The sequence below is a fragment of the Impatiens glandulifera genome, chromosome 1 (assembly GCF_907164915.1).
Source record: "Impatiens glandulifera chromosome 1, dImpGla2.1, whole genome shotgun sequence".
In the NCBI taxonomy this organism is placed as follows: domain Eukaryota; kingdom Viridiplantae; phylum Streptophyta; class Magnoliopsida; order Ericales; family Balsaminaceae; genus Impatiens; species Impatiens glandulifera.
This window is the reverse complement of record NC_061862.1, coordinates 106,527,738-106,599,826: the sequence shown is the minus strand read 5'-3', so window position 1 is coordinate 106,599,826 and position 72,089 is coordinate 106,527,738. Positions and strand designations below refer to the sequence as shown.

At 32.9% G+C, this 72,089-nt stretch overlaps 3 protein-coding genes across 3 annotated transcripts; 2 read left to right on the top strand and 1 right to left on the bottom strand.

The window, feature by feature from the left end:
* Window positions 1-30,820: 30,820 nt before the first annotated feature.
* Window positions 30,821-32,927, top strand: LOC124922744 (beta-carotene isomerase D27, chloroplastic). The gene is made up of 6 exons (XM_047463454.1): window positions 30,821-31,273; window positions 32,073-32,165; window positions 32,264-32,325; window positions 32,407-32,513; window positions 32,597-32,692; window positions 32,766-32,927. Exons 1-6 carry the CDS (start codon window positions 30,890-30,892, stop codon window positions 32,810-32,812), a joined length of 789 nt encoding a protein of 262 aa, XP_047319410.1. The 5' UTR covers window positions 30,821-30,889; the 3' UTR covers window positions 32,813-32,927.
* Window positions 32,928-39,805: 6,878 nt separating this feature from the next.
* Window positions 39,806-40,628, bottom strand: LOC124920021. The gene is made up of 2 exons (XM_047460412.1): window positions 40,423-40,628; window positions 39,806-40,295 (listed from the first exon to the last, which is right to left on the bottom strand). Exons 1-2 carry the CDS (start codon window positions 40,548-40,550, stop codon window positions 40,022-40,024), a joined length of 402 nt encoding a protein of 133 aa, XP_047316368.1. The 5' UTR covers window positions 40,551-40,628; the 3' UTR covers window positions 39,806-40,021.
* A 13,020-nt stretch (window positions 40,629-53,648) lies between these two features.
* Window positions 53,649-55,498, top strand: LOC124922742 (growth-regulating factor 8-like). The gene is made up of 3 exons (XM_047463452.1): window positions 53,649-54,333; window positions 54,407-54,731; window positions 54,918-55,498. Exons 1-3 carry the CDS (start codon window positions 54,195-54,197, stop codon window positions 55,375-55,377), a joined length of 924 nt encoding a protein of 307 aa, XP_047319408.1. The 5' UTR covers window positions 53,649-54,194; the 3' UTR covers window positions 55,378-55,498.
* Window positions 55,499-72,089: the final 16,591 nt, after the last annotated feature.

Below are 72,089 nucleotides of genomic sequence, written 5' to 3'. Positions count from 1 at the left end.
GTAAGATGAAATTATACGATGTGTTCGAAGATCTTAAGGCATATGAGTTCGAGATGAATTCCAGAACTGAAGAGGAAGTCTCGGCCTCAACGTCAACCAGAGCACTGTTCACATCTACGGAACCGGCTGCACCTGTTCCTGCTCCTATATCCACATCTGCACCGGTACCGATTCCTGCACCTGCACCGATCAGAACCGCCGAACAGTTTACTGAGGACGCCATGGCAATGCTTGCACAGAAGTTTGGGAGGTTCATGAAAAGGAGCCAACCGACAAACAACTACTATGGTGACAAATCCAATATAAGATGCTATAACTGTAATTGTATGGGACATTTTAAGTGGGAATGCAGGAAACCAAGGAGAGATACACAGAAACCAGACTACCAAAATAACCGGAGCAACTATCAACAAACCGGTGAAGGAAGTGAAGTACCGAAAGCACTGATAGCCGATGATGGAGGAAGCCTATGGGCTCACAGTGACAGTGACGATGACCTCACATGTCTCATGGCAAATGAGGAACAGGTATTTGACTCTCCCTGTGAAGAATTTACTAAAGATGACTTATATGAAGCATTGAATGACATGGTAGAAGAATATAAGAACCTATTGACCATGTTACCTAAGCACCTCAACATCAAAACCGATCCCATAGTACCTATCCCAGTAGAACCAGAGGTACCTATCATCACCAAACCGGAAGCCATACAACCTGATGATACTCATACCCTAGAAACCGAATCAGACCTTAAGATCGAACAACCTAGTGAGCCGACTAGAGACCTAACCGAGAAAGAGAATGCCAGATTTCAGTATACGATGGCCGCCTATAGGAGATCTAGCGATATAGTAAAGAACCTGAATAAAGAATACAGGCATCCACGTTGTAAGAATGGCCTAGAATACACAGAGAACAGATCTAAAAACCGAAAATCCATATGGAAAGCAAAGCTTACGAAAGGAAACCTCCCCTTTATAAAATTCCTTAAGAGCACCTGTACAGCTGAAGAAGAGGAGACCGCATATTATAGGAAAGAAAAGACAAAGTATGACTATGTTGGCCCAACCGATTCATGGCTTGACCTTGAGAAAAGGAAAGCAGAAATCCTCAAATATAAGAAAGACTTCCCTGAACCGCGTAGGTCAAACTATAGATCATCAAACCAAAGACCACCATCATTTAGGTCATCTGTAGGGAAACCGAAATACACCAGACCAAGTGTGAGGAGAATAGTTGAAACTTTAGCAAAGAAGACCGTTCGATTTATCAAGGTTTGGGTACCTAAGGGACTAATCGCATGTGGACCCAAGTAAACGTGGGTACCAAATAGTTGTAAATATGTACATTTTGCAGGATCCAAAGAAACGGCTAGGAAACTCCGAATGGTTCTTGGACAGCGGTTGCTCCAGACACATGACCGGAAATAGCAATCTGCTAACCGACATTAGATCAGTAACCGGTGCTCCTATCACCTTCGGTGACAACTCTAAAGGTAAAACCGTGGGCAAGGGTAAGATTGTCCATGGTAACCTAACTATTGATAATGTACTTCTAGTTGAAAACCTACGTTTTAATCTACTCAGTATTAGTCAGATGTGTGATGCTGGATACACGGTAGAATTTCTTAAACATGCATGCTTAGTTAAGAACTCTCAAGGGATAGTACTACTAACCGGAAATAGGATAGGTAACATCTACAAGGTAGACTGGAAAACTAGAGTAGAACACCCTATATGCATGATAGCTAAGACTGATCAAACCTGGCTATGGCACAAAAGACTAAACCATCTAAACATGAAAACCTTAAACTACATTCGTGGTAAGAAACTAGTTGAAGGCATCCCGGACATAGTATTTAACCAGGATAAGGTTTGTTCAGCATGCCAAATGGGTAAACAAACTAGGTCATCATTTAAGAGCAAAGGAAATCTCCAATCTAGCCGATGCCTAGATCTTCTTCACATGGATTTATTTGGACCGATTCAGGTCATTAGTCTAGGAGGTATGCTTTACACCATGGTAGTTATTGATGATTATTCTAGATATACTTGGGTGATATTTCTACCATCTAAACGTGAAACTGTATCAAACCTAATCAACCTCCTTAAGCGTTTGCAAAATGAAAAATCAACTCGCATTAATTGCATTCGAAGCGATAGAGGTACCGAATTTACTAATAGCACATTAACTGCATATCTTGATGAATCCGGCATTAGACACGAGTTGTCTAGTGCTAGGACTCCTCAACAAAATGGCCTGGCCGAGAGAAGAAACCGGACTCTCAAGGAAGCCGCACGGTCCATGATAGCCGACTCCGGCATTGCTCAGAAATATTGGGCTGAAGCTATCAACACTGCATGCCGTACACAAAACCGGTCCTTGATTAACAGATTTCACAACAAAACACCATATGAGGTTTATTTTAATAGAGTTCCTAAACTTAAATACCTCAGGATTTTCGGTTGTAAATGTTATATTCATAATAATGGTAAAACTCAACTCACTGCTTTTGATGCAAAGACCGACACCGGCATTATGCTAGGATACTCATCGGTAAGTAAAGCATATAGAGTATATAACAATAGAACTGCAACCATGGAGGAAACAATTCACGTTGTTTTCGATGAATCGGTTGAAAGCAACACTGCTTCATGCTTTGATCTACACAACAGACTGGAAAACAACGATATTCATTCTGATAGCGACGATGAGACCCCGGTCTTCAGGGGATTTGTCCATGACCTAATGGGTAATATTGATACCCAGCCGGATCAAGCTGTTTCACAGCAAGAAGCTGACACTTCGGTCCAACCCGAGGAAGCCGGTCGGTCTGACAATCTTGGTCAGCCTACCGACATGTCTAGCCTTGATCGACTAAACGGTAACTTGGTAGACACCCTTGAACTGAATCTCAGAAGAAATAGTAAACATCCTCCTGAGCAAATTATAGGTGACCCTTCAGAACCTGTTCGAACTAGGAGTCAACTTCTGGAAGGATATTTTAACTCTGCTTTTATATCCCAGATTGAACCGAAAAGAATAGATGAAGCATTGTCAGATCCGGACTGGATCTTGGGAATGCAAGAAGAACTAAACCAGTTCGAGAGTAGTAAAGTCTGGTACTTAGTTCCCAGGCCGAAAGATAAATCGGTCATAGGAACAAGATGGGTATTCAGAAACAAACTCAATGAGGACGGTTTGGTCACGAGGAACAAAGCCAGATTAGTGGCTCAAGGCTACAAACAGGAAGAAGGCATTGACTTTGAAGAGTCATTTGCTCCTGTAGCCAGGATAGAAGCCATTAGGATCTTTCTAGCGTTTGCGGCTTTCAAAAACTTCAAAGTCTTTCAAATGGATGTTAAAAGTGCATTTCTGAACGGTGATATACGTGAAGAAGTGTACGTTGAACAGCCACCCGGTTTCAAAAATGCTGCATTTCCAAACCATGTATACCGGCTGAACAAAGCTTTATACGGTCTAAAGCAAGCACCTAGGGCCTGGTATGATACGCTAACCGCATTCCTATTAGAGCATGATTTCACCATCGGTTCGGTGGATAAGACCTTGTTTAAATTTGAAAAGAAGGAACATATCCTACTTGTTCAAATCTATGTAGATGATATTATTTTCGGTTCCACCGATCCAAAGCTCTGTGACAAGTTCTCAAAAATGATGACTGACAAATTTGAAATGAGTATGATGGGAGAATTAAGTTTCTTCCTAGGTCTTCAGGTTAAGCAACTCAAGGAAGGAACATTCATCAGTCAACCGAAATATACCAAGGAGCTTCTAAAGAAATTCGGTATGGACACCTGCTCCTCGGCGGCCACTCCAATGAGTTCATCTATTAAATTGGACAGAGATGATGAAGGGCAATCAGTAGATCAGATTGCATACCGGGGCATGATCGGTTCCCTGCTATATCTGACAGCAAGTAGACCGGACATCCTGTTTGCAGTTGGTGTATGTGGGAGATTTCAAGCAAGTCCAAAGCAATCCCATTACACAGCCGCAAAAAGAATACTGAAGTATCTAAAGGGCACACCTGATGTCGGTTTGTGGTACCCAAAGGACTCATCATTCAATCTAACGAGCTACTCAGACGCAGACTATGCAGGCTGCAAGATTGACAGAAAGAGCACCAGCGGAACATGTCAGTTCCTTGGTGACCGACTGGTATCATGGCATAGCAAGAAGCAGACATCCGTGGCTACATCAACCGCAGAAGCTGAATACTTGGCGGCCGGAAGTTGCTGTTCTCAACTTCTCTGGATCCAACAGCAGCTGAAGGACTTCGGTATTACAGCCGAAGAGTCCCCAATTTTCTGTGACAACACAAGTGCCATTGCGATTACATACAACCCGGTTCTCCATTCCAGAACCAAGCACATCGACATAAGGCATCATTTCATTCGAGAGCATGTCACGCTGAAGCATATCCGGCTGGAATACGTACCCACCGATCAACAAGTAGCCGATATCTTCACAAAGCCTCTACAGGAAGCTAAGTTCTCTCAATTTAGACTTACTCTCGGTTTAACCGACATCAGTCAGATCCTTCCTAAGGATACTTAAAAGGAAAACCGGCTTCGACAGATAAAACAGGCAGTTCTTCTTAAGCTGTTGACTTTTGAATTCTCAAGATGCCTATGGAAGAACCGCCCAGCTCATCAGACAGAGTAAACCGACCGGCTACTTGGTGGAAACACCAACTAACCGCATCGGGATGAACAACTGATGACTGACCGGTTCGGAAGCAGGTCATCCCAGATTATTTGAATTTCACAGATGTGGAACAACTACCAATGTTTGTAGATGTCTGTTCTGAAATGTTGCCTTTTCAAAGAAAACTGGTCGCGCCTAAAAAGACGTGAAGATCTTTTGATATCTTTCATGGTTCAGGCCTATGACCGACACCTAGACTGCAAACATACCCATTTTGGTGAAAAACCTTTTATCCTGCAGTTAATACATGTCATTCCATTTAATGCCTGGACAATAGGTTAGCCCCTAAACTAGTATTTAAGAGAGGGCAACACTCACCACAAAACTCACAAGTCACAAGAATACTCTCTCACTAAGGCAAACTAACCATGTCTCAATTCCCAAACATCCTCCAAGTAGATTTTGAATCCTGTACCGGTACCGAACACTATGAAGTGTATCGGATGATTAAGAAGTTAGAAGATACTGGTCTCCAGTATTTTCTGGATGATAAGCAAATCATCTACCCTGCATCCGTTATGGAATTCTACTACAATGCCAGAGTATTCCGGGGAACACCCCATTTTGAGACCCACATCCAATCCAAAGTTGGGGGGGTAATTTTCGACTTCACCGAGCAGGACTTTGGTCGGTGTTTCAGTCTGCCCAAGCAAGGGATCACAGATCTCAATCCTCCTGCAGACATTAAGGCTGAGGTATCCCAAGCCTTTGCCCGGTCGGATGAACCTGTCAATGATCATGGTTCTAAATCTCTCTTGAGGGCTGAATACCAGCTCCTCAATGATGTGTTAGGAAGGGGCATCTTTGGAAGAGATGTCACCAATACCTATTGCGTGGCTAGCTTCAACATGATGGCCGCCATCATTACTGGCACACCGGTAAACTGGTCCCGGGTGCTGTTCGACACCTTAGTTTGGATGATTAACGTCCAGTCAGTCGGTCTCATTCCCCAAATGAGCACCCTTCTGGTGGAACTCGGCATTCCAACTTGTCCTGGCGAAGGCCTGAACCAGGCTCAAGTGCTAACTAGGGAAATGACCGACTCTTTCTACAGTCGGTTTGAGAGGGAATGGAGAAGGAGAAACTTCAACCCTCCTCGTTAAGTCACTCCATCTGGCATCCGGTCGTTTTGCTGCGTGTACCGGATGCACCATTAACCATATCGGCCTCATCCATGTCCACTTCGGTTTTATTTATGCTTTCCTTAACTTCATCATTTATGTATGTCATTTTCGGTGTTGTCTCTACCGTCTTCGGTCTCCATCTAATATATGTCATTTTGTGTTAAATGCATAATCCAATTTAATGAGATAACTCCCAACCACCCGCACATTTAATTCCCAACTAATCTGGTTACTTTCCAACAAATATTTACCTCGAGATCTGCAAACCGCCACTTCCCAATGCACTTTGGAAAGGAAAAGATTCTTTCCCTTAATAAAACAAAACTAACCATCAATACTCTGATTTTCCCTCCAAAAACGATTCTATATAAGGAGCCATCCTCCCTTCACTTTCTCACATCCACAATCACTTGCACTTCTCTTGAATCTCTCTCTCTCTCTACATCATAATCATGCCAAGCCGAACTTTGGGAAATTTTCTAAGTGTTGACATCGGCTCATGCTTGGCCGAATGGGACTATGACCACCCAAAGAAACACATGTTTGAAAGTCTCATTGTTACCGGTCTTCAAGCCTTCCTTGACGAATCCGGTCCCATACTGACTGAGGATGTCAAGGAATTTTTCAGAAATGCCGTTAACTGGGGAGATCGCATTGTAACCATGGTAAGGAATCATACCTTCCGGCTTGATGAAGCCGAATTTGCCTCCCTCTTCAATCTGCCTAAAGAAGGGTTCTCTGACTTTCCGGCCATGGAGGGAACTGATGAATACTACTATGTGTTCCGCTGTCTTGGAACCTTCGATACGGTGGAAACCCATGGGTTAAAGACCCGTCTCGGTCGTAGCACTCAGCTACTTCTTGAGATTGTCACTCGGTCCATTCTGTGCCAATCTGTAAATCAGCGGTTTTCAAAGAATACCTACAATATGATGACCCACATCTACAACCACACGCCCATTAATTGGGCAGCGGTCCTCTTTCAAACTTTGAGGAAAATGGTGCGGACCAAGAAGGGTCTCGGCTTTGCACCCCACATCAGCAGGCTGATTCTCAAGTACCGGCCAGATTTTGGACCGGGTACGCCGGCATCTCCCTCAAATATTCTCGATAGAGATGCCGTGGTGGAAAAGTATTCCAGAATGGTGTTTACTGCTTAAACAACCTTATTTAAATGTCTTTCTTTCGTCCTGTCGGCTTCCTTTCTAATGAAATATCGTTTCAGTTTTGATCGCTTCTCTTTACTCTATGTATCTATCTAACATAACCGGCTTGATATCGTTCGTATCCGGTTTCATAAAATCTGCTTAAAACTGTTAAACGCCGATCAATCAAAATATCTGAATAAGCTTGAACATAATCTACCATTCGGTCTCGTAGAAAAATACGTCACCGATGACATAGGCAAAGTTTTGGAGGGAAAAACTCCCGCTCAAAGACACCGCACACCGTTTCGCACGAAACCATGTCCTTTCATTTTGGAGGGAAAACTCCCGCCCATTCATGATGGGACGGTTTGGCTTCCAAACCGTGCCTATAAAAGGGGGCCTTCGTCATATTTTTCATTCTCACACAAATTCACTTTCTCTCTCTAAACTTCTAAAATCCTTTGAAGCCGAATTCTTTCTTTTTCAAACTCTTCAAACATGGGTCGTGATTCGGCATTGTTCAAACTATACTCTCAAGTGGACTTCGAGGAGATTCGGCAGAACGGAACGGCCGAAGCGAAAGAAGTAATCGACCGACTGATTAAAACTGGTTTGGAATATCTACTAGACGGTCCCCACGTAATATACAAGGACGCGGTCGAAGAGTTCTTCAAAACCGCAACCATTTCCTACGACAGGATCCTCGCAACGGTTTGCGGTTCCCAAATAGAAATCACCGAAGCTGTAGTGGCCGAAAGTCTGCATCTCCCAACTACCGGTATGGACGCAACAGCAGAGATGGACGATGACGTCTTTAAGATGGCTTGCCGCCGTGTATCAGCAACAAACAAGCCGGTTCCCACATCCGGAAAGAAACAACTGCTGAAACCGGAGCTCATCCCGGCGTGTGACGTTTTTGCCAGGGCGATACTGGCAAGGGGGGGAAATTTCAGCAATCTGACCAAAGACAAAATCAGAATGATTTTTCGTCTAATGGAAGGCACAGAGATCAACTGGGCAAGATCGGTCTTCAGCAACCTTATGGAAATGGTGAGACCGGACTCAGACAGGTCTTGGGGGTATGCCGTACAACTCGGCAAGATCTTCTTACATCTGAAGATCAAAGTCGGTCCCGGTGTTGGAATACTAAAACGCAGCATCATCCGATCAAGGCATTTTCTTCCAAGAAAGCAATCGGCCTCCAGTTCCACAGGTGGCCGAAAGAAGAAAGCCGCAAAGAAAAATACCCCGGCAAAAGAAAACACCGGAGGAAAGAGAAAAGAAAAAGTAACTTTCGAAGACCTACCTCAACAAACAGAGGATGAGGAGTGGGACGATGAGGAAGCCGACACAGAGCGAACCGAAAATAGAACGGACCATGACGATGATCTCTCGACTCAAAGTCCAAACAATACCGAACATAGCATCAATCCTGAGACCACCGAGGGTGAGGACGGGGTTGATGAAGGAGACAATGATGAAAGAGCTGCTGATGATGATGAAAGAGCCGATGATGGAACCTTCAACAGAGAGGAGGCCGACGAAGCGGAGGCCGAAAGACTGGCCCAGAATATCTTTCAGGGCATTATCAGAAGAGACGAGGATGTCATAGACTTATATCTGGAGTGGCATGAGTACCGGTTTAATACAAAGTATAAAGACATCCTATCGGACCACTCGCAAGAACACTGCATCGCCAGATTGGAGGAAGTGGAGGACAATATCCTACGTCTCACCAAATCCAATACCATTCAGGAAATACAATGCCGAACTTGCCTACTGATACCGAGAAGTCATCTTCGACAGATAAGAAGGCGTATCAGAAAGATTAAGGAAGAATATGCCGAAGGAGGGTCGGTGTCTACAGTAGCACCGCTGGTATTAGAAAAGCTTGAAAAGGGCAAATTGGAAATACGCCAAGAGATAGCGCGGTTAGAAGCTATATGCAATCAGAAACAAGTTCCGGTGTATATCGCTCCGGTCATCGAAGATTTTCAAACAGACTGGACAACAGAGGACACTGTGACACCAAGGGACATTGAGACACCACTGCCAGAAAATGATGAGGTACCGACTTCGAAGTCTGTTGAGGTCCAAACTTTGGAGGATGCGGTTCCAGACCTGGAAGCTGAGATACCGACATTGGGAGTTGAAGCTCCAAACTCAGAAATTGAGGTAATAAACTTAGAGGATTCGGCTCAATTAGAACCTCCAAATGAAGCGGAGGCACCGATAAATCTTGATGAAAGAGCCGACCCTAATCCTACCGAGCAATCAACGCCTCCACCTCCACCGGTAGTCACCGCTCCAGCGCCCCCTCAGGAATGGATTGATGACCTATTTCAAAAATTTGAAGTAGTTGTTTCGAAGCGGATTGAGGACCGACTCCGGCAGTTTGACACTTCAATATCAGAGAAGATTGATGGCCGCATACTTGACCACAACGTCTCCAAGCTTCAACCGCTCAAGGATAGATGCGAGAACATTTTCGATACGGCTATGAAGTTCGCCAATGCGACGAAGCTGGTTGTGGATCACACTCAAACACGCCTGGAGCAACTCAGCACCGGACTATGGGAAGAGGCCGGTGAGCGAGAAAACTGTGCTCAGCATATTGTAGCTCTGGAGGGTCTCACTTCGGAATTAAAGAAGGATTTCGAACGGGTCGACCCAACAATTGAACGAGTCTCGGTACTGGAAAAGAAGAACGAAGATCTCGTGGCTGAAGTAAAGGCACTTACTGCACAGATGGCCGAAATCCTGAAAGCTAAGGAAGCCGCGGATGCCGCGGCTATAGAGGCCGATGCTCTGGTTGCTAAGAGAGTCCAGGAAAGCCTGGACGCCGAAGTTAGCAGAGACAAAGAGGCGCCGCGAGCGACTCAGCTGACCGAAGAAGAAATAGAGGCCGAGAGAGTAAGAAGGGCTGAGATCATGTATCCAGGGTTTGCTGAGCAAATAGCAAGACAAGCCGCAGCGGATGCCGAACGATTAGAAACGGAGCAACGACGGCTGGCGGGATTTGCGAAGGAACACGAGAAAAAGAAGAAAGCGGCCGCCTCCGCTTCAGCACCGGCCGCCTCTGCCTCAGAACCGAAGAAGAGAAAGAAGCCGGCTAGTAAGAAAGTTCGGATTGTGGAGATGCTCAATATAATTTCTGACCCGGTCGAGACGGGTACTTCGCAGCAAGACGACCAAGTCGAGGATGTGCTCGAAGAACAGCTGCGGTACCGATCTAAAAGACCACGACACTCCACGCAACCGCAACCGCAACCGCCACCGCAACCAAAGAGAAAGAAGAGTGCCTACGAATTCACGGACTCAGAATAGGGACTATCCTTCTTTTTCTTACTTACCTTAGTATTTTTGCTTAGTACTTTCCGGTTATCTATGAATATATAAAGTTATTTTTGAATACCGGCCTTATTTTGCATTTCTACATGATTTTGATAATTTTAAATAAAATAATCAAAAAGGGAGAAATTGTTAGATAAAAGATAGAGATTCCTCCAAAAACCCCTCCCTCAAAATTTTTCGAAAATTATCTAAGTCTTTTTCAAAATCGGCCAAACAAAACAACCGGCCTACGGTTGCAAACTTACATAATTTTGATAATTTTAAATAAAATAATCAAAAAGGGAGAAATTGTTAGATAAATTCATACCGGTTCAAATAAACCTAACTTAAACAAACTTCCTACGCAGGAACAAGGAACCGGACCGGATGAACAAAAGAAAACCAACTGAAGAAACCGAACCGGTCAAGCTACCAAACCGATCAAGAGTATTCGGTACGTGACCGCACAGAGGAAGGATCGGCCAAAGCCTAAAAGCCAGATCCATCAAATAGCCGATTAATCAACAAGGCAATCATAACCGGAAGAAGTCCGGTTACTTCACTATCAAAAGACATTCGGCCAAGTCAAGTGACCAACCTAGGCCAAGTCAAGAGGCCGACTAGTACAAGAAGACACTTTGGGTATCTGTTGAGAATGATACCAAAGGAACAGACTGAATACTTTCATATCCATGCAAGTCTGAGGAAAGACTGTAGGCTGCAGAAAACAGTACTACCGGATCTTTCTACTTCGGGATAAGCCAGAAAGGAAATCTTCAAAGTACAGACAACTGTCCAAGCAGACAGTGCCTACATTGAGTAAAAGACAAACCCAGCAGGTTTGCTTTACAGACCGGCAGGTCTGAAACAGGATGCCAGGTCTGAGATTGACCGTCAGGTCTGAGGAGAAGACCGCAGGTCTGAGACACTAACTCACTGCATCTCTGATCAGCCAATCAGATTCAAGGCTTTGAAATATGACCGTTGGCATATTTCACCTATAAAAGGAGGCAGTTGCAGAAGAGTAAATGCGGGACATCAAGCAGATATTGAGCAGTTACTAAGTGAGACAAACATTGAGATAACAAAAGCTAAGTGCATTTACTACGAGTGATAACAGTGTGGTATTCTAAGAAAGCCTAAGTGCTAAATTCTAAGTGTGTGTTACAATTTCGTGTAAATTGTAAGAGTGTTATCGAGCAGGAAATAAGTCTCGATCGGATTGTATTTGTATTCCTTAGTGAATATCCTTCTCGCGGTTTCGAGAGGAAGGGGTGACGTAGGAGTTTTATCTCCGAACATCCATAAAACTCTGTTGTGTTATTTACTTTCTGTTGCCTTCCTTACATAACCGACTAACTTAACCATACCGCTCCAAACCGATTCACTACTAACCATACCGAATATCCAGATAACCGAAACCAACCCACCATTCTTCAAATCTCCATCATCCGAAACCGATTCCGCCTATCATACACGTGTACCGCTTCAACTTGAAAGCAAACCTCTTCCGCGCTTGAACCTAGTTCAAGGGTTTGTGACAGGTTGTGTAGTATTGAAACCCCGGTGTTAATCTCTAACCGGATTAACCACCACCCTACGAGTGAGAACCGCTAACCGGTCCAACCCCCGGTCCACCAGCGGCGACCTAGATCCTAACACTCATTATAATCAACTTTTCATTCTAAGCGTAGTCTTTAAATACCAATTTTCCAAAAGCCCTATGGGCTTTAATAATCAAGATCAACTAAGTTTGAGCAATGCTCAAACTTAGAAAATGGGAAGCACTTTTGTCATCATATCAACAACATTATCAATAGTACTAGTTTTGCTCACATCAATATCACCACGAGTAATAACATCACGTATAAAATGATATCACACATCAATGTAATTCTTCAGAAAAATATCATTTTAATTATCATAAAATAATGTCGTCATCTGTAAATCTTTCTTGAATTCCCCGAATAAGTCTTTCATCCAAATATCAGCTTTGCAGACTTTTGTAATGGTCATGTATTGTACCTTAGTAGAAGACAATGCGACTGAACTCTATAGAGTAACTTTTAACTAATTGCAAAACCACCAATACAAAAAACAAAACATGTGAGCGATCTTATATTGTGAAGATTGCCAGTATAATCAGAGTTACCATAACTAAAAACTCCATCTCTAGTCCTCCCAAATTAAAGTTGAACGTTTGTTGAACTTCTTAAATAACATAAGATCTAACAAACTACTATCCAATACTCTTTACTTGAATTTATCAGGTATCTTCTAGTGCTACCTGCATTTATTGAATATGTGGATTCTAATTGAGTATAAACAATTGCATACATGAGTGAACCAATTGCCATGAAATATGGAGCTCGTATCAAATACTCGATTTCCTCATCAGACTGAGGTGACAAGTTGAAGAGAGTTTAAAGTAAGTTATAAACAGAGAACTCACAAGACTAACATAAAAATTGTTCAAAAGATAAAGGATTTTGAAGTAGAACGAAACTATCAAATCACTTCCTCTTAAAGTCATAATTTGTCATAAAAGAGTCAAAAAGTTTATATCACTGCATTGGCGATTTCTTTAAACCATAAAGGAATTTCTTGAAATAACAAATACAATCATCTTCTCTTAAGACTATAAATCCTTTAGGTTCATGCATATATATGTCTTCATCTAAAACTCTATATAGAAACACGGGCTTCACATTTAGCTGTTGAAGCTCCAAAATATGCATCACCACGATGCCAAGTAATACTCGAATGAAAATATATTTCACAACCAAAGAAAACACGTCAATAAAATCAATCACCGAAATTTGACTATAACCTTTCTCATCGAGTCTTTGAGAAGGTCTAATTTCATATATGGGCTTATTTGCACCAATATGATATTGTGGTGCAAACGGTAAAGTATCTAACCATTTTAGTTTAGTTGACGGTAGTGTTGTAGATTCAGATTCCGATCTACTCTCAAACTCTACCTGCTTGCTAAATTTTTGCTGAATTTTATTTTAAAATGGTTAGATTTTTACTCTATCTAATCATAAGAAGATATAAAAGGTGTAGCATATAACATAGATGTCTTATAAAAAATAACATTTTGACTAATTATAAGATTTTTGGTATCAGGACACCATAACTTATACATATATACACTGGACTTGTAGCTGATGAACATACACTTCATAGATCTAACCTCCTATTTTTCTTCATCAACATGAGCATTCGTCGAACAACCAAAAGTTCTCAAATAAGAGTAACTAGAAGGAATATTATACTTCTTGCGAGGTCTATTTAATAATTATAGTTGACGGAGAATGGTTGACGATGACACATGCTAAAACTGCAGTTTTAGCCCAAAAAGAATTTGATAAATCATTATTAAGGAGCATACAACGCACTTTCTCCATCAAAGTTTTATTCATTCTTTTTACCACAACATACTGTTGTGGATTCTTAGGCACTGTGTGATGCCTTACGATTCCTTCAATTCTACATAGAGAATTAAATTCTTTAGAACAGAACTCCAAACAATTATTTGTACCAAATGTTTTATTGGTTTTCTTGTCTATTTCTCAATCATAGTCTTCCACTCCTTGAACTTAGAGAACACATCACTCTTTTGTTTGATGAAGAAATCTTAATCTTTTTAAAGAAATCATTGATAATCGTTAGCATATAATAAACACCTTCCATAGAAGGCACCCTAGATGGTCCTCAAATATTAGAGTGGATATAATCAAATGTTCATTTAGTGTTGTAGATTACTTTAGAGAACCTAACTCTTTTCTAATTGTCAGTGATGCAATGCTCACAAAACTTAATTTACTAATACTCTGCCCATCAAGAAGTCCTCGCTTTCTCAACTCGGTCATGTCATTATCACTTATATTACCAAGTCGCATATGTCACAACTTTATGATATCATCATCAGATAACGGGAATGTAACGACAATAACATCGCCTACAATTGTGGAGTTTTAAAGGACATATAACATGTCAAGTTTGCTTTCAACTTTTATCATTACAATAACACATCTACTAACCTTCATAACTCCACCTTCAATAGTGTACTTATAACCTTTGAATCAAGGGTACTAAGAGAAATAAGATTTCTCTTCAAATCAGGAATATTTCTCACATAATCAAGTGTTTCATCAAACATATTGATTTTTATTATTCCTATACCCACAACATTGCATCATGAATTGTTTTCCATTAACACAATACCTTTAGAAACTATATCATATGTTGAAAATCATTCCCGATTGGGACACATATGATACGAACAATCATAATTGAGTATTCAATCATCTTGCGACCTTGCATCAGAAAGAAAAGCCATGAGGAGTTCATTGTCTTCGACGTCAACAATACTGGTTTCGCCGCAATTTTTTGTTTTCTTTTTAGTCAGAATATCATCTTTTTTCTTAACTTTATTTTGTAACTTCCAACACTCAAATTTTATGTGGCTCTTTTCTTGTAGTAATTGATAGTCTTCCAAAGTTTTCTTGAATTTGATCCATTTGTTTGATAACATTTTGAACCAATTTCTTGCATTCTCTCTTGAGAAATAAAGCTCTCTACCGGACCATACCGGCCCATCAAAATAATCAACATGATGTTTCATTTTCTCCATAGAGATAATGCATTATAAACATCATAAGTCGTGATAATATCACGAATAAATAACATAGTATCACGAAACATGATATATTACGGGGACAACGAACACATCAAAATTAAAACTAGATCTTTATCGTTATACTTGACTTCCAAGGCCTTCATATCAGAATTTTTTTTTTAAATGCTGATAAATGCTCTTGTAAAGCCGTATCTTCAGACATACGATGAAAATATAAATTATGCTTCAGACACAGCTTACTCATAAGACTTTTCGTCAAACATAGTTTTTTTTAGCTTCAGACATAGCCCATCAACACTCGTCTCTTTCAGAACATCCTATAGAATATTGTTAGATAAATGTAAATGTATATGAGATATAGCCTTGCGATGCTTCCTCTTTTTTTCTTCTACTATCCACGAACTAGGCATCTTATTAAACCCTAATATATTTTTGTCCAAATCTATCTGAGAGAGCAAACCTCGCATCTTTATTTTCCATAAAGAAAATATGTTATTATGATCCAATAATAGAATATCGTACTTTATATTTGATATCTCCTAAAATAGATATAGTCTCAGAATAAAAAAAAAGTCAAGGCTCTGATACCAATTGTTGAAAATAGGATATGAATCTGAGAATAATCAAGATAAAGAAGAAATGAATTATCAAACAATAAAGCACAATAAAGAACACAAGATTTACGTGGAAACCCAAGACGGGAAAAACCACGAGCAAAAGAGAAAAATTTATTATGGTTCAAGTAGAATATTACAACTTAGAGAGAGAAAATAATTATGAAAAATATTATTTGTGTGAATAATATAAATAAAACTCTAGCTAACTAAGACCATATATTTATAGGTCACATCTAGTGGACCTAATATCAAACATCTATGATTTTATTTTATTTTATTATATCACGAGTCTAGGCTCAAGCCCCGATCAAAACCCATCTGGATCACCATAGTTTAACCGTTAGACTAAAGGTTGTCAGATCCTCTTCTTTGCTTCATCTACACCCCGATCTCAACCATTCCAACCTTAAGAACTTGTTTAATTCTCGTTATTTATTTTCTCATTTGATTGTTTTTCTGCAAGTATTCAAACACGTAATTAACACAATATATATATATATATATATATTATTTTATCTATATTTATTTATTTTTATATTATCCATTCTATTTATTTATACCCTTTTAGTATTTATTTAAAACATTCCCGACAGATACGACATCGTTTCCTACATAATTATTTATTTTTAACCTCGTGCAATGAGCCCATAAAGAGATTTTTAAAATATAAATTTATTGGCTCAAGATTATTTTATAATTATAAATTGGGGGTAAAGAATGTCTAACAATTATATATCTATTAGGATTTTGTATTTATTGGGGCTTATTTAAAAGTGCAACCGAACACTTTAGAAAGTTGGAGTCATTATCTTTAAAGCCTCGTTTGATGAAGGGGTTTTTGGGATAAAATCCAGTTTTTATCCCAAAACCCAAACATCTTATCAACCATCAAATCAAATAATTTTATCATTTAAATACCAAAACTACCCTCTAATTTTATCTTCTCTCTCTAAACCATCATTCTCTCACTTACACCATATCTTCAAAAGTCAAAGGGCAAATTAGTCTTTAAATTTTAAAAACCATTTTTTTCCTACTTTTTATCAAACAATGGTTTTTTGGATAAAACCCAGACAAAATCCAAAAAACCACTTCCTCAAACAAGGCCTAAGAGCATCACTTTTGTTTCAATTATGTTTTTATTAGAATTTCGGGGACCAAGTATTATTTAAACTCGTGTCATAATCATAGACTGTCATTATATAATCTCGGTTTGATCTTCTCAATAAAGTTCTCTTCTAAGTGAACGTAACTAAATTTTACCTTGGTGAACTATATTAAATCAATGTCTTTCTTTATTGTTTACATCATCTTTCGCAATATGTTCTAACAAGATGGTGTGTGAATGATTTGCAGTAGAGTTCTAATAGACAAATTGGTTGTAGGTGTAATTTTTTTAAGCTCATTCAACCCTCTTAGCATGATAAGATTGCACATTTCAATTATAATAGTTACTTAACGATAAAGAAATGCATATTGCAGATGATAAAGGCTCGAAGCAGAAAACAAATTGTATTTTATGTTTTTGTTATGCTGTATATTTTAAATTAAATTAGACAAATATAATAATTTTGTGTTATAAATTAAAAAAAATTATCTAATTTAGTTGGTTAAATATTAGGTTAAATGCATGTGTGATCCTAGTTGGATTGTTTTATTTTATTTTTGATTTAGGGAAATGAAAGAGGTCAGGTGGGAAAGATCTACATTAGGGCTGAGGTGATCTTGAGTTAAGATAAAATTATTCCATAATTCTCTAATCTAATTCACTTAATTTATCCATGAAATATTTACTTAGTTTTTTACTTTATTTATTTTGGCTTAATTCAATTTTATTCATGTTCACCGTGACTCTTATTGTAGATCCGTGTTTAGGAGATGATCCTATTGTACAACCTAAATGAACTAGCATGATTGGATATTGCAACACGTTCACAAATTTAGCTACACATACAAAAATAAATAAATAAAAGTATGCAACAAGTTGCAAATAATTTATACAATTTTATTGCAACAATGGTTTTGTCTATTTTCAATTTTGAGGATGTTTTTTAGATTTGCAGAATTTTCACAATTCAATCTGAAAATAAAGTTAATAGATTTGCAAAATTCAATTAATTTTTATAATTATTTTAAAATTTCTTGGTTTTAGCTTTTTTTTTATTAGTAACCTATTTTGCAATACATTTAAACTGGAGTTGGCACAAAAGTTTGGATAACCAAATATTGTTATATATTTATTTCAAGTGTAGCTAACTTAGTTAGTTGCATACCAAACTAATAATTATTTATATTTAGTTTTAAAGGTACATATCTTTAATTTTTGTAAATATTTACAATTTATTTTACAACATTTAGTATGTTATGGAAAAGTTTGGAAAATTAATATAATTTTTGTATTTATTTGTTAGTATAAATTTTTATTTAAATATTTAGCAACTCATTTCTCTACCATTTAAAATTTTGACCATATCGCGATAGGAAATAATATCAATGTTTTCTTTTTTTTTGGAAAAACGACTTGGCGTCATTTAATTAAAAATTCTCAAAAATGGGAAAAAAATCACGAGTTTAAAAGATCATTCTAGACAGACCTAGAATGATTTTGAAATCGTAACATTTTGAGTAAAAGCTAAAAAGTTAAAAACGTAAATGAATTATCTGATTACAATGCTTTCAATTCTAGTGAGTTTAAAAAACGGTAAATTCCTAGTTCCTACAGATATTCCAATTCTGCTCTGTGCTAGTGAAATAATATCAATGTTATTCGGTCCAAATTTAAGTTAGCTCTCTCAAAATTAATTTTGAAATGACTTGTAACTTATTTATGACATGAAATTATATATGTCAAAGAATTGTTAAATGTGTTACAAATTCAATACTAACAAACTGACAAGAGTCTCCCAAAATTCAAATAAAGAAGAGAACCAAACCTTATAAAACAATATTGCATATGAACAATTGTGATGTTGTTTAACTATTGATAATAAAACTCCAATTGCAAAAAGTTAAGATGAATATATATTAACATATCTAATAGAATCTTTCTTATTATCAAACAAATTTAATATAAACTACCATAAACAAAGGACAATAGTACCCAACTTGGCATACACTACAATCACCTCAATGGGGAAATTTGATGAAATGGCCCTACTAATAACCTTAATTCCAAAAAAAGCCCGCACCTAATAATGTTTGTAAAATGGGCTTTTTTGCCTTGCGAAAAGTCTGTAATACCCCTCGAGCGGCTGATTTACCGCTCAATTACGAGAAATGTCATTCACGTATTTTCATCTAAAATGCGTGAGTTGATTAACGCATTTTAGATGAAAATGCGTGAATGACATTTCTCGTAATTGGTCTATTTCTCGCATTTGGTCTATTTCTCGCATTTTGTCTATTTCTCGCATTTGGTGTATTTCTCGCATTTGGTGTATTTCTCACATTTGGTCTATTTCTCGCATATTGTTTATTTCTCGCATTATGTAATATGCGTCTTTCATACTATATAAAGCGCATAATCTTGACCCTCATTTTAAATCTCCAATTTTTAGGGTTCCGACTCTCTCTCAAACCATTTCCCATCCGATCTCGCTGTTCCGCTAACTAAGGTAAGACATTCTCGTCTCAATGCATTCTTATGTATTCTAGGATTTTGAATATTATCCAAATGATATTATGTTGGATGCAGGATCTAGAGTTTTAAGAAAATCTTACAAGTTTATCTTTGTAAAGATGATGACAATCAACAACACATGGGTTTGTACTTCAATTATCTATGGAAGCAAAAGTTAAACTTTTGTTTTTGACAAATGTGGTTTAAAATATGGCCTTCTTTTTTGTTCTAGGTTCGTGTCAACCTTCCTAATGGTGATATGGTGGGACACACTGGTGATATTGATGCCACCGTTGTTGCTTGCAAAGCTACTGATCAAGCTGTTAAGGTCTAACTTCTATTCTTGAATCTTGATCATATCTGCTTTATTGACAAACAATTTTGTATATAGATTCTATTACTAAATTTCCTTTAGAGTATTTTGGTTAATGATGATTTAAACGACAAGATTAGTAATGAGTTGGTTGAAATTATTCTTAAGTAAATCAGATCAAGCAATGCCTAGGAATCCACCAATCATTTCTGGGATATATAGATTCAGATACTTTTGAATTCAACTGTTGTTGTTGATTGAATTCAGTTTTTGTATATTTGGATGTTGACAGATTATACTTGATGCAATTGAGCAAGTGAGAGGAATATATGTGGTTACTGTTGATCATGGAAACGCAGAAGACATGATAAAGAGGAACAAGAAGGGAGAGCCAGATCTTGATAAAAATAGAAATGTTCAAATTTTGACCTCTCACACTCTTGAACCCGTAAGAACAAATCTGTATTTTTATTATTACTATATTGAGGTGAAAAATCGAGAAATAATTTGTGGGTTTGGTTGCATTTGTACAGGTGCCTATTACAATTGGAGGGCCAGGTTTGGCAGCTGGTGTGAGGTACAGGAAGGAAATTCCAACTGGAGGACTTGCAAATGTGGTTGCCACAGTGATCAATCTCCATGGATTTGAGGCACCTAGTGACTATGAAGATACCCTAATTGAGGTGGTTGACAACTAAAACCACAAAGCCAAAACAGACCATCTTCGAGAAAGAAGGGTTTTGACTTCTGTGTTATTTTGCTCATTTTTGTCTACTGTTTAGCCTGGGAATGGAGACTTGTGAAGGGGAGAGAGAGACAACACAAGCAGAGCTCGTGAAAGAACTTAAGATTAAAAAAATGTGAAAACTTAGGGCAATTCAACTCGGATGGACAGTTTGATAATTAGTAACTAGATAAAACACAATATGTTTCTTTTTTTATTTCATTCATCCTAGGTAATACTTTTGTATAGTTTGATATTTGTTTAGTGTTCTTTATTCTTTATTCTTTATGTTACCTATTGGATAGATATTGTTAAAGACTTATTAATAAATTTTAATTAGATGAATTGGTTGAATTGACACTCTTTATTTATTGTGGGTAACAATTAGAAGTTGGATATTCCAAATTGAAAGTGTGGACCTTTTTATTAGATCATAATTATAGTAGTTCAATTTTATTTGAAGTAATTACCATGTTTCAGTAATATTTGAGATAAAAGAGTACCGTTAAATAAAAGTAAAATGGAGAGAGACATGTGAGGCATAAGGTAATGGTCAATCATCATTTTAAGGATTACGAACGTGAATTTCAGCAAAAAGTGAGCGGGGGACCGTATCTTTGTTTTTATATGGGCTAGTGGTGTTTTTATATGGGTATGTCCTCCTACACACCACGTGTTTGACAAAATCTCTGAACAACCAAAGAATCTCGTTGTTGTTTATATAATTAATAGACGAGTTCTTTAAGTAGAGTAGGTCTTGCTTTGAGTCTTGTTTTTGGATTTCTCTTTTTAGCACCAGTAGGTCTTACTTTGATTCTTGCTTTGAGTCTTGCTTTGAGTCTTATTTTTGAGTTCTTCTGCACTTTCTTATCCTTCACTAGCCCATCCTACAAAGAAATCATTGAATTAGACCATATGCGAGAAATAGACAATATGCGAGAAATAGACCAAATACGAGAAATACACCAAATGCGAGAAATACACCAAATGCAAGAAATGCACCAAATGCGAAAAATAGACCAAATGCGAGAAATAGACCAAATGCGAGAAATAGACCAAATACGAGAAATATCATTCACACATTTTCATCTAAAACGTGTTAATCAACTCACGCATTTTAGATGAAAATGCGTGAATGGCATTTCTTGTAGTTGAGCGATAAATCAGGCGCTCGAGGGGTATTACAGACTTTTCGTAGGGTAAAAAGGCCCATTTTGCAAACATTATCAGGCATGGGCCATTTTTTGAAATAAGACTATTAGTAGGGCCATTTCATCAAATTTCCCCCTCAATGAGCTAGACACATGTGTTAGTTCCATTGAAGAGAAGGACAATGCGCATTAATGAATTACATATACTATGGTCACAAAATAGGTAAATATTTAAAATTTATTGAATGTATTTCGCATAATAATTCAATCTTTTTGCAAGTCCCGAATAGAGATATGCTATTAAGGCGAGTAAGGCTAACGCAATATCTAACTAATGTAATATTCCATACACATTTAAAATTAAAAAAAAAAATATGAGAGCTATTGAATAGTTAGAAAAAAGTTTGAATTCACTTAAATTATAGTTGAAATAGAAACATAAAATGATTTATTTTTAACTCAACTTATAAACTATGGAACAATTAAAAAATTACAAAAATGAAACCATTCATTTTGAACCATGAAGGTATTAATCATGTCCAAATTTTAACCGATAACTTAAACCAAAATTCTAGTTCTTCATTTCCCTATTTTTTTATTTTGTACATATAAACAAAATCTCATCAATATTCTAATTTTTCCTCGTCTATAGTGAAAGTCACACGTAATGAATAAATATGTGTGGTAAGATACGAATGATTGAATCCTATAAAAATAAATTTGTTAATTATCTTTGCCACAAAAAGAAGGTGTGGATCTGAATCATCTTGACATTGTTTTTCTTTCTATTTTTTGTAATGGATTTGACTTTTTGCAATTATTTTGAGTATAGAATGAGTCAATCATCCACTTTCATATATTGTTAAACACTTAAAAATTTAACACATCCACGATTATCTTCTTTTTCATTTTTTTGCACAACATATAGATTTTCTCTTTTTTTCGTCTAACTATTAAGTCTTAATTTTAATAATTTTAAAAATAAGTGACTGTATTCACGGGTGAAAAATGTATCATTAGCGACGGTTTATGGCTGACGTTGATAATTAAATATTAGTGACGGTGAATGGAGAATTTCGTCACTGATAATTTTAAATAATAGCGACGACATTGTACTTACGTCGTCGCTTATGTATTAACTAAGGTCGACATTGATAATTAAAGTATTAGGGACGGCGAATGGAGAATTCCGTCAGTGATAATATTAAATAATAACGATGGCATTATGCTTACGTCGTCGATTATGTTTTGACTAATAGCGACAGCATTGTGCTTACGTCGTCGCTTATGTATTGACTAATAACGATAGCACTATGCCTAGGTCATCGTTTATATTTTACTTAATAGCGACGACATTCCCACTTTCATGATCGCTGATAGTCCTTATTCTCGGGTTTTGACACATTTATGATTCTATTATTGTTATTTATCAATGTCAGCATTCTCCTAACATCGTCGCTGATATTGTTAATTATCAATGTCAGTATTCCCTTAATGTCGTCGTTGATAATCCTTGGTCTCGGGTTTTTGACATATTTTTTATTCTTATTAAACCTGTTTCATATTTTGTTATACTATTATTAGCAAAAAAGATCATTCATAATTAAAAATCAATTCTAAATTATAAAAATATTAAACAATATTAATACAAAAATGTCAATCAATGTACTCCTAATTGGGAGAGGAGGGAGCATCCTAGACATAAGCGCATGTAGAGCCTTTTTTTGAGAGTGTTTTGTTGTGCATGCATCTGCTCCTGTAGTTGTGCACGCATCTCTTCTATCTCACATCCCTGTTATGCGTGCATTTCCTACATCACATGTCCCTATTGCGCCACCTCGTCTCGTAAGGTATTGTTCTCCTCGCTTAATGCTTGTGTGTCTTGATGTTGTGACACAAGTGTGATGTTGATGCTCTAGGAAGAACTTTCATGTTGATCTGCTCTGAAGTGCATTGGACATACTCCGGATCCCATCCTGGTCACCCTCTCGTGTCCTTGTGCTCCAAAAGTAGCCTCAGACTCTTTAAACGACGTTACATAAGGGTTTGCTTTAAGTCGCTCGTGCATCAAAGTCTACAATCATTTACAACATTGTTAGTAATTTTAAACTTAGCCATGCAAACTAAAACAATAGAAAGGATTAGAACATATGACGGCCTGTTGAACATGGAGAGAAGCCACGATAGTCAGATCCTCGACAGTCGCTCTCCTTGTATGAGTATGTATGAAGAATTATGCATAATTAGGGATGTGTCCAATATTCCTCTCCTATACAAATAACATACATATCATCTGTTAGATATTATAAAATTTTAATACACTTAATAAAACTTATCATTTATCGTTCCACTTACGAAATGGTCAGTTGCTGGTGTGGTGGGTGTATACGACTTTCACTTTGGTGATGGAATTGGTCGTACTTTTTCTTTGCAATTATAAGATATATATAGTTGTTATTTAATATTCGATTAAACATATAATGAATTAATAATGACTATTATACCTGAAATGAAGTCGTGAAGTAGTGATGGTTAAGGTGATAATTCCAATCATCGTGGTCAAATTCAGGAGGAGGGTTTAAACTGATTATATTCTTGTTGTCATCATGTGGTTGGATGTATTCCCTTTTATTCGTATATCTCTAATTATCTCAATTCTTCACGTGTGTCATCGTTTTAGCTCTGTAGGTGTCAATGTGATGGGGCGAAGACTCAAAAGGATCTTGAAAAATAACAACATATTTTATGATTATAAAATCTTCAAATTATAAGATGACACGTTAAAAAATATTGAACTAATAGAGATAGACCGACTTATATGGTCTAAGTAGGCATGTGACAGATTAGACCAATTTACTAAACGATGTGGCACAACCATGGGACCCCGGACAATGGTGTCATTATCGCAAGTGGGCTTTCCATCCACCTCTCTAAACTTTAACGCATCTTCTGCCCAGTTGGCAGTTTCCTCATAACAGTGTTTTTGATCTTCCCCGTTCTCTCCTCCTTGATGAAGACCCTACAAAATAATAGTTAAACGGCATTTGTTAAAAATTATATAATCATTTAAATATCACGTATAAGTTGTAATTAACTACATGTAGTCTTAGGAACGGGAGAATCCTCCACCAGGGTGATAGACACCTCGGGAATGATGAATATGGATAATATAATCCCTCAATGTCCGGAAGTGATCTCATAAACCTCATAGGATTATCGGATTGTACGTCATCTGTATGAGCTCGAAGATCTTCTAAATGTCTCGATAAAACTCGTTTTGTAGCCCGTTTAGATGCCATGATATCTACTAAAAAATCAAATTTTAAAATTTAAAGAGGTCATCCTATTTGACACAAATAAAACATGTCTACATGTTCGAATAATGGTAATTATCTATGTGATAATTTTCTATCCATGTCTAAATGTCATATATATAACGTAAAAAACCTATTATGCTTGACTTGCCATTACAAACGGATCATGAATCTGAGTTCTCAATATCCTGTTCACTTTAACACCTACAAACCTATATTTATCAACTTTTATACCACGGTCCTTGAATGTACATCAAACCATCTACACTTGAAAAGAATTACTCAGTTACAACCAAAATATTGAACTTCTATGATATATGTGAGTATTCTGTAATAATTTATCGTTTCGACCTCATTGTTGCCAATTACTATGACACCACTATTTTACGTGGTTAATCCTTCGTCATGCTTCTCGGTGTTGAACTTATACCCTTTTATTTTATAGAAGATATACTTCTTAGTATAAATTATCGGGCCATTCCCAAGAATCTTTAGACTCAAAGTTCGATTTAATTCATTAGTCAATTGCCCCACTTTCGTCTTGAAAAAATTTATGTAAATTTTATTGCGTTCAGGATTAAAAAGATTGAGTCACTCTATATCGATCAATTCTTGGGTAAATTCGCTGCATATAATGAAATTTAATTGTAATTAATTAATTACAAATTTCACACTTAGTCACTAATCAACTTATGGTTCGACTTCGAAACAATTTTTCAAAATATATATGTGAGCACACTCCCGATCACCCAGTTCGTATGTGTAAAGTGTTGAAGTTATTTGTATCGATGTCCCTATTGATTCGTGATCTTCTAAATATCGACATAAACTCATACTCTCGTGCAAAAGGTAACTCTCACTAATTGACAATTGGAAGAACATAGACAAGTGTACTAGAGCATCGTACACATCATCCAAAATTAAAACACGTGTGACAAGTGAAAATCAAATACTGTAATAGGATGTGATAGTCGTGACTCTTTAATCCGGAAATTTTCTTATCAATTACGTTTACACACCCTCCAATATTATAGTAGAAACACTTATGGCATTTTTACATCTTTACGAAACATACATAATCGTTTCTTCTATTATGAAGAAAGTGCATATGTGATTGTCAGACATTGAAGAACACCATCGACCTCAACGGGATGCAATGAATGTTTTATGTTCAATAATTCCAAATATTTACGAGCTCTAAGTGCATCCTTCGTTTTTTTCTTTAAAACCCATCATATTGCCCAACACGCTATCACACATATTTTTCTCAATATGAATTACATCCAAATTATGCCTCAATAATAGTGTTTTCAAGTATGGTAGTTTGAAAAATATGCTGAGTTTATTTCAATTATCACATTGAGATTTATGGGAAATCTTTCTCCTTTAGGGACGATATTTAGTCAAATAGATGCCTTTCAAATCTCTTGTCTGCATTAATATTTCGGTTCCAAACAATAACTCTATATTAACGTCAAAAGAATCTATTTCCCTGTGCCAACGATGAGTAGGTGGAAGAAACTGCCGATGACTAATGTGTTAGATTAAGTTAAATAAAGAAAAGGGTAAAATTAATTATAAGAGAAACAATTAATTAAGTTGAAATAAGAAAAATGTTTTTAATTGATTAAAATGAACTTAGGTGAATAAAAATAAGTTTAATCAATACGGTATAGTTTTAATGATGTATTCATAAGTAAATAAAACTAAGTTGTGCAAATATCTAATGTGCATGTACAGCTCAAGAAGTGAGAGTAGACGTCTCTCTTCAACAATGGGTTGAGGAAGCGCGAGCAAACGTCTATCTTCAGCAACAGTATAAGGAAGCGCGAGCAGATGTCTCTCTTCAGCAGCAGTTTGAAGAAGTGCGAGTAGACGTCTCACTTTAAGAGCAGTGTTGAGGAAATGCAAGCAGACGCCTTGCTTCAGCATTAGTCTGAAGAAGCGCGAGCAGGCGTCTCTCTTCAACAGCAGTGCTAAGGAAGCGCGAGCAGATTTCTCTCTTCAGTAGTAGTTTGAAGAAGCGCGAGCATACGCCTTGCTTCAACAGCAGTGCTGAGGAAGCGCGATCAGAAACCTTGCTTCAGCAGTAGTCTGAAGAAGCGCGAGCAGACGCCTTACTTTAGTAGTCATCTAAAAAAGCGCAAGTAGTAGCCTTACTTCAGCAGCCGTCTGAAGAAGCGCTTGTTTATCTGCATAGCTCATCAGCATAGAGAACAGAAACGTTCGTTAACATCAGTCTGCCAAGTCAGCTTAATACGCCAAAATTGTATGACTGTCACGTACTCAATTATTCCACTAGCCCGCGTTGTACCTTCCAATACACAACGTTCTTCCGAATATTTTGTAGTACAATCTGGTACGCTACGATCCAACGAATATATTCTTGTGTAGGATCCCGTACATCTGGCGTACATCCAGTAGAAAGATGATAGGTATCCAAGATTCAGATTCGACTACTGCTACGCTTAAATATAAAAGAGTAGTTGATTACAACAACGAATCTTTCTGCTCTCCGATCTCTTCTCGATTCCAAAATTCTTGCTTACTCTCTCTCTAAGTGCATTATATGAAAATCACTACGTAAAGCTAAGAGATAATTTATTGTACTACCTGAGTGTATTTTCAGTACTGTAAGTTGAACAGGACGTTGTATGTTCAACAAAGTGATAGCTAGAAGTTCAGAATAGACAGCTGTAAAGTCCTGAGTTCTGACCGGGTTTGTGTAGTCACTACACAAATCAAAGTCTTCTAGTGAAATCCTTCTGGAAATAGAAGAATGGGTGACGTAGGAGTTTTATCTCCGAAGATCCATAAAACTCTTGTGTTATTTCATTTCTGCATCTAACAGTTTTGCATCTGCCACTTCAAATCTAGCAAGTATTTCCGCACTTAAATTCATTCAAGAGTTTGCGGCGATTCATGAAGAATAGAAATAGATTTTCACCTTTAACAGGATTAAAATCAAATTGAAAGTGATAATTAACTCAACAATATTCAACCCTCCCTTCTATTGTTGAAGCCAATCCTAACATAATGTAACACTCCTTCTGGTAGTGTACCAACCTCAGCAAAGTTGTATTCATATTACAACAAGGACATCTTTGTCTAGAAACACCACAAAATTTACACTTCCAAATCTTTGTCTTCTTTACGGAAGAACATACAGTCATTCTTACAAACATCAATTTTGTCATACGTTAAACTAATGTCTGTAATAAATTTCTTACACTCATAGTATGAACTTGGCAACTCAGAATTAGCTAGTAATATTTCATCTTTGAGTAATTTTAATGAAAAATCAAATGATGTGTTGGTCCATTGACAAACATTTTTTATGTGAAGTAATTTAAGTAAGGTGGAGGCTATTGAAATTTGGGATCCTTCGTACAAGAGAAGTTTCGAATCATCCAACAACCGGTAAAATTCTTTAACATCATCAATAAGGCGTTTATTATTTGAGGCTTCATTGGTTGGATACAAATTGTTGATAAGGTGTTTCATAAATAAATCATCTTGATCAATTTCTTCGTTAATTTCATCATTAACGTCTTTCTCTCTTACACCACCCTAATTTTCAATTCTAAGGTCATCTAATTCATCATCATTATCTACATTAATATTTTCTCTTTTATTTGAAGATCTTGTTTCCTCATGAAAGTACCAAAAATTATAATTATGACGGATTCCAAATGCAGTTAGATGATCTCTGGCCATTGTTTTATTCTCATAAGTTTGATTTGCGCACTTTAGACACCGACAAACAATCAAATTTATGTTAGTAGACATAATAGAAAAAAGCTATGAACATTTCAACCCCTTGAATATAATTTGGATCATATCGGCGTAGAGTCATCCAACTTTTATCGGGACTTCCATTTTAACTAATTACAAAACCTAATCTATATTTTCAAAAATTTATATCAGCATACAAACAATTAACATCTACTTAGTTTAATTAATATCAATATATAAGTAACTAATTAACATACTAACCTATTAGAAAACCTATTAAATAACCTAATTTTTCAATAACCTATCAGCAAACCTATTCAATATACTAACAACAAACATTATTTGAAAATAGATCAAACAACCTATCAAACAATCTAATTTTTCAATATCCTATCAACCAAAATCAAACCAAATATCCTAACATACTAAACAATATCCTAACATACTAAATATTCTAAATACTAAACCAAATATCATTGAAAGACTGTAATTACCTAGAGCGGAGAAGAGAAGAGCGACGACTAATTGGATAAGAGAGGAGCGGCGACCAGAAAGGAACGACAACTAGAAAGGAGAGGCGACCAAAAAGGAGCAACGATCAGTGAGCGGGGAGTGGTGAAACGTTGAGATGGAGCGGTTTAGACAAGAAGCAGCGTGGCAGCTCGATCGGAGATGAAGCGAGAGAGAGCAATCGGGCGAGAAGAGAGCGAATTGGAGACGAAGCGAAAGAGAGAATTGCGTAGAAGAAAGAAGAAAAAAGAACAAGTGTATAATGTTTTATTTAATCAATGGTGATGACATTATCGTGTGTTGTGCCGATGCTAATATTCATTTAATGAATATTAACGTCAGGTTTAGGTTAAAGTCGTGGTTGATATTCTTTTCCAAAAACGATTCGAATTCAACAGAAACTCCTCTTTATTAGCGTCGACTTTAGGGTAAAACCGTCCATAATAATATAACTTTTTTTTATATATTAATGAAAATGAATTTGAGTTGATTTAGTTTTTTTAAATCATCAAATTGTAGCTTACTCAAATTAATATTTAGTTGACACTTGTAAATAGTGTTAAAATTTACAAATCACTTTATTTTTTCAACTAAGTTATAATTTTGAATTTTAAATCATAAATAAAAATTAAAACAATAATCAAAGAAAAAACAAATTAATATATAAAATAAGACCATAATAGAATATTATTCCAAATCATTAAACTCCACTTAGTTAAATCCATAATCTCTTATATTGCACGTCCCTACTATACAAATGCCTCACGCATCTGCTCCATATGATTTCTCACATAATATGATGTCATTTGATAAATTTCTTATAGCCACGAACAATAATATGATGACTTATGTATAGCCATTAGAAACACTCCTTTAGTTTTTGTATGTAGTGAAGAAGAAACGTCAAATGAAACGGTAGTGATCCAAGAAGTGAAGGAAGAACTTTATATATCGATAATTATCAAATAAATAAACCACATTGATGGACAACTTGAAGTCAATAAACCAAGACACTGAATTGACTCTAAGACTTGGATTCTCCTTGTCTTAATCTTCAACCAATGTGTTTCTAACCAATAGATAATTAGACACTTCTGAGAAATCTTCGATGAGTACTATTGTGATTGTCTAAATTTTAGTGACGGCGTTGACAAAGAAAACTGTGGTTGATAATAATTATCAACCACAATGTAAATTCGTGGTCGCTAATATTTTTTATTAACCACGGTTCTTTAATTATTGTCGCTTATAATAATTATCAGCAACTGTATAACTTTGTCGTCGTCAAATTTTGTCGCTAACCCTAATTCTACTTGTGAAAATGGGCTCATATGAATTTTTTATTTTTTTTTAGTATACCGAAATATGGATGTTTCTTTAATTTATAAATGAAAATATAGATATACATTTGTTAGAAAAAAAAATGCTAATATTGACCTGAGTAAACTAAATTTCATTGTTTATACATAAATTTATTATATGGATAAACAAATAAAAGTTTTTAAATTGGGCCACTGAAATTAGTGGTGTTTACAAGACCACCTATTCTACAAGTTTCCATGGCTGGCATTTCTCTCTTTTTTTTGTGTGTGTTTAAACTTAAAAGTGTAAAAACAAATTGTCATATAATAAATTATTTATTTTTTATAACTTATACTCAATTTTATTTTTTGTAGTATATATTAAATATAATTATGAATGATTTTGAATTCAATTTTTTTTTTACTTTTAATTTGACAATTTTTAAATATAATTATCAATCATCTTATAAAAAAATAACAACATACAAAAACAAATCATTAATTTAATCAACAGAATGAATTCCAACCACCCACTTCTTCTTCTTCTACAGTCTTCTCCCCCAAAATATCAACTAACAAAGGTGTTTTAAATTCTAAAAGAAGAAAACCCGGCAATCCCTATTCATGGCGGTTCTTCTAAACTTGCAACCAGTCCAATACCGTTCTCCGATCAGAAGATGTGGAAGGAATAGAGTGATCTCTATCGAAAAAATCCGATGTGGGATTGCGGAGCCGTCGGGAAATCCGGCGCCGATGGGGCAGAAAACGAAATACAAAGATGGGTTATTTGAGAAGGTATTCATGTCTTTATTTGCCCAGAAAATGGGGAAGTTTGCGGCGGCGGAGAGTAAAGGAGGGGGAGAGAAAAAGAAGGGATTTTTGGATTATGATTATGAGAGCTTTGTGAATGTATCGAAGAGAGTTATGCAGGGAAGATCTCGCCGGCAGCAACAAGAAGTTGTACGGGAAGTTCTTTTGTCTATGCTTCCACCTGGTGCTCCGGCTCAGGTTCTCTTTTCTAACTTTTTTTTCTTTTCTTTTTTTTTTATCAAATTTTTGTTAACAAAATGTTTTATAGGATTAGTTATAAAATTAAATGGTATTAATGAATATTGATATATATATTAAATAAAAAGTATTTTAATATTTTAGTAAATGAATTAAATAGTAAAGAGACGATGATAAATTGAATATAAATTGAATGAATTGATATTTGATTTTTCTTAAGTTATTTTTAAAATACTTTTAAATCTAATTTAATAATTTATTATTATTTTAATTGATGAGTTACATGAATCAGTGATCTAATAAAGATTTATTTTTTAAAATTTAAAATTAAAAAAAATCAAATTATCTCAGCTCCCTATCTATTCATCAAATCCCTTGCATTTTAATTAAAATATTTTTACCTATTTCTTATTAAATTTAAATTTTAAATTCAAAAAAATAATAAATAAATCAGTAAAAAAATTAAATAACCTACTTTCTTTAATCAAACAACAAAAATTTCAAAAACATTTTTTTTTAAATAATTATGTATGTCTCTAGGTCTGAAACTTAATTTAATTACACATATATCTATAAATATTTACATATTTTCATACAAAATTTATGCTGTTCTGTAAAGTAATTTCAAATGTATTAATTATACATTAGTTATTGAACCATTCAACAAAAAATATTCAGGATAGGGCAAGATGAATGATTATTTTGATCAGAATTTTATTTCAAATAATTGTTTAATTATAAAAAAGGAAAGTAATATATTTTTTATGGTAATGAATAATGATGTTATATTATAATGTAGTTCAGGAAATTGTTTCCACCAACAAAATGGGCAGCTGAGTTCAATGCAGCCCTCACAGTGCCTTTCTTCCATTGGTTAGTTGGCCCTTCTGAGGTAAATAAATAATTTCAATAAAACCTATTAAAAAAACATTTTTTTATAATTAAAAGTTACAAAGACAAAACATCATAAAATTTGACCTTATCTAACAGGTGATTGAAGTTGAAATAAATGGAGTAAAACAAATGAGTGGAGTTCGCATTAAAAAATGCAGGTACATATCGATTCAAATACAGAAACAATAATATGTTTAAATATCACAATTGCGATTATCAATCCATTTAAATGTTCATAGGTACTTAGAGAATAGCGGATGTGTAGGAATGTGCGTAAACATGTGCAAAATTCCCACCCAAGATTTCTTCACAAATGAATTTGGTCTCCCATTGACAATGAACCCAAGTACTAGTATCTATTACATATTTGTTCTCATTAGCTTCATTTCCCTGACATCTTATAAGGGTTTCAATTACTTTTTTACGTAGATTTTGAAGATATGAGTTGCGATATGATTTATGGTCAATGTCCATCTTCATTTGTAGACGACCCAGTCTCCAAACAACCTTGTTTTGCTGAAATTTGTAAGTTATTAAATGTTAATAAGGCTGTCTATTAAGGATATTTAATTCAAATACTAAATGTGTGTTTTTACAGGTTCTATGTCCAATCCAAGTGCCCCGGTTTGTCCTAAATTATTATGAGTATATTGTTAGTGAATAAAATTTGTTAATATTAAACATGGGTTTCTAATACCTACTATACTTTTTATTGCCTTTATATAATAATGGTGGTGGTGGATTTAATTTGAATATTGAATTGATTGTCTCCACATAATCAATATCAAGTTGATGATGTAATCCTTTAGTATTAAAATAAATAAAACTATTCAGGACAAAAATTTTTGTTTTTTTGTTAATTGTTAGTATATATCAGATTTTTTTTGTGTTAGATTTATGTTTTTCTAAAAAAAAATAAAAATCATTACAATAAATATCATTTAAGTAAATAATAAAAGTATAAATTACAAACATATTTAAACAACATATTTAAAAAAATGAATTAAATAAAATAAAGTAGATTTAACATGATAAAAGTTTAAAAAAATTGTTTAAGGCTGGACGAAAACTAAATTTAGTAAGAAAGATAACTAAAATTATTTATTGGTGATTTATTTTAGTTCTAATTAAATAAAATTATATTTTAAATGAAATATTTAATAATATGTTATTAAATAAGCTCAACTCATTCTAATCTCATAGAATATAAAAGGAGATTGTATTAATAATATATTGAATTATATAGATTAGATTTATTATATAAATATTATATTGAAATTATAAGAAAAATAATATAATATAATATAATATAATATAATATAATATAATATAATATAATATAGTAATGATATTATTACAATTTATATAATATCTTATATATATATTATCTTATATTCTAATATCATTCTTCAAACTCAAGATGGAAAATGCTTGAACAACTTGAGGTTGATGACGAGATGTTGAAATGTTAATAGTGTATTCTTCAAGTTTCATAAACTCTTGAGCTCTATCCAGTTATAAGATAGAAGTGTGTTGACTGATAAACCAGTGAAAATGTAGAATCTCATAGACATTGAATTTTAGGGTGAAACAATAACCGAATGAACTCTGAAGTTGCTCGCGGGTCTCGAAATCCATTCAACGATGGGATAACAGTGTGTTGCATTAAAAAATCAGCGAATAAGGTAGAATCACATGGGAATAGAATGTTGGGTGAAAAAACACTTGTAAAACCCATTATAACGAAAAAATGACAGACTAAATAACAAGTAAAGAAGCACATATTATTGGATTAACACCAATAAAAATATGGCATTAACTACTGGGATAAAGCAACAACTGAAAAAACAAACTCAGAGAATATGATTATCGAAGTAAATAAAAACATCGACATAATTATTTGAAAGAAAAAAATATATTATTAAAAAATATAATAATAATAATGATCATAACCCTCCATCAATGGCTAAGGTAACCATTGATGGAGGCAGCGAAAGACTAAATTTATAGCTCAAGAACAAAAGTTTGGCTCTGATACCATATTAAAATATAGAAGGAAATTGTATTGAATGATATATTGAATCACATGAACTTATAAGCAATATAATATAATGTGATATTATCACAATTTATATAATATTGTGATGATACATCTTATATATATTTATATATTATTTTATATTCTAAAACTCAGATGTGGTGCATTTAAAAAATATAAATATTAAGTCTTTCCAACCTAAATGAGCCGACTTTTCACAAAGCATTACTATTCATGAGTGTAGCTTCAAGCGGCTCTTTGCAACTTGCAAAAAGAAGCGCAACTAAGGGTTTGTCAAGATCACTCGCTTCAGATGTGTATGGAGGGTTCCTACTTTGAGTCGACGGCCTTCGCCCTTGGTTTACTTTTGTACATTTATGTTCATAGAAGGTAGAGTATGCACAGGAATAGGCACGCGGATACAATCATGTTCAGTTTGCGGACAATTATGCCAAAATGAGGCAAGGAGGACTAGGCGATAGAAAAAGAAGGACATCAAACAAACTCCTATCCCGCCAGAGCGGAGTTGCATTGAGATACTTTTGATTACGCGAACTCACAAACCAATCAAAAATACATCCTTTCCACAACACATTTATTTAAGTTCTTACAAAAGTAATCCTGAGAGTAGACCCATCACGTCAATATACTATTTTAATAGCTCCTCCTTCTAGAGGTATATTTACCTCTTGGGAGTTCTTGCTATGGAAGAATGGTCTCATTTATGTTGAGTTATGAAGCCTACACTTATAATAAATTTACAATTGTCAATTAGAGTTTATTGGGTTTGTATTTGGTTTTGGGCTTGGGCCTGACAAAGAGTTATTTAGGTTTTATTACATGAATGTTTACACTATAAATATGTGATTATTAAGGGTTTAAAAAGTTAGACATAATTCTAGAGAGATAAAGTGTGAGTCATAAACTATGTATTCCTTCTTCTTCTTCATAGTAAAATTTAGTGGCGGCTGAAGTGGACGTAGGTCATTTTGAGTGAACCACTATAAATTTGTGTCTTCTTGGGTTCTTCTTTCTTGAGTTTTTTACAGATCGTTTCAAGCAGGTCGGATTTGGGAGATACAAATCATAACAACTGGTATCAGAGCAGCTATGTTAGATCTGAACATTGAAAACGATGGCAAGTGAGAACAGTATTGCAAAGAAGAAGACCACAATGGGTCTGATGAAAGCTCTTTCTGATATGTATGAGAAACTATCTGCTAACAACAAGGTACACTTAATGTAAAGACTCTTTTACTTAAGAATGATTGATGGTACTTCTGTCACTACTCATTTGAATAAATTCAATACAATTGTGAATCAATTTCTATCTGTTGAGATTGATTTTGGGGATGAAGTTAGTGTCATGATTTTACTAGCATCTCTACCAAATAGTTAGGAACCTATGAGGGCAACAATTACTAATTTAGTCAGAAATGTTAAACTTAAATTTTTTGAAATTAGAGACTGTATTCTTGCTGAAGTGGTCCGTAAAATTGATCATGGTGAAACGTTCAAAGGTTCTGCTATGAATTTGAAAAATAGGGGTAGAGGTAATGAGAGAAATTTCAACCGAGGTAATAGCAGATCTATGTCGAGGAGCAAGAGGAGTCAGTCCAAGTCTGGGCGGACATTTGAGTGCTGGAATTGTGGTAAACAAGGTCGTTTGAAGATGAACTGCAAAACACCAAAGAGAAACAGTGATGATAAATATGACGCAACAACCATTGTTACAAAAACTATCACTGATGCGTTACTTCTGTCTGTTGATAGACCGATAGATTCATGAGTTTTTGACTCGGGAGCGTCTTTCCACACCACTGCCCACAAAGAATTAATGGAGAATTATGTGATTGGAAACTGTGGGAAAATTTATCTCACAGATGGTGAGCCACTAGATATTGTTGGCATTAGTGACATCAAATTAAAGATGGCAAATGGTTTTGTTTGGAATATTAATAAGGTGAGACACATTCCAAGTTTAATGCGCAATCTAATTTCTGTTACACAACTTAATGAAGAATGTCACAATTTCAATGGTGGAAATGGTGCGTGGAAGGTGACTAAAGGAGCAATAGTTGTTGCTCGAGGTCACAAAACTAGAACGTTATACACGACTTCAACTTGTAGAGAAATAGTTGTTTCTGTATTTGATGACTCGAAGAAAATTTAGCTGTGGCATTACAGGTTGTGTCATATGAGCGAAAAAGGGATGAAAATTCTTTTGAAGAATTGACAGATTCCAGAACTGAAGTCTGTTGAACATCAGTTATGTGAAAACTGTATTCTTGGAAAACAGAAACGAGTGAGTTTCTTAAAGATTAGGAAGGAGCTCAAGAAAGAAATGCTAGAGTTGGTATACACTTATGTGTGGAGACCTGCACATGTTTCTTCTATTGGCGGATCACAATACTACATGACGTTTATAGATAATTTGACAAGAAAGGTATGAGTATATTTTATAAAACAAAAGTCTAAAGTATTTGATATTTTCAAGAAATGGAAGACTTTGGTTGAAAATGAAACAAATTAGAAAGTTAGGTGTTTGAGATCTAACAACGAAGGTGAATATATCAATTCATATTTCAAAGAGTATTGTGTTGTGAATGGGATCAGTATGGTGAAGACTATTCCCCAAACGCCTCAAGAGAATGGAGTAGATGAACGAATGAATCAAACATTGAACAAACGTGCTAGAAGCATGAGATTGCATGCAAGGCTGCCTAAAACATTCTGGGCAGAAGCTATCAATATTGTTGCCTATTTGATAAACATGGAACCCTCTGTTCCTCTTGAATTCAGAATTCCTGAAGAAGGCTGGAGCAATAAAAAGGTAAACATTTCTTATTTGAAAATGTTTGGTTGTTTAATATATGTTCATATTAATGAATGTGATAGCAGCAATCTTGATCCAAAGTCTAATAAATGTTTTTTCGTTAGTTATGGTGATATCGAGTTTGGTTATCGTTTCTGGGATAATAAAAATCGGAAGATCATTCGTAGCAGAAATGTTATATTCAATGAACAAGTTCTCTACAAAGATTGTGTTGGGAAGACATCAGATGGTCATTCCAAGTTGGAAGAGACTAGTACAGTCGATTTGAGAGAATTTTCAGCTGAATATATACCGATTGTCGAAGAAGAACAATGTATTATTGAAGATGAAATCGTTGAGAACGTGGCCCCAGAGGTAATCAGCAAACATCTGTTATACAATTGAGAAGATCGTCAAGAAATCGAAAACTAGTTGCGAGATGTCTCCATCTCTAAACTATATCTTGTTGACAGATAGAGGTGAACTTGCATACTATGAGGAATCAATACAATCTGATGAATTAGTTAAGTGGGAGTCTGCGATGAAAGATGAGATGGACTCCTTGATGTTGAATCAAACTTGGGAGCTCACTAAGCTGCTAAAGGGAAAGAAAGCACTTCACAACAAATGGATCTTCAGAATTAAAGAAGAACATGATAAAACCATGAGGTACAAGGAAAGATTGGTTGTGAAAAGATTTCAACAGAAAGAAGGTATTGATTACAATGAGATCTTCTCTCTAGTAGTTAAATTGATGACAATCAGAACTATTTTGATTTTGGTTGTGAAAGAAGACCTTTATTTTTAACAAATGGATGTCAAAACTTTTTTTCTTCATGGTGATTTATATGAAGAGATTTACATGCAACAACCAGAAGAATTTGAAATCAAAGGAAAAGATGAGCTTGTGTGTAAGCTTCAGAAAAGTCTGTATGGTTTGACACAGGCTCCAAGGCAATGGTACAAGAAGTTTGATAGTTTCATGAAAAGTAACAATTTTCTGAGGTGTGAAGCTGATCATTGTTGTTATATCAAGAGGTTTGATAAATCGTACATTATTTTACTCCTCTACGTTGATGACATGTTGATTGTTGGAGCAAGCTTGTATGAGATTAACAAGCTTAAGAAAGAGTTGTCTAAAAAATTTGCAATGAAGAATTTGGGTGCTGCAAAACAAATCATTGGGATAAGAATTTTCAGGGATGAAGAAGTTCTCAAGCTTTCACAAGAAGAATATGTGAAGTTCTTAGGAGGTAAACTTATATGATGCAAAACTAGTTAATAACCCCTTAGTTAGTCACTTCAGACTATCTAAAGATCAGTCACCTTCAACAGAGGAGGAGAAAAATTAATTGGCCACTATTCTGTATGCCTCTGCCATTGGTTGTATTATGTATGCGATGGTTTGCACAAGACCAGATATAACACATGTAGTGGGAGTTGTTAGATGGTTCATGAGCAACCCGGGTAGACAACATTGGAAAGTAGTAAAGTGGATACTACGATACTTAAGAGGAAGTACGGGTCTCGATTTGTGTTTTAGAAAATCTAATATGGGTGGTGGTGATGTTGATAGTAGGAAGAGAACAACATGGTACATTTATACTCTGGGAGGAACTGCAATCAGTTGGGTTTCAAAATTGCAGAAAATTGTAGTTCTTTCTAGTTATGAGGTAGAGTATGTTTCTGTGACAGAGGATGCTAATGAGATGGTGTGGTTATAACCGTTTTTGCAAGAATTGGGTCAAGACTACAAGAGAAGTGTGTTGTTATGCGACAGTTAGAGTGTCATTCATTTGGCAAAGAATCCAGTTTATCATGGAAGGACAAAGCATATACAGGTTCATTAACATTTTATCCGGTCAACTTTAAAAGATGGAGTATTAACTCTTGAGAAGATTCTCGGGAGTCAGAATCCAGCTGATATGCTGACGAAAGCTGTGACAAATGAGAAACTGAAGTTGTGTGCAACTTCAGTTGGTCTTCTTCGTTAAGAGACCGGATGGAGAGCCGCTACCGATCGATAGATGATGAAGTTAGTCTCCAAGTGGGAGATGTTGAGTTATGTAGTCTACACTTATAATAAACTCTACAATTGTCAATTAGAGTTTATTAGGTCTGTATTTGGTTTTGGGCTTGACCAATAGTTATTTAGGTTTTATTACTTAATTGTTTACTCTATAAATATGTGATTATTAAGGGTTTACAAAATTAGACATAATTCTAGAGAGATAAAGTGTGAGGCAAAAACTCTGTATTTCTTCTTCTACTTCATAGTGATATTTGGTGGCGGCTGAAGTGGACGTAGCTCATTTTGAGTGAACCCCTATAAATCTGTGTCTTCTTGTGTTCTTCTTTCTTAAGTTTTTTACGAATCGTTTCAAATAGGTCGAAATTGGGAGATACAAATCATAACAACTAATAATGAAATCTCATTAACTCTCTCATCCAAGAAAAGAAATTATATTTCCCTATAATCTTTAGACTATAAGTTAGTTTTTAGAAAATGGAAATTTTCTACTAAGCTATTGTTAGATTTAAATTGTATCACATACTTTCTTGCAAATCATAACCAAATCAATATGAGATATTTGATCAAAGGTTTCAAATTCAGTTCTCACTAATGCCGACCTATGTTAGTTTCCTATGTTCAAAACAAATACAAGTGAAAGATAAATAGTTTTTTGTTGTTTGTTGAATTGTTATGGCTAATTTAAACATTTTAAAGGTCTAAAGTTATTTTTTAAGAATTTAATGGTCGAAAAGGTTGGTTGGTACATTCAAATGATAAAGTTCCATAATGTATAATCAAACCAAAAGGAAATCACTCATGTGAGACCGATTTCTTCGTGGATTCAACATTTTTCCTCACAAAAAGCTTCCCTATCTCTTCAGTTACAACATTTCTTCTGTGAACATCATTCACAAAATTCATTTCTACCATTGTAAAAGACTAAAAATGACTATTTAATGATAGCAGTCATTGCAAATGGCAAAAATCTCACTTTCCCTTGAGCTGAGGTGGAACTAATTGACCTCTTATGGTATCTGAAATAGTTTTGGAGACTTTAATATGCATAGAAGAAGATGAAGAACCAAATCCAGAAGCATTTCTCTTGCGTGCCACAGAAGCTTCAACCCATCTATTATGGTTATTGTAACTCACGGGATAAGATCGAGAATTTAGAGAATTCAATAGCATTGAAGCATCCGGAAGCCTTATTACAGAAGGTTCCGAAAAAAGGGTACTCAATTGTTGAGTTGATGAGAATTTTCTGCAATCATGTAAAACTAGATCTTGTTTAATCATTTAAATGTACAAAGGTTCAACAAACAAACAAGAAATCAGAATTAGGGTTTTTTGAAATGCAAAATAACTCAATTGATTAGATATGAATGAACCTCAATTTCTGTAAAGAAGGTGGAGGTGGAACATGGACTTTTGCAATATCTGGCTTACCCTTTAGGGTTTTCAAGTCTTTAAATTCTGCTTCTTCATCGTCTGAAGAAGCATAATCCACCAGCGACATCGTTTTCTTCTTCTCCTAAAACATTAACATGATTTTCGCAGATGTAGTCATATGCAGCATAAGAACATCATCATTCAAATTATTCACAAATTTAGGATAGAGATTTCCGGAAAAATGAAGATTGAACGTGATTTGATTGATGGGCGTTTGAAATCAATTAAGCTTTGTTGGGCTTGACACCAACTGTAAATAAATTGAATTTATTAAGCCCACCTTTGAAATCCGATTATTTTATATGAATTAAAAAAAAACATATTTTGATTTATTTGGCCTCTTATTTTATTTGTTTTACATGATAGTTTTTTTTTTCTCTTACATGGTTGGGTATATGGCTCACTCATAACTTTATATAATATTTTTAGAACCATCTACTAATAAAGTGTATTTGACATAAAACTTGGTATTTTCTTACCATATAATTAATTGGAGAATAGAAGAAGAAAATATATGAAAGAAATGAAGTGATGAGGTGTGAAATAAATGAGTGTCCCAAGCTGTCTAAGAAAGAGTGGAGAAAGGAAATTAAATATTAAAATAAAATGTCATATATATATAATTTTTTTTATTTGTCTCATTTATCAAAACGACATTGTTTTGATCTCTAAGACAGTAAGTGAGACAATCTCTTGAGACAGCGGATCCTCATTTAAAAAAAATAAAAAAAATAACTAGTTATGTGCATTTTGAACACTAATTAGACTGTACATACCTGGACTTTCGGGATCAATGAACTTAGTTCGGTGAAGTGATTGAGACACTCCTTCAATATTTATATTAAAGTGTTCTTTATGCATGAATGTTGTTAGTTTTATCTTTGAACTTTGATATGCTAGCTCTAATGACCTAAAATGCTATGGGAAGGGTTAATTATACAATGTAATGAATGTGTTAAAAAAAAATTATTTTTTGTATATCTTGATTCTTGATTGACAATATTTGTTAAAGTCCAATTGGAAATTATGTGATTATTTGAGACAATGTTTAAAAATATTTCTCACAATGTCTGGTTAATCATTTTTAAACAAGTTAATTATAATTTGTTAGTGATTAAGTATAATTATAGATTTCAATGTTTACTAGTGAATTGAGTTTCATAATTTTTTTAGAATTATTAAATTAAATAAATATAATTTACAATTTATATTATAATTATTTTTTTATATTTTAATTAAAATTATATTAATTATTAAATAATAACAGTACAATAATTTCTACTAATAAATAATATTATTTATAATATAAATAAATATAAATAATAATATTTTTAAATTTATATTTATAAAATTTATACTAAATTTTTATAGTATACACCAAACACAAAATTATAAACTATATACAATTTATATCATTTCTTATAATTTATACCAAATATCAATAACATATACAGCTTATAATATCTTATATTATTTATAACTCGTTACAATTTATACTTTTATACAATTTATACCCTATATAATTTATACCAAACGCTACCTACAAATATTAAATTGTTAACATTTCTAAATGGATTTGATGTTCAAAAAGAACTTGGTGGAGGTGATGAATATTTAGAAAAAGTTTAATTTTTAATAAAACTAGCACGTAGTTGTGCATTTGCACAAGTAATGATATATAAAAACCGGAAAAAAATTATGGTTAATATGTGATAACATTTTTTATTTATTCTCACATATATTTCCAAATTAACCACAACTCTCGACCCGACAATTCGGACACTTTGAAAATTAAGCATCATTATATATATATATATATATATATATATATATATTAGTTAGTTAAAAAATTGAACTTATAGTGTTGAAATGTCACGCGTTCATCAAATTTGGTGTTGAATTTAAAATAAAAATTCTTATTAGCCTAGTTGGTTAAAGGGTTGTACTTGTTTTTTTAGGTTGTAAGTTCGAAACATACCTATAGAATTTTTAATTTATTTTTAACCTTTTTAAGTTAATGGGCGGCCAACCCACAATCCGACCCAAATATCCATTTACTCTCACATATTTTATGGTTTTTTTGACAAAAATGCTTCGGCGATCCAAACATCGATCCAAGCCTGGGAAAATCTTCCTACACCATTGGTGTGTTCTCCAATCACTAGTAAACTTTTAGACCTGTCGTAATTCGAATTGTGTTTCAAAATTAGATTTTCCAAGTTAGATCGGGTTGATCATATTTAGGGTTCAATTTTGTGTTTTTTATATTGAAATCAATCCTTAAATATTTTCTAAGCTTTCTGTCGAAAGAGATTTCATCAATTCAACCTAAAAAAAACCTAATTTTGATTTGAAAATCTAGAAATTTTGAATTTCATGTTCTTGAGTTTTAAGATTGAATTTTTTATTTAAATAGTTGCAAAACATGTGTGTAAACATGTTATGATGATTTTCATATCATATTACATCCATCTAGATAATGTTTGATCCAACTGAAATTTTAAAAAAATGAGTTTGAATTTCAGTTTTAAAAATTGTTACAAAGCTTGACTGATCTTCCTGTTTTAGGTGTGTTCGACTATAAACATCATTTCAAAGTTATTGGAACAAGAATTAGGCCATGAGATGGCCTAAATCAAAAGATCCAAATTCTTGTTCTAGAAATTGGGTTAAGAAATTGATCAACTCATAACTCGATTGATCATGTTTATGATTAAGGATTGTGATCCTTATATCCATATGACTTGTTTGCAACTTATAGATCATGTCTTTATGATCTGTATTAAAAGATACAAACCTGCAATCTTCATACCAAATGAAGAACATTCGGTCCTCTTGGACCGAGTCTAGTAGGACCGAGGACCGAGAAGTAGGATTGAGGATCCTTGGTCCTGACCGAGACTGTGGACCGAGAAAATTAACCTAGGACCAAGACCAAGGACCGGTGTTCTTGAGTTAGGACCGAGTCTTAGGACCGATGTTCTTGAGTAAGGACTCGGGAATCTAACCGAGGATTTTAACCTAGGAACGAGAGGTCTAACTTGGGACCGAGACTTCCAAGTCCCTCAACCGAGAAGTCTAAATCTGGGACAGAGACTCTCAAACCTAGGACCGAATAACCCGAGTTTAGAACCGAGCCTCCTAAACCCCGGGGCCGAACCCTTCAGTCCCTTGACCGAGTGTCCCGAGCCCCAATCCAGACCACCCTCGGTCTAGACCGAGCCCATCCGGACCTAGACCTGTAAAAACGAACCCAAGCCCTACGAATCTGGTCCTAAGGTCTGTTTGGTTCTACTTTTCAAAATCTAAAATTATTTAATTTAAAATTGGATTTTAATCAAATTGTTATTTGATTACTGCAAATTCCGAAATTATTTAATTTTGAATAAAATTGATTATTTTTACATAATTAATTTCAAAAGTTCCCATGTATTTTTCAAAATCATTTAAAATAAAGTTTTTATTTTAAGAAATGCCTGACAAGAAAACGAAGGTTGAAACGCATCGAACCTCGATCCACCCCGGATTCTCCTATATTACCACGTGTCATTCAACACCTGCTAAGTTACGGACTAGTGACCATCTCTAGTGGTTACAACTTTCTTGGCGACTCTATTGGGAAAAAAATTTTGATTTATGAACAAAACTCTAGCTATATAAATTTTTATTTATAATATTTCGAACCTTTATAATAGTCCACCTGACAGGGTTCATCACCCTAAAAGATACCTAGGCTCTATCCTAATAATTTTCAAAAATCAAACAGGTATATCACTCTTGACTATGTGATGAAGTACTAGATCAGAACACTATAGTTCTACGAATTACATGAAGAACGATTATACTGGTTTATGACCGAGAGATGTTGCGTGAGGAAAAACTAGGAATCCGACATTGACCCCCTCCTCGAATTTGATACATCCGTCAAGATGTGACCTTAGCGACGGTGGGGAGAAATTCCAAACTAAATCTCGACTACACCTTAGCACATAAAACCTGGTTAATTTATCCACCCGTTGTTTGACGTCCCCAAACAACAGAATCTCGACAAGTCAACTTGTACGTGCTTATTTATTATACATGCATACATCGCCTTTCCTCGTGTTCGTAGAGTCGGGTTTCCCGTTTACCCACAACGGAGGACCCCACCATTCACTTGTCTGCTTTCGTTCCACTCCTTTCCAACTCATTTCCAGTTCAACAATTTCAACACCGCGCCCCTTCTCCAGGGCGGCAGATGGGTCTAGAGAACCGAACTGTCTCACGATTCCCTTCCGGTTAGCCATTTTTGTACATCGATCTCCGGCTTAATGTTGAGTCTTTGATGAGCTCAAGTTGGCTTGAACCGGGTTCCGAAAAAGAACTGACCGGTTAAAAATAAACATCTCTAAGCATAATTTCTTTATCAAAATCAAACGACATGTTATTCAAGTTGATTATACGATCACAGAATGGCCCAATTTGAGAATGAATATATGTTCCTTTGGCGCCACCATTTCCACGAAACTGAATGGTACTATCGAGGTTACATTCTAAATTCCACCCTCAAATACACTCACTTTCGTATCCATCATAATTTTATGATGGAAATGTAGCGAAAGTTGGATCTATTGTAAAGGGCCTTCATCATCGGGGACTGCCAAATCTGTCCAACTATCGAAGAGTTCAAGCAATCATGATGATTGACAACAAGAACATCATAAAGCTTAAGCCCTCATAAAGTCCTTGTCTCTCAGACGCTTTGTTCAAGAAGAATTTGGTTATACCAAAACCACAGTGGACAAAATCATCGCAAGGACATACTTGGACCTTCCACGCTGGATAAAGTTGGCCACTTAGAACGAAGAAGTTTCCTTGAATTTCATTGCCTCCTTGCTCATGATGACAATCATGATGGCCCATTTTCTCCTCGCCTTATTAGGCAACCGTCCACCATCCTCCAAGATATTAAAAATGGTTTATCATCTCTAGGAAGGAAATAAGGAACCCATTGAAATTATCCTAGCTGAAACATTACTAAGTTTCAATGAATCTTATTTCACATACTATCTTATCTTAACAAGAGAGGGACTCACATTATCCTCTACATAGAATCTTGGAAAGGATGGAGCACATACCTCCATCGGTTCCCGGTGGTGAGATGCGTGTCATAGTTCAATGCTGACGAATCAGAAGTGCCAAGCCAGAAATACCAATCCATAACAATGATTTCATACATGAAAAGAAGATGGTCTATCTAATGAACGATCAACCCATAATTATGCTTTGGGTCTCGAGTTGATCACTTCTTACTACACTAGCGAGCTTTTTAAGCAATTTGGGCAAGATTGTATGCCTCTTTATCATGATTGTGTGGTTGATATAGACAAGCCTATTGTTGATCAATGACTAAGCAAATTACCTAGAGTTGTAGAATGATGCAGTCAAGATGATAATTTTGACTCATTCCAATGGGCATGAATACCTCAAATACTATGAATTACAATTTGATGTGACATTTATTATTGCATTTTAGGTATGAGAATGAAATTAAAGGTTAGATATGGTCTTATATCTCATATGTTTGTTCTTTTACGTAGCAAGTTCACGGTTTGTAACTCACTATTTCGTTTAAAGAAGTATAATAGAAGTAATTAGAATTTAGAAATAAAATTTAGTCAATTATCTAATCTTACTATTGCTATTAGTTATCCTATAATCTAGTTTATTATTTAGAGTTTAATTAATATAAATACTTATACTTAATATTTATTTAATTAATCATATTTAGTAAAATATTAATTTAATATTTCACACTCTAAAAGCTCAATTAAATAAAATTTTAATTATTTTTATATTATCAGTTCTAAAATTTAACTACGAGGCATTTTCTATCAACCAATTAGAGGGTCCGCATGCATTATACGTTTTCAAGGTGCAGGTTCCTGTGTTGACTGCTTTTAATTAACAGTTGAATTTGGTCAATCCACCAGAAGCCTAATCCTATTAACTATGAACCAGTCCGTCCAATCCAACAGCCTTAGGACTTTTTACTTTAAAATTTTCAATTTTTAAATACTTTTAGTCTCTTAAAGTTTTATATAAAAATAAATAAATAAATAATTTAAAAAAAAATATTTTTTAAAATATTTTTTTATAAACAAAAAAGGAATTTTTTTTATTAAAGACCATAGATTTTCAATATTTTAATAAATATTTATAAACATCTTTTAAAATAATTAATTCATGTTATTATTTAATTAAAATTCAACTGATTTTTTAAAAATATTTTAATGAATATTTATAAATTACTTTTAAATAATTGTAAGCTAATTAATTTTTTTTAATATTTTAAAATTACATACAATTTATAATTATTATAATAAAATTATATATATATATATATATATATATATATATATATGTATGATTAAGATTTAGATAAATATGTAAAATAAAAAGTGTAAGGTAATAAATTTCAAAATTTGGTCAAATATTTAGAGTAATATTTCCTTACGAGGATTACGGAGCAGCAAGAGCAATTTTTCCGAGTGTAACCAAATCCTGAACTGTAAAACAAAATCTCTAAATTGTGTTTAATTAATTACGTAAAATATTTTTCTTAATTTATAAAAATTAGGCAGTGATTCTATAGTTTAAAGTCAAAGTTCCCAATTTATTTAATACTATTTTCTAAAATCAAGTCGTAAATTAAAATAAATACTTTAAATTTAAAATTTAAAATTACAAAATTAAGAAATCAAGGCGCTACAGTAGCTATCAAATTAATTATTAACTTAAAAAAATACTTTTTATTTTACATCAAATTGATATCAACCATGTATTTCTTTATGGAGTTATGGGAGAATACATAAATGGTTTAGAATCTGAAACTATAGATAAAGTTTATAAGTTAAATAAGAGTCTTTATGGTATCAAACAAAGTGTCAAGATAATGACATGCTAAAATATTTAAACTTAAATTTTATGGGATTTAAAAAATTATATTATGGTCATGGTCTATATATTAGACATTATTATTACTATATATGTTGATTGATGATATGTTAATAAAAAATAATAATATTGAACAAATTTCAATGCTTCAGAAATCTATCAACTTTAAGATTAAAATCAAACATTTAGAAAGCGTTTTTTTTTTTCTTAGTCTCAAAATTGCACATATTGTCCATGACATTAATATAAATCAAAGAAAAAAATATATTCTTATCTAATTGATGATGTTGGCACAGTGGGCTGTAAGCATATAAAACACACAGGGTGTCAAATTGCATGAAACATTGCAAAATCTCAGGTAAAAATCAAATAAGTTAATAAGACTAATTGACAAACTCTTATATCTAAACTTTACAAGACATGATATTACAAATGTTGTGCAACAATTATCTCAATTCATGAATACACATTTTGTGTCATTGGAAAGTTGCACTACACATTGTGAAATATCTAAAAGATATTGTTTGTACTAGAATTTTTTACCCATTTGATAATGAAATCAAATTAAAATCATATGCAAATTTTGATTGGAGATCTTTTCCTCCAACTAGAAAGTCACTTATTTTTTTTTATAAATCTTAGCAATTCAATATCTCTTGGAAAACCAAGAAATATGGCACTGTCTCAAGATCTAGCTGAGTTTCTCATGTTAGCTAACACAGTATGTGAAATTCATTTGATCTCATACTTGTTCAAAAAAAATTATATTACACTTTCCATCACAATTACATTGTATTGTAATAATCAAGTTGTCATTCATATTTCAAAATATTTCAAAAAATGCAGTGTTTCACAAAACAAAAAACACTTTGGCATCTTTAGTCGCGTTGTTAGAAATTTATATTTAGTTGGTTTTACTAAACTTAATTATATATTTTTAAAGTCTCTTGATTATTCAACTTTTGAGCATCTCATATCAAAATTATTTCTGCAAGATATCAATCTTGAGGAAGGTATATTAAGATAAGTGTGTCTTATATGTTGTTAATTTCTTTATTCTAATAATATGTTGATTAGGGAAATAATCAAACAAAGTTACACTTATTAAAAAATATAATCATCTATTTAAATATACATATAAATTTTAAAGAGTATAAGGTATAAGTAATTTATATATATATATATATATATATATATATATATATATATATAGACGAGGAGTTAAGCATTACTATATAACAAGTTGTTCCTTGTTCATCTTTCTCTTCTTGAATTCTTTTAGATTGATTAATCGACTTTGGAGTCACTTTCTTTGCCTGTCCCCAGGAATACCGAAGCACAAAACCGAGACAAAAAAAACCATAAGCAACAGTCCTTTGATTGATCTTCTACAATTATAATTATGTAATTGTATCTACAAACAATCAATTTTAACTTTAAATAGTTTGATTATTAAAAAATTGTGTTATAAATTTGATTGATTGTTTGATTCTTTGTGTGAATCAAATTTAGAGGCGTAGACAAATGTTTAGTCTTAATAGAAATTTAGTATTATTTATTTTTTTACAAAGTAAATTCCAACTTTATTTTATTTGTTTGGCGTTTCATTTGATTTTATCTTTGGTTATAATTTTCGGTAATTATTTGTATCAGTTAGTAATTTTTATTAAAATTATTATGATAAATTATAAATGGTAATTACAATGTATGATTTAAAACTTTTAGAAATAAGTTTAATAAGACTATATACCATCCACCCTTCTTAGAAATGTTATGCATAAATTATTGACTCAAATTTTAGAAATAGTTTGAATAAGAATAAGTTTAGCCAAACCATCTTGATCAATCTATGTCATCCACCCTTTTTGGAGATGTTATGCATAAAACATCTACTCAAATCTGGGGAAAATGTTAAACTATAAAACTAAGAAGTATATGATTGTTTTTTTGAACCACTAAAGGAAGGGGTTTGGACTTTAGGAAGACAAAAATGAACCATATGAGTTTACTTGCTAAATTATTATTGAAGTTAATAAGTATTAAATTTAAAAATAACACATTTTTTTTTGTTAATTATAATTATATTAAGAAATAAGATTATTTATTTTTTAAGTTTTTTTAAATATTATTATAATTTACTTAATGTGATAAATGATATATTTTAATTTATGTAATTAATATTATTTTATAAATTATAAAATAATTTAAGTATGTTAAAAATATTATTTAATATAAATTATAAAATTTGTATTTTTATAAAATAATAAATTATATAAAAATTACTTTGAATAGTTATTCTTACAAATAAAATAAAATTCTTTGTTTTATTCAAATAAATTTAACTAACACTTTTCTAAAAAAAAATTGAAATAACAAACACATAAAATAAAATAAAAAATTTAATCCAACTCAAAATATTTTGATATCCAAATAATATAATTCGTGCTTGGATTGAACTAATGTTCAAATACACCCTCACATCTAACTCAACATGTAATTGTTTTTAAATTGATGATGCCTAACATTTGATTCATGACACCAAAATTTGATCTCATCACTCTTTTCAATCAAATTTTTTTATTACCCTTTTTAAATTTATATATATTAAATCTTTTAAAATATATAATATATTTTTTTTAAAAACAACTTAGTGCCATTTCATAAAAAAAATTAAAAGTGAAAAAAAAAAATTAACAATTTTTAGAATTAACAATGAAACAAAAATTGAATTACAGACAACAACAACAATCAATTAGCGCCTATAACGTTTTTATTTTAATTCTACTTATAACTTTCTCAAACGAAATATCTCATATCTGGCAGTTTTCTATTCTCTTCATTTCTTTCGATTCTCTCCAAGATTGAATGAGTGCATTTCCATCTGAAGTTATATCTCCCTAAATATTTTTAGCAGTTCTATTTCTTCCACTGTGAGTTCTTGAATTTTGTTCTTTTCAGATATTGTAGATTACGAATCTAAAGTAGCATTTTAGCATATTTACATAGAAAGATCTTGCTTTTACTTTATTCTTTATTCACTCTTAGATTTTTTTCCATGTTCTTGGAAAGTTAATGATGTTCATGTTTGCAGCATACCTCCTCCAGATTTGTATTACAAAAGAGCATTCCCCAAATAAATAGTTTATGTTTTCCTCAACTCCTCAAACATATGACACAATTGATATCAGGAGTTTATGTATTTTCGAATTGTCTTTTTCTGTCAATTTTTTCCTGTATACTAGTTAGAGAATAAATTGGTGATGAGGAATAATCTTTGGAGACCATACCATATTACGGCAATCTAACTCATGTCCTCTTGTTTTAACCATTTTTCATTCTTTTCCTGTAATGAACTTCTCGTTATTTTCTATTTTCCAGCATATTTCATCATTTCTTTCATTGAGTTATTTCTATCTCATTAGGTTTAGAATTTTATCACTCTAGAATACACCTCAAAAGTGAATCATATTTACCTTCACAGACGTCTCTAAATGAGTACCTAATGCATTCTCTTCTAACTCTACTTTCTTGCATTTCTTCTTTGAATATAATAGGAATATTATCTAGCCAAGGATCATACCAGAATAGTACCCATTTTCTATTTACAATTGTGGTTTGCACCAATTGAAAGACATTTTTTCTTATATTTATGATCTTCTTCAATGATCATGTCATTCTTTCATTGATAATTTGTGTCCAAATACTCTGTTTTTTTTTCATAAATCTTGTATGCACCCATTTGACCCAAGGGAATCCGGTTTCTGCTCCAAATCCCATAAGCTCCTGATGGTGAGAGTTTTGTTCCATTCAACACAACTTTTATTCTTAGTCTACCTTGAGTGCAAATATATAATATAATATAATATATTATATTATAATATAATATAATATAATATAATATAATATAATTTTTTAATAATATTTTTTATTTAAATATTTTATATTTATTTTTTCTAATGTTTTTTAAATATCTTTTTTAAAATAAAATTGTTATTTTATTTTTATTTAAAATTTAAAATTTTAATTAATTTATTATAATTTTATTATTAATATATAATATTTAAAATTAATTATACAAAAATAATTATATTATTATTAATTATTGTAATTATTATTAAAATTTTATTTTATTAATTATATTTTATTTTAAATAAGTTTTTCATATTACTTAAATAATTAAAATAATTTCTCTTAATAAATAAATTTAAAAAATTATTATTATTTTAATTACAAATTAGTGTAATATAAATATAAAAAAATTATAATATTATATTATAATTATGAGAAAATATAAGAGAGAACACCATGGGAGAGAGATAACATCACACATAAAAGATTAGTTCAGAGGTTCTGAGTTTCTCTAATCAAATAAATATTTTGATGGAATGAAACAAGAAACATCTTCATTTATTCTCTTTCCCTTTTATAAATAAAAAAGACATGTAACAAGTATACCCCTAAATAATTATTGTAATAAAAAAATTTATTCTTTAAATTGATTCACATATTCTTTTTATTAAAGTGAACACAACAATCAATAAATAGAATTATTCTTTTAATTGAGACACAAATTTAGAAAAAGACAAATAAAATTTCAGTCAAAATAAACTATTGTGATTTTTGATTGAACATAATAACAAAAAAGAAGGTATGTTAATAAATAAATTTTGGGAAACATATTTATGTATAAAAGATTGTAAATAAAATTAAATAAAAAAAAAAAAGAAAAAGAAAAATGGAAAGAGAAGACAATTGAGATACATACTGTTTCCTGGTCCCCACTGATCCATTTTTAAGGGCCTGGCCCAGTGGGCCTAATGTACACGAGACCCAATGCAGATGAGAAATGATAAACGACGTGCTCTTTCTGTTTCCGAAAGGGACGTCTCTTTTGACGGAGAAAACTCTCCACTCCATACCAAAAAATATATATTTGATATAAAAATATTTGTGTTGGACACATTTTTTTTTATATTAAAAATTGCTTATTGTGCTCGTTTATTAATTAACTTTGTGACAAAATTTATACTTTTCACTAATAAAATATTGATTTTTTAAAATTTGTAATTATTTTTTAGATTTTTATAAAACTAACCCTAACCTAGTTATCAAATCTCAAATTTTGATATTTAAGAAAAATTATTGTTACTTAAACTATCCTACGATAATCAAAACATTACACCAATAACCAATAAGTATATTTATCAATTTTTATAAGAAAGATAGTCATAAAATCTCAAACATGTTACTTTCTAATTGATATTTATCAAATTATGTCTCATCAAAATGAATATTAATGTAGGTCACAAATCAATAAATAAAATTGTTATACATTAAATTACATCATCAAACTTTTAAAAAAGCGTGCTAATTCAAATAAAATTTGATAAAAGTAAAAACTTTGAACAACATATGAGTTTAAATCAAAAAACAATTCTAAATATTTGTATTTATTTTTTGGTTATGTATTTTATTTTGAATATTAATTTATATAAGATAATATTATTTATATACATTCTTCTTCTTTTTTATCCATCAAGTGTAACTAATTGTATAATATTTTAGAGTTTAAAAAAGTGTAATATTTTTGAAAAAAACAAAAAACAAGATTTCACATTACATTAAAATTTCTTGAGATTGAATTTTTTTACCATTGAAGAAGATTTGCAATACATTTAAGAATTGAATTCTTTGTCATGGACTATTAAGGTTAATATCAATCTTATCATCAAACTACACCAATATATTTGAGTAGCTTTTTTATACCTATTTAAGAAATTGTTGATATATTTGATTCAAAATTATATTTTTTCACTTTATTCCTATAATAATTTGTTTTGATTATTACCACTTTATTATTAGATGAGGCAAGTCAAGTTTTGTTACAAAAAAATTCAGGTTATAATAGTTAAAACTTAAAAGGTATAAAGACACTTGGTAGATGTGTTTTGAAAAAATAAATACTTTATTCCTAAAACATAGATTAATCCATTGATCTAAAACTTATGTCTACATATTTTGAAAAATATGTAGAAAATTACATCAACTCTAATGAAATTGATTCAAAAACTCAAGAACTCAACCATAAAAATAACAAACAAAAAAAGAAAGAAAAAAAGTCATAAAGTTAGATATTAGAGGGAGAGAGATGGTGGGTGGGTGACAGGAGAAGAGGGGACCAGGTTTGCAAGTTTTGTTCGTATTCCTTAACAAGGCCGAATGTTGGAAGCACAGGAAGCAAAACCCCAACACCATCGTTTGGCTCAAAATGGCGGCACCCTAACAACATTCATTACATTTATTATCATTATTATCTTTCTTCTTTCTCATCACTTAAATGCATTATTACTTGAAGAAAGTTCAAAGACAAATGGCAATAGATTCGATTCAAGTTTTCTAGGAACAATAAAAAGAGAAAAGCCGAGAATTTCTTCTTTTACTTTCTTTGTATTTGTTTCTAAAGTTCTATGGAGGGTGAAAACAGACCCAAGAAATCAATACCATCATCGGGATGTGATGTCGTTTTAGGTTTGAATATGCAACGCACCGAATCTCTTCCTTCTAAAAGGACGATGGTGATGCCTCATCATCCGACCATATGTACCGTTGATTCTGCTGCTGCTTCTTCTGCTTCCTATGGTTTGTTCACTTCAAAAATGTTTTTTTTCTTAGAAATTAATTATGGGTTTTTGATATTCTGATTCGTTTTGCAGGTATAAACGCCACAGATCTTCCTCTTACTCCTCATCTTCATCTTCTTCCTCCGTCTGTAAAAATGCCTTTTACAGTCAGTCAATGGCAAGAACTTGAAAGACAGAGAATGATATACAAGTACATGTCATCATCTACCCCTGTTCCTAATGAACTTCTATTCTCTCCACTAATCTCAGATCCTCCCTCTTCCCAATCCAACAGTAAGATTTCCCTATGTTTTTTATACAATTATCTCTAATCACTATACTAACAAATGGGTTTTCATTTTTGAAGCATCCGGGTTGGAATTGAAGTTTTCGAGAAGCACTGATCCTGAGCCATGGCGGTGCAGAAGAACAGATGGGAAGAAATGGCGTTGCTCAAGAGATGTAACGCCTGATCAGAAATACTGTGAGCGTCATGCTCATAAGAACAGACCCCGTTCAAGAAAGCCTGTGGAAACTCTGACCCACAATTCCAGTTCCATTTCTCGCATTCTGTCGAGCACCTTACCTGCAACTGGAAATGTTAATGTTGTTACTCCATCTCCTCAGCCATCTTCCAATCCAGTCTTTCAATTCCCATCTTCTTCTTCTGCATTTGGGCAAACCCATAAAAGGTCTGTTCTTGATTTCTTCTTCAATTTCATTAATGTCTTGTTTAAGTAGGGATTATGACAATTCATTCCTCCAATCCAATTTGTCCCATGTTTAAGTAGGTATAATTTAAACCAGCATACTAAACAAAAACTAAAAAATGTCCGATTTTAGTTTTTTCCTAATTTGTGGCTATTGATGAAAGAAAGGTCGACGAGTGACTGGTTGTCTAGCTATGGACAACAATGGCAGCAATTCAATGAAGGAGATGTTGATGAAGTACAAGATGATCATGATAGGAGAATGAGAGAAATGTCCCAGAATTGGCTGTCGAATGATCATAATCAGTATCTGTCTTATATATCTCCAAATATATCAGCAAATTCAAACCAGATGATGACGACTAGGCATTTTATTGATGCTTGGCCGTCTTCATCCTCTAAAGAGAAAGAGGATTTGGTATTAAATGGAGAAGATAATGAAAATGTGAATTCTCAATTGGGTATTGGTATTCTTACTCAACAATCTCCATGGATGGATTCTCATCACCAGCCTGGTGGTCCTTTGGGAGAGGCTTTATGTCCTAGCAACAACAACAACTCCGGCACGGACACCACCAACGCAGGTAAAATCTCCGGCCAAGATGGAGGCCTTGGCTTTCCATTTTAACTCATAAAAATGTTTTTGTTCTTGAGAATGCAACTCTTAAAATGTTTTTTTTGTGTGTGTTTTCAGTTATGTGATGCAACTTGTTTTCTTCATTATAAAGTACACTTATTTTATTAATTTAGTTTTTATTTGTCTTAGATTACATTTCTTTTATTCTAATATCATTGAATGGATTTTAAATGTGCAATTTAAAAATGGTTCATGAGAAAATCTCTATAATACCTAAATGAGATACAATTTGATTTTTCAGGTTCCATTTATTCAGTCATTGCCAAAGAACTTAGAATTTTAATTATTTTTATGGAAACATAGGTCATTTATCATATTTCAAAATTTAATTAGTTACATATATTCTAAAAATTTCATTAACAAGAGTCCAAAAAGGGCACAATTGCCGTAAAAATAAAATTATAAATTAATTTGATTGATCAAAACTATTTTCTTAAAAAATCTTTGTTTATCTTGAACTAGAAATACAATAAAATATTTGTGATTAAATAATCTTGAATATAAAAGTTCTTATCATAAAATTGTTGCAAAAATTAAATGTCTTGTGATAATACAAACAATAGTTTGATGTTATTTTTTTTCCATCATTAATTTACAAAATTAATTAACTAAAATATTATTTTTTTACTTTTATAAAATTAAAATTTTCAACATAGAAAAATATTATAATAATTTAAATAACTAAAATTTAAATAATCTATTTTTCATGAACCATTCTTTTCTTCAAAATATTCAATATAAAACCCATAACCCAACATCAAACAAGCCTATTTGGTTACTTTTTTTTTTGTTTTAATTTGTGACAAGTTTTTATATCATCAATCCAACTAGGTTTTACCCCTATAATATATTAAAACTATCATTATTAATAAAAAATATTAAATTTATATGTTTATTCGTGTTACGTAAAAATATAAAATAATTATATAAAATATAAAATATAATATAATATAATATAATGATTTAATTATATATTTAAAAATATTATAACTTTTTATCTTAAAAATAAATAAAATAAATTAAAAGATCTATTTGCATTATTTTATATATATATATATATATATATATATATATAAAAGATAATATATAAAAAATATAAAATAAATAAATTGAAGACGAAAAAATAGTTAAAATGGGAAAATGAATATGGGTTGGTCTGAGGTAAAATGGGGAAATGAATATGGCATTCAAACACATTTTACGTTTGCAAATGTCGTCCAGGTGTAAGGTAAAAAAAAGCACGGATAATGAGATTTGTGTGTAAGTTGGAGATGTCGCTCAATTTTAATTTTTTATAAATAATGATATGTTATGAACTTTTTCATTTATTTTGCCAAATCTTTACTATTGGAAGATATTTTTTCAATTCAATAAAATATATATATATATATATATATATATATATATATATATATATATATATATATATATATATATATATATATATATATATATATATATGATGAAACTGCTATTTATTTGTCAATAAAATTATTACTTTATTATCATCCAGATAATATTGCTTGTTTGATAAAGGATAAGAGTTAATTAATATTTTTTTTTTCAATTTTACAGTTAGTTAATATGAGATTTTTAATTACTTAGATAATATTTTTATTACTTAATAGTGAGTTAAATATATAATTAAAATTTATTGAAATCATTGTTAAACAACAGATTAAATGAATAGAATTTGATTTACTTTTTTTTAAAAAATACTTATTTATTTTTAGATCTGGTCATTCTTGATTTGTTATATTTTTGAAAAATGAGCTACCAAGCTAAGAGGTTCCATGGCATTTGTGTAATTACAGTTGGAACCAAGGAGATTTCTGATTCACTCCTGTCTTAGTCATTCTAAAAGAGGAGAAATGCAAGAAGGAAACGTTTTTCCTAATTAATCATTTTGTTTTGGTTTTTAGTCATAAATAAACCCAACCCAAATGTAATGGAATACTCTCAATATATATATATATATATATATATATATATATATATATATATATATATATATATATATATATAATATTCTGCTAGTTATATATATAAATAAGCTGAGAATTGCTTAAGATAAATAAATATAAATAATACAAAAACTAAAACAAACTATTCAATGAGCTACCAAGCATATATCCTAAATACAATAAAGAATAACTAATGTTGAAATTAATGAGAAAAACAAACTACCGTTAGGAGGTCCTCAAAGAAATAAATAAAAGATAGATAGAATTATTTTAGCGTAAAATAACTTTTGACTGTTTTCTTGATGATTACGTGAGGTTGATTAAATACATAATATAATGATCAATAAATATACATGCATTAATCAATGCGACCTTTGATATACCCAAGTAACGTAACTACAGATAAATTAACTCTTGTGGTTAATTTCTGTTGTTGATACCGATGAAGAGTTTTGTTGTTTAACATCCTCCCGCAAGCGAAACGGTGTGGCACAGACTGTGAGCTTGTCACGAAAAAGTGAAAAGCATTTAGATGAAAGACCTTTAGTAAGGATATCTGCAATCTGATCACGAGTTGATATGTATTGAATGATAAGTGTCTTACGAGCAACACGTTCACGAACAAAATGAAAATCAATCTCAATGTGTTTGGTACGAGCATGAAAGACAGGGTTTGCAGAGAGAAATGCAGCACCAATGTTGTCACACCATAGAATAGGAGGACGATTCAGAGTGACGTGAAGTTCTCCTAGAAGAGATTGGAGCCAACAAAGTTCAGCAGTAGCATGAGCCAAGGCACGATATTCAGACTCTGTACTAGAACGAGCAACAACCTGTTGCTTTTTGGAATTCCAGGAAATGAGATTGTCTCCAAGAAATACGCAATAGCCAGTGGTGGATCGACGATCATCAGGACATCCGGCCCAATCAACATCAGAATATGCTGTAAGAGAAAGTTGTGACGATGACCGAATTTGTAATCCATGATACGGTGTATGCCGAAGATAACGTAATATTCGTTTTACAGCTGCCCAATGAGTAGTGGTGGGAGAGTGCATAAACTGACATGCTCGATTAACTGCAAAGGCGAGCTCAGGACGTGTGAGAGTAAGATATTGAAGAGCGCCAACAATGCTTCGATAGAGAAGTGGGTCACTCAAGGGTTCACCATCATGTTTGGAAAGAGAAGACCCAGTGGCAACAGGAGTGTGAAGTGGCTTTGCATCCACCATATTAGCTCTCTTAAGGATTGTGGAAATATAATTAACTTGACTAAGAAACAAACCGGTAGGAGTTCGAGTAGCTTCAACTCCAAGAAAATAATGAATATCACCCATGTCTTTAATAGGAAATAGTTTACACAATTTAGATATCGTAGACATAAGATGGGGTGAAGAGTTTCCCGTAAATATAATATCATCCACATAAACTAGTAGATAAGCCAAAATATCGCCTTTGTGATAAATAAAAAGCGATGTATCAGATTTGGATTCAATAAAGCCAATGGATAATAAAGCCCTACATAACGTGGAGTGCCAAGTACGCGGGGCTTGCTTTAGTCCATAAATGGCCTTTTGTAGACGACATACATGATGTGGAAAATCAGGATGTATAAATCCAGGCGGTTGAGCCATATAAACTTCTTCAAGTAATGTGCCATGAAGAAAAGCATTACTCACATCAAGTTGTTGGATAGGCCACTGTCGTGTAACAGCGAGTGAGAGAATGGTTCGGATAGTAGTTGGTTTGACAACCGGACTAAAGGTTTCCTCATAATCAATTCCAGATTGTTGATGAAAACCTTTTGCAACAAGTCGTGCTTTGTGTCGTTCAATTGACCCATCAATTTTCCGTTTAAGTTTAAAAACCCATTTGCATCCAACCACATTGCGAGCCTGAGTTCGCGGAACAAGAGTCCATGTGTTGTTTTGTAGTAGAGAATTATACTCAGATGTCATGGCAGCCCTCCAAGCAGGGTCTTTATTAGCCGATGAAACACATGTAGGTTCAACACTAGAGGCAAAGTTGATATTTAAGGAATGAATCCGGTTTTTGGCTCGAGTGACCATGGGATGAATGGAGCATGTAGGAGCACGAACAGGTGAAGTACGAGAAAGAGGATTTCTAGGAATAGGTGTGGATTCAACCAATGTGGGAGTAGATGAGTTAGAAAAAGATTGAGGTGGGGTAGTGATTGGATTAATTGGATTATTAGGAGGGATAGATGTGGTAGGTGTGGTAGGTGTGGTTTGTTGTGCAGTAATAACGGTTGAGGTTGTAGATGGAACAGAATATGTGAGGATAGATAGCGATGGTTGTTGGGTTGTGTGAGTAGGTGTTGAAGGTGATATTGTAGAAAAGGGAAACAATTGTTCATTGAAGGTAACATGTCGAGAGATGTATATACGACTGGTTGGTAGGTGGAGACATTTATAGCCTTTGTGAACCGAGCTATACCCAAGAAAAGTACATCGGGTGGACCGAAAATCCATCTTGTGTTGGTTGTAGGGTCTTATGAGAGGGTAACAGGCACACCCAAAAGTCTTCAAAGAAATATAGTCAGGCACACACCGAAATAATATTTCATATGGAGAGCGATGATCTAGAGAAAGTGATGGTTATCGGTTGATAAGATATATTGCAGTGAGAGACGCATCATCCCAGTATTGAGGAGGTACCGATGCATGTGCCCTTAAGGTGAGGCTAATCTCAGTGATATGCCGTAATTTTCGTTCAGCAACTCCATTTTGTTCGCTCGTATATGGGCACGAGAGTCGGTGCTGTATACCATGAAGTTCTGTCAATGAGCCAAGATTACGATATTCTCCACCCCAATCAGTCTGGAGCATTTTTATACTCCGGTTGAATTGGTTTTCAACAAGTGTCTTAAATTTCACAAATATAGATAACACATCCGATTTCTTTTGAAGTGGGTATAACCAAGTATACCGACTATAATCATCAACAAAAATAACCATATAACGAAAACCATTTGTAGAGAAAACGGGAGCCGGTCCCCAAACATCAGAATGAATTAAATCAAGTGGAGCAAAAGTTTTTGATATAGAAATTGGAAAAGGTAATTTGTGAGCTTTTCCAATCTGGCATGCTTCAAAAACATTAAAGTTCTTGTTTCCTAACATAGGTAACTAAAAATGAGAAATAACATAAGATGTGGTGGCAGCACAAGGGTGTCCAAAACGATGATGCCAAGTAGACGCTGAAGCTCGAGAGGTTGTAAGAGCATGTTTAGGGATTGTTGATGGAGAAATATAGTATAACCCGTATTTAAGTCTGCCTCGAAGAACTTCCATCTTCGTAGAGCGATCCTTTACCAAACAGTAAGAAGGATGAAATTCAAAGAATACATTATTATCAGCGGTAAATCGAGCAACACTCATCAAATTCTTGACAATTTGTGGAACATGCAAAATATTTCGTAGATGTAGAGTTTGATTTCCACTATTAATAATAGAATTGCCAATGTGAGATATGGATAGAGGGTTACCGTTACCAACTGAAATCCGTTCAGTACCTTGATATGCTGAGTGAGTGTGAAGATTTTCTAAGTCAGCCGTAATATGATCAGTAGCACCCGAGTCTAGATACCAAGCAAGATCTGAGATCACTGATGGGCTGGCCATCATAGCTGCAGGCGGAGCCGAAGGTTGAAAGTTATGATCAAACCTACGCCGACAAGTATTGACAAGATGTCCAATACCATTACAAAGTTGACATTATTGGTGAGAGCGACAATTATCCGATGAATGTCCAATTCGATCACAATTGGTACATTTCGGACGTTGATTACCACCATTATTATTTCTACGGCGGTTCCCGTCACGAGAAAATAAATTGTTTCCAAATTGAAGATTATTGGGCCCATAATTCGATCCAGCTCGACTCGAATTATTATTTATGTTATTGTTGGGCCTATATAAAGGTGTCCCGCTCCAGCATCCACCAGACTCGGACTCAGGTCCATTGGCATAAGAATTTTTAGCCATATAATATTCAGAGGATCCTGAATTTGATCCCCTTCCTCGCGGCGATGGATTCCCGCGAGAGTTTCTTCCACCTCCTCTATGTCGTCCGAAAGCAATATTGGCTGAGGCATTGTTGGCAACAGAATGTGCCAGTTCTAGCCGTTGTTCGTGGTTGAGAAGAAGTCCAGTGAGTTCCTCGACACTCACCGGTTCGAAACGGGTGGTTACAGCAACCACTAAGGCCTCGTATTCTGGTCCAAGGCCACTCAAGGTATGAGTGAACAAATCGAGTTCAGAAACTCTCTCACCAATTGCTGCAAGCGAATCTTCTATAGATTTTATAGATTGAAGGTATTCATTCATTGATTTATTACCTTTCTTCTGAGTCTGGAGTTGTAGTCGCAACTGAACCAAACGAGCTCTAGATTGTGTTGCGAACATTCTTTCAAGTGTAGCCCAAAGACGCGAAGAGGTTTCACATGCGTCGCCAACAACTTGAGCAAGAATGGAATCTGATAAGGTAGAGAGGAGCCAACTTATGATTCGCTGATCTTTCTCCTCCCATGCTTCAAACTCAGGATTTGCGACGACGGTGGGTTTCTCTTCGTCATCGTCAACAACAGCTTCATCGTCCTGTACAGAAGTAATCGTTGCACAGGGGGCTGGGTGGGATTCAGTAACAAATCGGAAAAGACGGTTGCCTTTAAGAACCGGTATAACTTGACTTTTCCAAATTACAAAGTTGTGCTAATCAAGTTTAACAGAGATCGATTGAAGAAAGTTAGGAAACAACTGATTTTTGTTTGAATCAGCCATATGATCGAAAGAAAAAGAAAGGAGTAGTCCAAGAGATGCTCTGATACCAAGAAATAAATAAAAGATAGATAGAATTATTTTAGCGTAAAATAACTTTTGACTGTTTTCTTGATGATTACATGAGGTTGATTAAATACATAATATAATGATCAATAAATATACATGCATTAATCAATGCGACCTTTGATATACCCAAGTAACGTAACTACAGATAAATTAACTCTTGTGGTTTTCTGTTGTTGATACCGATGAAGAGTTTTGTTGTTTAACACTCAAGATATTAACGAGATAAAATTTGTCAGAAGAGACCCTAGTCACAATAAAAACACTATAAAATGTAATCATCACTCTAACATGTTAAAGTATATAAAAACTTTGTAACATCTAATTTAAAAATGAGTTTATATTCAATCTGTTTTTATTCATATTTGTAACTTTAATAGTATAAAATTTGATGCGTAGATTTTGAAGATTCATTTTTATCTCTCTAGCAAAAATAATTCTGTGTTTTTTTATTTTTTTTATGCCTTTTTCTAATATTAGAAAGTGTAATATTTTTTAATCGAATCGATTTTAGTTGGTGTTATATTTCGTTAGATGCTATATTTTAACCGGATTAAATTTATCGAATCAACTTTTTATAATTGAAATAATATTCTTAATCGTCGGTGGGTTGTTTAATGGTTATACTCTACGATTTTGTTTGTAATATTTTCTCAAGTCCGCATTATTAAAATTTCAAATAGTTAAGAGGTTAACATCATGTCTTAGTTTGTATTAAGTTAGAAAATTGAAGGACTGATATGTAATTTAATATATTACACATTAATAAAACAAGAGATCACCCCTATTGAGTGATTACTTTTTTAGTTAATTCATTTCATATTGCAATCCCTAATTCGCAATTCATATGGTATCAGACCTCGAGAGTATAATCGACCTAGAATTAGAGGACGTTAAGACGAGACCGCTTCTTTCAAGTTCTTCAGGCAACGAGTCCTCTTCTTCTTTTAATCTTCAACAAATTATTCAAGTTAAAAAAATATTCAAGAGAAGATAAAATGGGGGAAAAGAAACAACTATATAAATGTTTACTATCTATTCGAAACTCAAATAATTCATAATGTATTATTTGCACAACGACATTTAATGTATCAAATTATATAGGTTGGAGTATTGGAATTCGTTTAGCTCTAAAAGAAAAAACAAAATTAGGGTTGATCAACGAATCTTGTCCCGCACCTACTGAACCAAAATAAATCGATCAATGGAGGAATGTCGATTGCTTGGTTAGCTCCTAGATTCTCAATGCAGTAATTGATGAAATTAAAGCAAATAATTCTTCTAATACAACTACATCAGATCTATGAAAGGATACCAGAGAATAATGGGCTATAAGTTTTTTAAATTCAAAAAACTATTAGTAATATAGACAAAGAAGCTTAACAATAGAGAAATATTATTCTAAAATAAAAATCTAGGAGATGAATTCTTGGTATTAGAACCCTTCTCTTGCAGTGATTATGACCCGAGAAGCGCATGACTAAATTGGTTATACATCAAGATAATCAAATAAAATCAATCAATTCAATGAGTATTATAATAATGCTCTTTTGATAATACTTAATTTTTTTCCATCATTAATTTACAAAATTAATTAACTAAAATATTATTTTTTACTTTTATAATATTAAAATTTTACACAGAAAAATATTATAATAATTCAAATAACTAAAATTTAAATAATTTACTTTTCATGAACCAATTTATTTCTTCAAAATATTCAATAAAAAACCCATAACCCAACATCAAACAAACCTATTTTGTTTCTTTTTTGTTTTAATTTGGGACAAGTTTTTATATCATCAATCCAACGACGTTTTATTAATATAATATATTAAAACAAATATTATTAATAAAAAATAATAAATTTATATGTTTATTCGTAAAAATATAAAATAAATTATAAAATATAAATAAATTAGATAAAATTTAAAATATAATATAATATAATTTAATAATTTAATTATAAATTTAAAAATATTATAACTTTTTATTTTATAGGTAGAAAAACAAATTGAAAGATGAATTTGCATTATATATATAAGATTATATATAAAAAATATAAAAAATATATTAAAGGCCATTTAAAAAATAATCAAAATGGGTGAATAAATATGCCTTGGCCATATGAGAGAGAGGCATTGAAATGCGTTTGCGAAATGTCGTCCAGGTGAGGTAAAAAGAAGAATAATAAGATTTGCGTGACAGGAGATTACATGCTCAATTTTTATTTTTTTTTTATAAATAATGATATGTTAGGATTTTTTCATTTATTTGACCAAATTTTTACCGTTGGAAAGATATTTTTTCAAATAAAAGAATATATAATATATAGGGACAGACCTAAAAATTATTATAAGGTGAGCTTTAAACTTTTTTTAATTGTTTTGTAAAATCAAAAAAAATAAAACAATAAGTACAATAATATGATTTTATCTAGTTGAAATATATTTCTTACGATAATATTAATTATTTTAATAAATTAATTATTTATTATAAACTATTATTTTACATAAAATAAATAAACATAGTTTGAGAGAAAAAATATCTAAAAATTACAAAATACTCGAATAATCATATCAAATAAATCCTAAAAATAATTATAATCAAACAAACTCATAGAAAATGAATATATCTAGAATTTGTTTGATATTATGTATTTTATAATTTTATCCAAAACTTAAATATTTTCTTACATTTGAGTTTATTTATCTCATCATTTATTTTAATAATGTAATAATAAAATTTTATTTATTTAATATAATCTTTAATTTTTCTCTATAGAATATTTAAAGGGTAAAATAATTAATTAATTTTAAAAAATTAATTGATATAAATGTAAATTAAATAAATATTTTATCTAAAAACTCAAATAAAATAATATAAAATAATTAAACAAGCTCTAATATTATTACTCTTCCTTCCCTCAAATCACACTCAAATAATAATCTCTCAAAAAAAAAAAATTTATATATATATATATATATATATATTAATTAAAGAACTTATATGGGTTAAGTATAAAAAATTACAAAATTTGGGGTGGGCTTAAACCCACCCTAACCCATATGCCCGTACATTCATATATATATATATAATTAATGAAACTGCTATTTATTTGTCAATAAGTTATTACTTTATGAGAAATGATACAGACAGAGCTACTGGGAAATGATACAGACAGAGCTACTGGGAGAGCGATTCTCCCAGCGACTGTCCAATGAAAAAAAAAAAAAAAATTAAAACCCAAAAGCCTAGAAGCCCGTCCTTTCATCTTCCATTTGTCATTTTCATTTTCCCAAACATTTTAGGTTTTCTCTCTCTCTCAAGTTCATCTGCAATTCTAGCGATTTACAAACGCAATTGATTAACTCAACCATTTTCAACATCTTCCAAGACATTCACATATTTCTCTCTCTTTCTCAAATCCATCTGATTTCGAATCCTAGCAATTTCCATCGTCTGCTCGCGTTCTTCATAGAAAACCCTAACATTAATCATTAGAGAAAATCCATCGTCTGCTCGCGTTCTTCGTTCAACACAAAATGGTAACTTCTTCATCATTTTTTACTTTAGTACATTCGGTTATATAATCTAACTTGCGACATTTTTGTAATGTTTAGGAATCAAATAAACAAGTGGGTATATATGATGCTTCTAAGAAGAACGAAGCAAAAAAGACGAATACAATGATTGAGATGAAAACAGTGAAGAAGAAGAACGAAGTGAAGAACAAGAATAAACAGAATGAGGAAGAAGAAAGAAGGTAACAAACGAACAACAGTTAACTGCATTGTCTAGTTGATTTTGTTAACTACATTATGTTTTATTTATGCAATTTCATGTTTATGAACTGTAATGAACTATAATAAACTCCAATGTCATGCTACATGAGCTGCAATGTCATGTTTCATGAATTGCAATGTAATGTTATATGAATTATTTTGTCATGTTATTTCTGTTAACTGTATTGTCCTATTAACTCTGTTAAATGCATTCTGTAATGAACTCCAATGTCATGCTACATGAGCTGCAATGTCATGTTTCATGAATTGCAACGTAATGTTATATGAATTATTTTGTCATGTTATTTCTGTTAAATGTATTGTCCTATTAACTCTGTTAAATGCATTATGTTTCATTTATGCAATGTCATGCTTATGAACTGCAATGAACTGTAATGAACTGCAATGTCATGCTACATGATCTGCAATGTTATGCTACATGATCTGCAATGTCATGTTTCACGAATTTCAATGTAATGTTACTTGAACTATTTTGTCATGTTAGGTGAACAACAATGTCATGTTATCTTAAATGCACCGTCCTGTTATTTTCTTAATTGCATTGTCATGTTTTATGAACTGCAATGTCTTGTTAGGTGAATAACAATATCATTTAACTGAACTGTCCTGTTATTTTTCTTAACTGCATTGTCATGTTTCATTTCTGCAATGCCATGTTTCATGACTGAAATGTCATGTTACTTGAACTACTTTGTCATGTTACTTGAACTACTTTGTCATGTTACTTGAACTATTTTGTCATGTTAGTGAATAACAATGTCATGTTATTTTAACTTCATTGCCCTGTTATTTTATTTTAATTGTATTGTCTTGTAATTAAATTCATTTGTCATATTTTTTTGTAGTGTGAATAAAAAAGAAAAAAAAGCAGTTTCACCACCTCCACCTCCCGCATCTTCCATGAATAAAAAAAAAGGAAAGCAATTTCTCTACATCCACCTCCCGCTTCTTCTATGAAGCTAAAAACAAGGAAAAAGACCATTTTTAACACCAGAACCTCGCCTAATGGTCTATTCAATCTCGTTCGAGAACTCTCAGATATTCAGAAAAAAGCCGTAAGAGAAATTGGATTCGGCTCCTTACTCTCTTTGGGAATATCTAGATGCAACTTCAAATTATCCCGTTACTTGGTGAAGAATTTCAATGTTAGAAGAAGTGCTGTTCTCCTCAACAATGGGGAGCTATAAAAAATTGATGAAGAAGATGTCCAATGCATTCTGGACCTTCCAAGAGGTGATATTGAAGTGACTGAATCTACTGGGAAGAAATCGGATGGAGCTCAATACATATCTATGCTGCAGGATTGGAGGAGGAGGTGGGGTGAAAATTAAAATAAAGGAGCTCCTAACACTCTCTCAATGACCGACAAAATTTTATCAAACACCAATGCAGATGACAATTTCAAGCGTGACTTTGTCATCTATGTCGTCTCGAGTTTCTTATGGACAACACAAAATCCACAGTGCAGGTAAACAACAATCTCACGAAGTTCATTTCTTGCTCCTAACTTACAAATGCCAAAACCCTTTGATTGTGCGTAAGCATTATAATACCCACGAAGTTCATTTTCAGAATCAAAAGTCATGCCAACAATGGGGATTTGAACATTGGGAGGGGATGATGATGGTTCACCCATGAAGCTGAAGAATAAGAGAGAAGTTTCAGTATTAAAAACATGACATGACATTGCAGTGTTAAAAACATAACATTGCGGTTGAAAGAACATGACATTGCATTTGAAAGAACATGACATTACAGTTGAAAGTGTAATGTAACCGAAATTCAAAATACAAAAAATGAAAAAATATTAAAAATGAAAATTGTCAATTTTAATGTTGTATTAAGCTTGAATGTCATGTTTTGAAATAATAAACATGACATTCAATTTTTTTAAAATGAACTGCAGTTTAATAGACATTTTATTTTAGTGCAAAACATGACATGACATTGTAGTGTTAAAAACATAACATTATAGTTGAAAGAACATGACATTGTAGTTAAAAGAACATGACATTTCAGTTATATATAGTTTATGAACAAAACTAAATACAGTTCATTTCTCTTATTAAAAACAGAGAAAATAACGACATTACAATATTTTCTTGAACAATTAATAATGATACTTGGACAAACCTCTCTACATTCAAGGGTTACAAACTGGAAGCGGGAGATAGGGAGCGGACAACCGAATGGAGGGAGGTCGGAAATCGTAGTCGATGGAGAACGAACGAAGGTCAGAAATCGGACGGAAATTGCAGACGATGAAGGCACTAGAGAGCGGAAAACCGAAGATGAGAATAGAGAGAGGTCGAAAATCGTATTCGACGGAGAACGGACGGAGATCAGAAATTGGACGGAAATCGTAGACGATGAAGGCGCTGGAGTTTGTAGAATCATTAGATGATGATCTTGAGTGAGAGAGTGAGCGGTGAGATGAGCGGTAAATGTGAAATTAATGGCGGGCTTCTAGGTGCTTCTGGGTTAATATATATATATACTTTTTTTGGCCTACCTACGTGGCCGGCCACGTAGACAGTCGCTGGGAGAGCCCTCTCCCAGTAGCTGTCTGTATCATTTCTCTTACTTTGTTATCATCCAGATAATATTGCTTGTTTGATAAAGGATAAGAATTAATTAATATATATATTTTTTTAATTTTACAGTTAGCTAATATGAGATTTTTAATTTCTTAGATAATATTTTTATTACTTATAGTGAGTTAAATATATAATTAAAATTTATTGAGATCATTGTTAAACAACAGATTAAATGAATGGAATTTGATTTACATTCTTTAAAATACTTATTTATTTTTAGATCTGGTCATTATAATTTGTTATATTTTTGAAAAATGAACTATCAAGCTAAGAGGTTCCATGACATTTGTGTAATTACAGTTGGAATTAAGGGGATTTCTGATTCACTTTTGTCTTAGTCATTCTAGAAGAGGAGAAATGCAAGAAGGAAACGTTTTTCCTAATTAATCATTTTGTTTTGGTTTTTAGTCATAAATAAACCCAACCCAAATGTAATGGAATACTCCCAACATATACAAAATATATATATATATATATATATATATATATATATATATATATATAATATTTTGCTAGTTATATATATAAATAAGATGAGAATTGCTTAAGATAAACAAATATAAATAATACAAAAACTAAAACAAACTATTCAATAAACTACCAAGCATATACCCTAAATACAATAAAGAATAACTAATGTAGAAATTAATGAGAAAAACAAACTACCATTAGGAGGTCCTCAAGATATTAACGAGATCTCTACAAAATTTCATAGGAGACCTTCGTCACAATAAAAAACGCTATAAAATATAGGCATCACTCTAACATGTTAAAGTATACAAACTTTGTAACATCTAATTTAAAAATGAGTATCTATATTCAATCTATTTTTATTCATGTTTGTAACTTTAGTAGCCCTAGTGGAAAAATAGGCTTCCATAACGAAGTTTAATAACGACGCTCGAATGCCTTACTGATACAATTTATCAGTAACGGTTATAACAAATCGTTACTGGTACGAAGGTATCAGTAACGACTATATATAACTGTTACTATTATGAATCTTCAGTATCGGACATAAGAAATCACCGTTACAAATAACATCTTTATTTTTTTCGAATTAAAGGTATCAGTAACGGTTATTGTTAAAATCGTTACTGAGATGAAGGAACATCCGTAACGGTTTTGGAGGAAAACCGTTACTGATAAAGTATTGGTAACGGTTTCTGGTATACGTGTTACTGATAAGAGATCTCCCGTTTCATTTTACATAGATATCAGTAAAGGTTTATGAGAAAACCGTTAAAGATATGACTTCAGCTCAACTTTTTTGGAGGAACATCAATAACGGTTTTGGAAGGAAACCGTTACTAATAGTGTATTGGTAATGGTTTTTAGTATAACCGTTATTGATATGATTTCAATTAAAACTTTTGCTCGAGGGAATATCAGTAACGGTTTTCCTTTAAAACTGTTATTGGAAGTATATTGATGACGACTTTGTGGATAACCGTTACTAATATGTTCCATGTCGTTTTGTCTTCACAATGAATATCAGTAACGGTTTTGGATATAACTGTTACTGATATCGCTTTAACATCAGTAATGGTTTATCTAAAACCGTTACTGATACTCTAATAAAACCTGATAGCGCGTCGCCCTCTTTTTTTTTTCTTCTTCCTTTCTTTTCTCTTCTCTATCGCGCTCCCATTTTCTTCTTCTTCGCCGCTGTTTGTTCCGTTTCTTGAAGTCGTCGCTGGTAGAAGACGTCAATTAGGTAAGTTCTTTTTCTTTTCTCTGTTCCGCCTCTTGTTCAAGCCTTCTGCCGGTTGAATCTAATTTCCTCCGCCGTCCGTTCAAGCTTGCAATCAATCAGGTAAGTTCATCTTCTTTCATTATCTCTTCTTTCTTCATCTTCTGTAATCCATCTATTTCTAATGCCCTTTTTTTTCCAGAAATTACAATTCCCTTGCCGGTAGTATCAACTCTCCTCTGCCCGTTCAATTAGGTTCCTACAATCAATCAGATAACTTCTTTTATTTCTTTTTCAAATACGTTTTCAATCTATTCTTTTGTCATATTTTTCTACACATGAAGAAGAATTTGATACTATGCATCTTTTGTTACACGAATTTTATTGGAATCTATTCTAGCTTAGTCTTGGAACTAGGGATTTTTGTGTACAATGTAGTCAATATAAGTGGAATCATATATACTAGTATCATTTATTGTTAACCTGCAATAATAAGAATTTTTTTTCTTTTTTAGATGGAGCCAATATTAACACTTAAGTTGTAAATTCTGTATCATATTTATATATCTACATTGTGGCTATATATAGTTAAATGAATTTGATTAGGATGATGATGAACAAATATGAAGCTATAGAGATATGTTTGAGAGTGATACAAATTTCAAATAATTTGTTTCAAAAATTGTTTAAATACCCCTTTACTCGGCAAAAGAAAAGAAAATTTCTCTTCGGTTCTTTTGATTGAAAAAGATTGTGTTTGAGTTTTTTGATTCACTTTTCTTCTTTGAAGTTTGAAGGTTCTCTTCCGTTGATTGAATTTGCTGTTGCTGTTGTCGTCGTTGTGTTTCGTCGATATAAAGGTTAATCAACATATTCCTGTAATTAGATTAATTGATTAGTTAGATTAATGGATTATTTGTATGTTAGGTTATTGCATTAGTGAATTATTTGTATGTTAGGTTAGTATTATTGTTAGATTAGTTAGATTGTTAGATTATTTGATGTTAGGTTAGATTATATATTGGATTGTTGATTAATTTTATTTGAGATTAAGTTAGATTATTTGAATGTTAGATTATTGGAATGTTAGATTATTGGATTGTTAGATTAATGGATTATTTGTATGTTAGATTATTGCATTATTGGATTATTTGTATGTTAGGTTATTGCTTTATTGGATTATTGACTTGTTAGATTATTGAATTGTATGTTGATTAGGTTATGATAGTTTATTGAATTATATGTTAAATAATTGGACTAGTTAGGTTTATGATTAATTTAGAAATAAAAAACTTTATTTGACATAATAATATTTTGTCTAGTCCTAATGGAAATCCTAGACAAAATATGAATGACTATACTTCGTACCAATCTAAAATATATTGAGGGGTTGACAAATTCATAGAATCTTATGAAAGGTCTATGGATAAATCATCGATTGCATGTCCTTGTGTAAAGTGCGCAAATCGAGTGTATGAGAATAAGACCGTCGTTAGATCTCATATGGTCGTATTCGGCATAAGACAAAATTATGGTTTTTGGTATTTTCACGATGAAAAGAGAATTAAACTTCAGAATGTAAATGATGTTAGTGAGTATGTGGAGGAAGATGAGTTTGAATACGAACCGTTCAATGTAGCACCAAATAACAAGAGTAATATCATGGAAGACGAACCTGTTGACGTTTGTGAAGATCATCTAATGGAAGATATTATTGCTGATTTGTACCCTAATGTCGACACTGATAATGAACATCCGTGTGAAAATGAGCATCTCAT

Coding starts and splice junctions, on each gene's coding strand:
- LOC124922742 (XM_047463452.1), top strand. CDS start 54,195: ATGCCTTTTACAGTCAGTCAATGGCAAGAACTTGAAAGACAGAGAATG. Junction 54,334..54,406: donor TCCCTCTTCCCAATCCAACA/GTAAGATTTCCC, acceptor TCATTTTTGAAG/CATCCGGGTTGGAATTGAAG. Junction 54,732..54,917: donor TTTGGGCAAACCCATAAAAG/GTCTGTTCTTGA, acceptor GATGAAAGAAAG/GTCGACGAGTGACTGGTTGT.
- LOC124922744 (XM_047463454.1), top strand. CDS start 30,890: ATGGCGGTTCTTCTAAACTTGCAACCAGTCCAATACCGTTCTCCGATC. Junction 32,166..32,263: donor GGTTAGTTGGCCCTTCTGAG/GTAAATAAATAA, acceptor CTTATCTAACAG/GTGATTGAAGTTGAAATAAA. Junction 32,693..32,765: donor ACCTTGTTTTGCTGAAATTT/GTAAGTTATTAA, acceptor GTGTTTTTACAG/GTTCTATGTCCAATCCAAGT.
- LOC124920021 (XM_047460412.1), bottom strand. CDS start 40,550: ATGTCGCTGGTGGATTATGCTTCTTCAGACGATGAAGAAGCAGAATTT. Junction 40,296..40,422: donor CCTTCTTTACAGAAATTGAG/GTTCATTCATAT, acceptor ACATGATTGCAG/AAAATTCTCATCAACTCAAC.